Source organism: Trichechus manatus, unplaced genomic scaffold (genome assembly GCF_000243295.1).
Source record: "Trichechus manatus latirostris isolate Lorelei unplaced genomic scaffold, TriManLat1.0 scaffold00023, whole genome shotgun sequence".
Lineage (NCBI taxonomy): Eukaryota > Metazoa > Chordata > Mammalia > Sirenia > Trichechidae > Trichechus > Trichechus manatus.
Genome location: NW_004443959.1, coordinates 20,983,254 through 21,055,342, shown reverse-complemented (window position 1 = coordinate 21,055,342; position 72,089 = coordinate 20,983,254). Strand labels below are relative to the sequence as shown.

The window sequence follows — 72,089 nt, the reverse complement described above, 5'->3', positions numbered from 1 at the left end:
AAGCAGCTTCAAAAAACCAAGCCCATTGCTGTCGAGTCGATTTCGACTTATAGCCACCTTGTAGCAGAGTAGAACTGCCTCATAGTAGAACAGCCCCATTGGAAGCCCCATAGTGATTCCAATGAGTGGCTGGTGGATTCAAACTGCCAACCTTTTGATTAGCAGCCAAGCTCCTCTTAACCGCTGTGCCACCGCCACCAAGGCTCCAATGAATGTTATGCATATGTACATATATGCAAATATATGATTTTAAGGGACTACCGTAATTAAAATAGCAATAGCTACCACTGATTTGGTGCTTCCTATGTACTGTGGTTGTTGGTTGCGGTCGAATCGAGCCAGCCCCCAACTCATGGCAACCCCATGCATAATGAGATGGGATCATCCATATCTCTAAGGTTTTTACTGGCTGATTTTTTGGAAGCAGATTTCTAGGCCTTTCTTCCCAGTCTGTCTCAGTCTGGAAGCAGATCTGAAATCTGTTCAGCATCTTAGAAAAACACAAGCCTCCACCGAGAGACAGGTGGTGGCTGTGCATGAGGGGCGTTGGCCGGGATTGGAACCCAGGTCTCCCTCACGGGAGGCGAGAATTCTCCCACTGAGCCACCACTGAACCTGTAGGGCCCCCTCCTGGGTACCAAGTGTCTTTAAGTACATTCTGCATCCTCACTTTAAGCTTTACAACCACCTTTTAACAAATAAGGAAACAGAGACGTTTAACTTGCCGCGATCAAGCAGTTGGTGGGTGCATTGCGTCTGATCCACTGCGGGAGTTCTGTACTCCTAGGAGTCTGGCTTTGATGAAACTTCTCTTGGGCTGTGTACCCGCTATACTTTGAATACAGGATGCTAACGCTGTCTTATTCAGGCTTGAGAATTTGATCTCTGTTGCAAATGCACATTTGTTAGAAACTGTCAGAAAGATCTTCCTTGGAAAAGGCTGTATCGCTGACAGAGTTCCCGACGTCCTGAGCCTCTGTGGCTGGCTGTGCTTACCACATAACTACATCCTGTGACCAGCGGCTAGCAGGAGGGAAGCAATCCCTGAGTCATGCTGGGAAGAGTGGGGCAATGACTTCCTGCCACCTTCAAGTTAGAATTGTTCACTCAACCAAGAGGCAACAGGAACGGTGAGTAATGCTTCCTTCCTGACTCTACCCGCCAGGTGGAAGAGGTGACAGCTGCTTTGGTTTCTTGTGTACCTGTAACAGAATAATATTTATGGAGCCTTGAAATGCATTCAAGAGGCTATGAGAGAATATTCTGAATGTGCGTATCTTGGCCTTTTCTTTTACTGTTGCTAAAAAAACAAAACAAAACAAAGCTCACAAACCCAAAGCCGTGCCAAACTTCCCAGAAACATCAAAGTAAATTTGAAGGAATTCCTCTTCTTTTCACACCTGTGGGCTTTTCCCATTTACCCTAAAAGATAACAGTTCACCACCAACTGAAAGAATCATGGTTCTGCCAGACTTCTCTGAGGTGATCTAGAAGCCCTTTGAACTTCGTACGCAGCCTTAAAATTCCGCCGTATACAAGGTGCTGTACTTTGAATTCGCGACACTTTTTTAAGTAGAACACGTACTGCAGCAAACACGCCATCATCCAGTTCATCTGTTTGTCTAGATTTGGCCCAAAGCCGGGCCGGTCTAAGTTATTCCGGTATGGTTTGTTTTCCCACTGGTTTTCTCTTTACTCCTGTGTTTAGAATATACATCATCTTATATAAACTTGGCAACAGAAGTTGAACCATGAGAACCTCCCTATAGCATTAAAATCTGAGCATCGAACTATACTTAGACATTTCCAGATGTGATGGATTTGCATATTATTTTGAACTTTCTTATCGTGTGAGGGGTTGGGGCAGTGTTGTGTTTGAGGCAGTCCTACCTCGCCTGAGTCACTCAGCATACGGTGATGTGGGTCAGGTAAGTGATTCAGGAATAGCAGCTTCTATCAGAGGCCTACTCAGATTTGGGTTTGACTTGTTGAATCAGTTTATGCCCTTGAGAATCTGACGAAATCCTCTTGGACATTCTGGTTGGCATTCAATTCACCTTCTAAATGAGCACTGTGCAAACAGAGCTGACTTTGAAGCCAGGCAAATTTGAGCTTAAATTCTGACTTTTCCACCTTATTAGTTCTATGGTAGTAAATCTCTCCACACCTTGGTTCCCTCATATGTAAAATGATGACCCTCCTAGACTGTTGTGAGGATCGCATAGGGTAATGAAGTAAAGCACTTAGTGGAGTTTCTGCTACTGAAGCTGCCTGGGAAGCGCTGGTTTTCCTTCTGATCAGTGCGTTCTCCTCTGCCATCCCACCCTCTGCCATCCCACCCATAACAGCATGCTTCTCCAGGCATCTCTCACCGGGGCCTCTCAGGGGTTAGAACTTTGCTCCATCAGTTTTGACCATGTCAGAGAAAGAAACTTCTAACCCTCCTCAATCCTGACAACACGATCGTCCCCATTGAGGGGGAAATGCCCTAAGTGGCCCTAAGTTAGGGCAAGAGAGAGAATTATGAAACCAAGCACTTAAAATTCTCATGTGCTCAGAGTAGTTTCTGTGTTAATTCCCTCAGAAAGTGAGAATTAAAGTGAAGTCAAGAATATGGTGTCCAGATATGTTAACGAAGGCTCCCCTCTCTTAGGGTTGGCAGTTTGAATCTACCAGCCACTCACTGGGAACACTATGGGGCAGTTCTACTCTGTCCTATTGGGTCGCTATGAGTTGGAATTGACTCGATGGCAACAGGTTTGGTTCTTCTGGTTCTCTCAGGGTGTCCAACCTTTCCTATTTGCTGAGGGCTGAAGGTTTTCCCAGGATAGAGGATTCAGTGCTAAAGCTGGGAAGGTTCCTTGTGAATGGGGTTGACTGGTCACTCTAGGAATATTCAGGCAAGGGCTCTGAGGAGTGATTGCTGGACCAGTCTGCCTTGCAGAGTTCTGTCTTGCAGACCTCAGTGCACTATGCAACTGTGTGAGCTTTGGGCCTAGAGTTCTTCCTAAGAGAAGGTCAGGCTACATATTTCTAACATCACTTCCAACCTTAATAGCCTGGCCAGTGGGTCTTTGCCCTGGCTGCCCGTCTTATCAGATGCCAACACTGGCCTTCTCTCTTTGGTACCTCACACACACTTGGAAGGGAAATAGAATAAGAGGACAGTCTGGGTACTTTGGACACCCTCCCGTTTCTGAACCATGGACTCTGGAGTCTTAACTTGTCAAGCAACTTGAGAAAAGAACACAGTCCTCAAGTCTGATAACATCAGTCTGATTCACTGGAGCCTGAGCCCTACTGTTTACCTACAAGGGAGTGTCCAAGAGACAGCTCTCAGCGTTCACGGAGACAGACGCCGCCCCTTGGCCTCCCTGAACTGGCTTGCTCTGACCTGTAAGGGCCACTGTTTATTGCTGTGTTCACTTGTTTTTCCCTATCCCTAAGTTTGAAAAGTGAACTTCCTCTAAAGGCCCAAGGAAGGCATGCAGTCCCTTACCAACAATCTTCTGACCCGGATGTAAGCTAAGTCTCGAAGCCTCATTTGTAATGTGCTTTCCTTTTTATTCAGTTCAGATTTTAAAGTTTTAAGCAGCCAGGCTGAAGGCCTCCAGGGACTAAAATAAATCTCTCAGTTAAAAAAAAAAGAAAGAAAGTCAGATATAATTTGCATGCTTTCTTTCCCTGTTGTTTTAATTCTTTTTTATATGATTTAGGTTTTGGGTTTCATTTATAATTCAGATAAACTGTCCATTAAACAGAAACCATGAACCCAAACGGTCATATTGAAATGAATAAATTAGGCTGATAAAATCCAAACCCATCGTAATCTAGTCAATTCTGACTCATAGAGACCCTATAGGACAGAGTAGATCTGCCCCATAGGGTTTCCAAGGCTATAATCTTTACAGAAGCAGACTGCCACATCTTTCTTTCCTGGAGCAGCTGATGTGTTCAAACTGTCAACCTTTTGGTTAGAAACCAAGAGCTTAACCACTATACCACCAGGGCTACTTCTGATAACAGCACTCATTATCATTTCCTTACTCTGTTTTCCTTTCTTCCTTCCTTTTCTTTCCTTTCCTTTCCTTCTATTATCCATCTATCCATCCATCTATATTTCCCTAGTGAATATCTGATGCCCCTGCTAGAATCTAAGCCCCATCATGGCAGGGAGTTTGCCTAGAGCAGAACTTGGCTGCTCAGTACATGCATGTGAGGGAATTCTGCTTATTGTCATCAATGGGTTGGTTGTCTTTGTCTTGACTGAAGTCACTATTGCTTAGGAACACAATTGTTTTTATTCTAATTTTCTGTTCTGGTGCTTGTAATTAAGGGTCCTACGTAAGCTCAAAATGGAGCATCCCACAGGATACACTGAATCCAGGATCCGGATCTTTCCATCTCTGGTTCTGTGGTTCAGAATCTTACTTTCTTATGAAATTAATATTCTATTTTGATTTAAAGGTAAATAGTTATTAATGGTTTAATACATTCTACCCTTCAGAAATCATTCAAATTTAAGGACAATTTTCAAGGAGATAACACAAGATGACAATCAATTGTAGAATTTGAGGCATTATAGCAGAGGTAATGTGGAAAATATTATTGGGCAGGTGTTTTTATATTTGCTTTTGTCTTAGGCTGGGTTTTTTAGAGAAGCAAAACCAGTAAAGCGTATAAATATGTATATAGAGAGATTTATATCAAGGAAACGACTCACATGGTTGTAGAGGCTGGAATATCCCAAGTCTATTTGTCAGGATAGAGGCTTCTCCTGACTGACGTAGCTGCAGGGGCTGGCAAAACCAAGATCGGCAGGTCAGAGAGCAGGGCTCTTGCTCACAGGCTGTGAAGATCGATGAATTCCAAGATCGGCAGGCAAGACCACAGGTAAGCTGGTAGCTCAAGTTCAAAGAACTGGAGGTCAGACGAACAGGAGCCAGCTGCAGAATTCAGCACGAGCAAAAGCCCACGAGCCTTACCAGAATGTCCACTTCTATTTAAAGGCCACATGCCCAAGGAAATCCCTTTTAACTGATTGGTTACTCACAGCAGATCCCAACATGGAGGTGATCACATTATATCAAATCTCATCTTGGAAGTGATCACAATGTCATAGGACTGCCAAACTATTGAGAATCATGGCCTAGCCAAATTGACACAAAACCTTAACCATCACAGCTCCCCATCAGCTGCTTCCTGTTACCTCCAAGACTACAGTTATGAGCTCCTGGCTGAGACACTCAATTTCCTTCTTGTTCAATATTTTAATATATTTAAATATTATATAAATGTATTTCTTCATCTCACTGAAAATGCAAATCAAAATTTAAACCCTCAACCAGTGTGCCTCACTTCTCTGCTTCCTGTTTTATTAGATTTGCAAAAAGGGTCAAAGGCTTGGTAACTGAAATGTTAAGAATGTTAAGTGTATGTTCAGGAAGAAAAAAAGGCAATTGCCAATAGATTCCTGAAATGGAAACCACACAATACAATATTCGGAATGTTCCTATATGTCTATAATAAGAGAGTTTTTACAGCACCCTGAGAATTCTTCCATTTTTTCATGGAAATGCAGAAGTTTTTCACTTTCTCAAGAATGCCTATATTGGTGGCTATTATCAGAAAAAAAGGAAAGTAACAAGTGTTGGTGAGGATGTGGAGAAACTGGAACCCTCATCCATTGCTGGTGGGATTGTAAGTGGTGCAACCACTGTGGAAAAGAGTTTGCAGTTCCTCAAAAAGTGAAACACAGAACTACCTTATGACCCAGCAATTCCACTCCTAGGTATATACTCAAGAGAACTGAGAGCAAGGACTCAAACAGACACTTGTATACCAATGTTCATTTCAGCATTATTCACGATAACCAAAAGGCGGAAGCAACCCAAGTGTGTATCAAAAGAAGAATGGGGAAACAAAATGTGGTGCATAGGTACAAGGGTATACTACTCAGCCATAAGGAGAAATAAAGTTCTGATAGCATGCTATGACATGGAGGAATCTGGAAACATTATGCTGAGCAAAATACGTCAGACACAAAAGGACAAGTACTGTATGACTCACTTGTATGAACTATCTAGAACGGGCAAATGCATAGAGGTCACAGTTTACTAGTGATGACCAGGGGTGGGTGGGGAGGGAAAGTGGGGGCAGGTATTGCTTAAGGGGTGCAGAGTTTTTGTTAAGGGTGATGAAAACATTGGAAGCAAATAGTTGTGATTGTTGTGCAATATGGCTTTGAAATATACATACATTTGAAATATATATACATATACACATATATATACGTTTGAAACATATATACATATACACATATATATACGTTTGAAACATATATACATATACACATATATATACGTTTGAAACATATATACATATACATATATATACATACATATATATACATCTGAAATATATATACATTTCACCACAATAAAAATTAAAAAAGAAAAAAGAATGCGTATCTTTGGATGTTTGGATAGGTCAGGGCATAAGCTATTGCAGGACTGAAAAAGAAACCACTCTGGCTCAGTCCGTGCATCAATACAGAGAAAAATGAGGCATCCTTACACACCTCACCCATACCATTTTCTCTCCAGCACAAGCCCAGGGTATGGCCAGAAGCTACTGATAGCAAACTTGAATATAAGAAGAGTTTGCCTTCACTAAATGAGCTAATGTGATAGGTTAGAAACTGTGCTTTCATTTTTATTTCTGTGCTCCTTTTCCAATGACGATATTAATAAAACATGGAGATAAAAATCTTTTTAAGCAAAGGACTGATGAAACATTTAGGGAAAAACAATGCTCTAAATATCTAAATGGTTTTTACTGTATTCCACCTCCAGGGAACGCTGACGATTTTAGGTGCATGCAACTATCCTAGGTCAAGTCTTAGAATGCTTTTCTCATTGTTACTGATAATCTGAAGAAATGATTTTCAAGAAGAAAGGAAGAAAATAAAAGATATGAGTAATTATAATAAGCATATTTTCACTTCAAATTTTTTTCAACTGCACAAAGTCATAAATTCATGTTAATAAATGAGAAAATACTTTATTTAATACAGAATATACGACATTGCACTCCATTTGCAAGTAATTCATAGAAAAAACTCTATTTACAAACTGCCATAACAATGGTTGGAGCCAGATGTCTTATGGCATCAAAACTATAACAACACTGAACTTTGAACCTACTAAAAAAAGAGTGACGTCTAATACAGCCTCCTTTTTATCCCAGTGTCGATGACCAGTAGCTTAAAAACTATATACGTGTATATAATAGTAACCTTTCCAGTTACATAAATGCCTTTCAGTATGATACATTGCTAGTCTGTGCCCACATGTTAGTCAAGTAGATTACCGTCAAGATATTTTCTTTGCTTAGCAGCAATAATTTTTCTTTCCATCATGGTTAATCATGTTATTTTATATGCCATTGTTTCATGAACAAATGAAAGTTATTTTGTTCATTCTTATGGGAAACAGTAACAAACTTTCTCATCCACACTGAGCTACAAAATTTGATTTTTCTCAAAGTTATTCAGCAACTGAGGTGGATCCAGGTTTAGCAGAGGAATTCTCTACCACAGACTAAAGGCAGGGTGCGAGGCTGAGGCGTATGAATTTGAATAGAAGGAAAGGAGACTTAATTTACTCCTTTTAGAGTTTGGGCACACCCTGTTCCTCTGTTCTTCATGCCCCATCTCAGACATCTTCTTCTAGAATTCACCCCAGTAAATCCTTTGTGCTCCCTGTGCCACCTCTGAAGTGCAAAATGTTCCTGAAAGATCTTGGTGGTTTTCTAATGAAACCAGTTGGTGTTTATTTATTTTTTCATCTATTTTATGGACAGGGGAGTCAGCTACCATTTTTATTTAAGAGAAATCTGACCTAGGTTGCAATTTATCTTATTCTGACAGAAGAAAGGCACGAAACAATTTTGCATAAAGCATTCACATATACAGCTAATGGGATACCTGCAAATAAGATAAGCGGGTATAATAAAAAGATCCTTTACTTAAAAAATAATAATAATAATTCTCCTCATCTTTGACAGTATCTTTCTTACCTAAGTGCAGTCCAGTGAACAGCAAAATAGCAGCATTTTTAGAGCAATAGCTGGGAGAAAATTTTTACAGCAGGGAATCGGTTGTATTGAAACAGAGCCTACATTGGTCTACCTCTGTCAGCCCACAGAGCATCTGAGACATGTATCTCGGACTATTTGAAAACAGATCACTTCAGTCTCAAGCACTTTACAGAATAGCAAACATTCAGCTTACAGTCAGAAGATGAAAGTTCATTCAAACAATATATACAGAAATCTAACCAAGGAAAAGAGAAAATGATTTAAAATTGCACCGATAAAAACTAAGACCATATGAAGTGGAGGAAAACCATCTCAAGACCAGTAACTGTGTAAAAATAAATATTTAAGACCTATTCTCACAGTAAAGCATTTATAAAAATAGAATACAGTGTTAAACAAATATATGAATATATCACAATGGAATTTTGGTGGATGGATTTATAAAATATTTTATTATGAAGAAACCTACTTCTCTCCCCCTCATTCTTCTTTCTAATAATTTTGTTCTTGAAAAGACACATTTTTGATAAAACTGTGTTTTGAAAGGGTTTCCTGGGTGACAAATTTTCTTTGGGTTATCATCACAGATGCAGAATTACTCTCAGATGGTTCTGAATCTGAGAATGTATTCCCTCTGAGTGTCAGTGCAAGTTCAGAGACAGGGTCACAGGAACTCCGTACCTACATTCTGATCCTTGAGTCTCCCAGCTACCCAGAGGCTGTTCCTTGTTTCAGAATAGACCTTTTTTTGACAAGGGTGAATTACCACCTAGTTTGGGATGACTACATGACTGGAGCCCTGGTGGTGCAGTGGTTAAGAGCTCGGCTGCTAACCAAAAGGTCAGCAGCAGCTCAAATCCACCAGCGCTCCTTGGAAACCCTATGGGGCAGTTCTTCTCTGACCTATAGGGTCGAACCCAACTCGATGGCACCTAACAACAACAGCGTGATACGTGGAGGCTTGGATTAGACCAAAGGGAAGGGTAAATGTGCCCTCAGAAAATCATGTTCGATGTAAATGCAGGCCTCCTATTCTGGTTTGGAAATCGAAACAAGGGAGCTATTGGAGGCACATCTGAAGTGATGCTGCGGAAGAGGGATGCTGTTCTAGATCTGAAGGAAACGAAACTCCAAGATTCCGTTGCCGACACCCAAGTAACTACAGAAGTTTTTACTCAGCAGTATCTCAACTATAAGCTATCTCTTAATAGGTACTGCCACAGCCTATAACCTGATGGAAAGTGGAATGGAGAGAACGATCTTGTAACCGTGACGTGACTTTATAGGTGCTTTCGGAATCACTGAGTAAGATTATCAGTTGTGTAGTTTTAGGCTTAATTGTGGTTTACAGTGTGGTGATGCTTTAAAATTTGATGTCTGTGTGTGTGTGTGTGAGTGTGTGTGTGTTTAGTCTTTGTCAACTGTAGTATTTTACAAGAATATACCTTCTCGTGATTACAGCTGCATACAGAATAGAAGGAATTTTGATTTAAATGGCTCCAATCAGCCCAAGATGATTGAAAGCAGTAAACACTGTGGCATTGATGCTTGGTTTTCATGCTCTTTGCCTTTTTTTTTTCCCCCTAAATCAATTTAGACATTAAAATGCATCTCAGTACCTCTTTGTCAGCAAGTCAGTCAAAAGCATGTCCTGGAAAAAATTTCCCAACAGCCTTGCCCTTTCCAGCTCCCCTCAGGAAATAAGTACAGATCCATCTCAGACAAGAAAAACCTTTCAGCAGCTTTAGCTGTATGATAACAATCGTAGCTCAGCTGATTTCCACGTTCTGTGTTCCCATTGTCTCCATAGCTCACATTTTTCTGCATCTAGGCATTTCAAACCTTCTGAAATTACTTAGGCTTCATCAATGGGGCACTTTATTCCTTGGAAAACAGCAATCATGTTGCCACCTTGGGGACACTGGGCAAACAGTGTGGTAGCGAAGAGGGTGCTGTGGTTCCAAGTCATCCATGGTGTACTTCAAGGGAACCTCCCTCCTTGGGAAGGATTTCCTCCTGAAGAGTAAGGAAAAAAAGAGGTAATCAATTCTAGTGTAGACAAATGTTATAAAACGAAAGATAATACTTCAAATTCTGTTCCCTATAGTGTTTGGCTTGGTGACATTTTCTATATTTAAAAAAAAATCTCCTTTGTGCATTTTAAATTTTGAAAAGAAGTTGGTGGCCTCATGAAAGGCAACTCTCACCTGGTTTCTCTGGTAGAACAAATCTCCATCTTCGCGCAGGCCTTTCTCTGGACTTTTGAAATTTCTGTTACCTCAGACCAGTAATGGAGCAGGGTGAAGAAAATTTCTTTGAATGTTAGTGAGGCCAGAGCTAACTACCATGGAGTTGGACAACAAAAATAGAAAACAAGGCAGGTTGCTTAAGTAGATATTTGAAGACAAACAGATTACACCCTTTTCAAACACCAGTATCACTACAAGGCCTTGGCACCAGCCAGAAGACAGGGAAGGACAGTCTTATAATTCCCAAGCTAGCTGTTTACCTGAAACACGCTCTTAGCTGATAAATGCAGAGCTTCCAAGTGTCATCAAAGAAGAAAGGAACATCCTTATCGTATTTGTTCTATACTCCCAAAGCATCTTGGCAAATGATGAGACCACCATTATATCACACTAGCTTTGAGTGTGGCCTTCTATATGTCATCTTATTATCACTGAGAAATATGAAGACCACTATCAGAATATCTGAGGATTTCTGCCTGAGGAGTACTAATACCACTCCTTGAAATTAAACCATGTTTATTCCTAATTAACCCAAAGGACAAGTTACCATTCTTTCATAACAATACTAAAAACAGCAACTTAAATATTCTCTCCAAGAGATAGAAAACCAGGAAGTCCTACACTTTGGCAAGTCCTCAATCTGATGAATTGAAGGATAGGAAGATGACTAAATACCAGCAAAGAGAGGAGCAATTTTCAGAATTACACTCGGGAAAACTGAACACCAAAATTATCCATGTATATCCTGCCTGTTGGAGCCCTGGTGGCACAGTGGTTAAGAACTCAGCTGCTAACCAAAAGGTCGACAGTTTGAATCCACCAGCCACTCCTTGGAAACCTTAGGGGGCAGTTCTACTCTGTCCTATAGGGTTGCTATGAGTTGGAATCGACTCGATGGCAACAGGTACAGGTAACTGTCTATTACTCAAGGATCCCTCCAGTTCTGATACTTGATGACTGCAGCTCAGTTTTGAAAAGCAAATATTTTTTACACCACGCGGTAAAAACTGATGAACTTGTTATTTAAGTCTGGATGGAATCATTTTAATTATAGTTTATATTGTCTGTATCTAACAAGGGGACAAAAAACTCCACATTAAATATATTTATTTTCTCTTTCACTTAGAAAGACTAATTTTCTCGAATTTTCTGCATTTCTCCTGAAATCTTAAAATGAACCCTTAGGAATTTCAACCCAAGTGTCCTGGTAAACTAGAGAAAAAGTACAGTTTAAATTCTTGCTTCCATGTCTTCAAATAGTTATGGAACTAGTTTCTGAAACAAGTAATTCCTGTGATGAAAGCATATGTTTACTTTGTAAACTGCATTTTTTTTTTTTTTTAAAGTTGCTGGGATAACTGCTTCACCCACACAGAGTCTGCCACACTGCAATCCCGTTCGCTCTGGTTGTTGGCTCTCTCTACTGGCTCTTCTTCAGAGGAAACAATGTTGTTCGGAGGCGGTGAGTTACCAAAGGTGGTTTGTGGTTCTGGACAGACATCATTACGGTGAGCAGTCAGCATCAGGGTACGGGGAAAGCCGAGCTCATTTCCTCCTCAGCACTCTCTAAAGAACTAGGTATTAAGTACTGACTGAAGTTTCAAAGAATTCAAACTATGTTTTGGGTGTAGGAGAGTAAAGTTGTAAAGGAAATCTTCAGAGTGCTGTGTCTGCCAATGGCATGTGCGACAGAGGATGGCACAGGTTCCGGGTGATGCCAGCTCCCCTTCTCTGAGCAGAAACATGAAACAGCTGGGAAAGTAAGCGACACTCTCCCATTTCCAACAACCAGCACGAAGGGAGATGGAGAAGCAGTGCAGTGGATCAAGGTCATTCACGAGCCTCTGTTTCTCCCGCACACATCCACCCTTGGTAGTTTCTGACACTTGCTGTCACTTTCCCTTGGAGGGAGAAACAGTTGCCTCTTGCCACCACTGTGTCTCTTTGCTGTCAAAGTGAAAGTTCTCACAGGCTAACCAAACTTGTTACAGTTTTTCATAGACTCAGCCTAACAGGGCTTTGGCAAGATTACTTCATAGGCCAAACCCTGAACTGTCTTTCAGATCACTATTTTGATATTGGAGCACTGGAGATGGGAGTGGGGCTGGGTCTAGAAAGTCAGAGGGGGTGCTTTTATTTTTATGTTGTCAGGTTTTATTGTGGCTTCTTTTCTGTCATCTCATCTCATCACTATTTCCACCACCAATTCTACCTACCTCCTGTGACTAGAACCCAGAAGGCTCTGACTCCCGCTAGCTCTCTGGAGGTGAACTTAATTCTCAGTTTACTTTTTACATAATCCAAAAAGCAGTGAGTTTTTGTTTTTCTTTTTCCTGGGTTCTAATCATGGAACACACATACACGTATCCCTGACTACAATAATAAAATACAGAGAGTGGAAATCGTCTGCCTATCTCCCTTTATTTCATGAAGGATGGAAGCCCAGGCCCACAGTGGAGGAGTGACTAGGGAACAGAAGCCGGGCCTCCCGGTTTTCCAGCAGACCTGTCCCTCTGCAGACCCTGCTCACTCTTCTCAGCTTTCCTCTTTCACATGTGTAGCACTTACGGCTGGCATCATTATAGCAGCCTTACAGCACTCACTTATCTCCGTTCCAAAAGACAGTTTGTGAAAAACATGATTTTTAAAAAAATGTTTGACTTCCTACGTACTTGTCTAGGGAATCAGACTAGAGGAAGAAGCAAATATCTGATAAAATATAAGATAGAAATTTTGAGGCTCAGGCCAAGAGAGACAAAGAATTCCCCTGACCTCATGATGGATATTATTCGTGTTTGCATCAAGGCTGTGGCCAGTCAGGAGTTACCAAGTGTATTAGTAGTAGTATTCAGTCTTCAGCACAGGTGAGTATATTCAGTCTTCAGCACAGGTGAGTTGCCTACAAACATCTCCTGTGACGTGCCACCCCACCACCTATTAGAGTTTATCTCAAGGGGAGACAAAATACTTTCATGGCACGAAATGTTTCTTTTAAATATACTTCAAGGTGTCAATGAAGGGCAAGAGAAAGCTATGTTGCAATGTTTAAATTCTTGGTTCTCAAAAAGAATTCTGCAAAGTTACCTTCTCCTCTCCCTTCCCTACTCCCAAATACTCTGAAGGAAGAGAAAGGATGACAGACGAGGATAAAGCTTATGTAGCTCCTTAGTGAAAAGAACCTCAGACATCATCCCTGTGCTGCTGGGTGATGCAAAGGGAAGACAGTACTTCCTACATTATGATCAGAGAGAGAAATACACTATAGAGTCGGGGAATTAAGAACCTCCAATCCCCTCATATCAACAGACTAAAGCTCCCTGATGTGAACTAAGTTGCTCAAGCAACTCTCAGAAAGTTTGCAAAAAGCAATTTCAGCAAAATTTAGCCAAAGAAAGTTGTTTTGCAGCTATGTGCTGTCACATTGCTGACGAGATCTGCAGAGAAGTCCTCCTTCCTCACAACCTTGGTATGTAAATGCCTCCAAGAAAATGCAAGCTGGTTTGACACGGTGACACCTAGCCTTCCTTTCTGCCTGAGGTCAGCAGTGAGGAGTTATTAGGGAGCAAAGCCTGTCCTCGGGCTACAGACTGGATGAGCTGGCTGCAATCAAACATCAGGACAGCCCACACTGAGTCTGTATCACCAGGTCAGTTCACAGAGAAACTAGGTGTCCTCTCCTCTTGTCAATGCAGGATATAATAATAGCAGGAGGCGGTGACTTGCTACTGAGCTTGTCTGCTTGCTGACTGAGCATTTTTTCCATAATTTGGATTTTCCCCATTTTTCAATAATAAGCCAACTAGGATGGTGCTAACATAGAATTATCTTTCCAGGCAGACCTGGAGTCTGGAAACCTGGATTTAGTAGCAGTTCTACTATTTATTAGGTCTCTTCCAATTTAGAGCACTGGGCTCTAACAGAAAGCTGCCACTAACCATCGCCCAACTCGGCCACACTGAGCAAACACAGACACTCACACAGGCAGACACCCTTCTCAGCTCTGGGAAAGCCCACCTCTGGGTTCCGGTTTCCGGGCTCGGGCGCAGGCGGCGTCACTCCAGCTCCTGCAGCCCCTTGCTGCGTGGGGGTCTGCTTGGCCGCCTTACACGTGTACAGCCATTTGATGATGCGAGCGTTCTTCTCGATGACCGAGGTCCTGCTGGGGACTTGCTCCATCAGCTCATCTTCCTGCAGTCCATCGTCCCCGCCGCTGTGCCGGGAGAAGCCGCTGTCCGACGTGGCGATGCTCACGCTGCGGACTTTGAAGGCAATGTGGTCTGACCCTGCAGAAAAGTTCTCCCTACCGAGGTCCTCCACCACCTCGGGGTCAAGGCCGCAGTACTGGAAGAAAGTGTCAAATTCGGCGAAGGACTTGGAGTAGCGAGAGCTGATGTCTGACTGAGAACGGTGCAGGCCCCTGCGCCTCACCTCCCGGAGGTCAGGACCAGGGTCCATGGCTTGGCACCTGCTGGGTGCCCCGGCAGGTGTGGAGGGGGCAGGTGGCGTGGGGGGCACTGAACCAGCGACAGGGCCGGGGCCAAGGCTGCTCCCTGCAGCCTTGGTCGAGGGGGCCTCCTGGCCCTGGGCTCGGGGCTCCTGGCCCTGGGCGCTGGCCTCCCCGTTCTCGGTTTTGACCTCCTCTCTTACTTTAGGCATCTCAGGGGGCACCAGCGCCTTGTCCTTGCCTGGCCCTTGGAAGAGCTTCCTCACCAAGCTCGCCCTGGAGCCGTCGGCGCCCTGCCCTTTGACGAACTCGCATTTCTGCCGGTAGATGACCAGCGAGTCCGGCCTCAGCGGCTTCCGGGCAATGGCCCTGCGAGCCACCGGGCACGGAGCGCGGGCCGGGGGCTGGGGGGCGCCGGGCGCCGTCTCCTCCGTGCCGCGGCTGTCGCGGGCGCTCCTGCGGCTCTCCCCGGAGCAGCTCTCGCTGCTGCTCTCGGAAGTGGAGCTGGGGCCGCCAGGGCCCTGTGCCGGCCCGGCCACTGGCCGGCTCTTCACGTACTTGGCGCGGTCGGCCGCCAGCCTCTCCACCGCGCTCCTGCGCGCCGGCCGCGTCGCGTCCAGGTGCCGGCGCAGGTAGTCGGGGCCCCGGTGCAGAAGGCGCTCGCTCAGGGGCGCGTCGAAGGCGGGCAGAGCGTGACTGCTGACTCGGGGCGCGACCCCCGCGGGCATAGCGGCGGTGCTCCGGGTCCCGCGCGTCCAGGCGCTCGGGCACTGGCTGCGGGCTTCCGGCGCGCCTCGGGGCGAACTCCAGATCGGCTCTGATTGGCGAGTCCCGCCCCGTGCCCGCCGCGCCCCGCCGTCCCGGGTCCCGACTTGGGTGAACTCCGAAGTCCGCACTAATTGGCGACGCGCGGCCAGTGCCCGCTGCGCCCCGCCGGCCGCTCCTCGGCGCTCCCCTTGGCGCCGCCCGCCCGGCCGCCCGCGCTTTTACCTTGCAGCCGAACCAGCCTCCCGGGCCGGGCCAGCCAATCGCCGGGTGCCGGCCCCGGCTGACGGGCCGCTGAGCTGGCAGCGCGTCTGGGAAAGGGGCACTCTGTGGGGCGCGAGGGAGGATCAGGCCATCCTGCAGGGCAGAGGAGCCTGGGGTGGAAAGTATTCCGCTCTGGGTGTCATCGGCCTCCTCCTTGGTCCTAGAATCTCCTGAGGGCAATGCTTGCACGGTGGCATTTCCGGGGAGGAGGAGGGACAGAGGAGATGGGGTACCCCCCACCGCCCATGCCTCGTGTCCTTTGAATTCTTAAAGCGATCTCAGTGTGTTTGAAAACTTTGAACTGTTAAATTTCCTAAGTTTCTCCCTGGGATATACTTTTATTATAGGGAAAAAAAGAGGGCACAAATGGAGAGAAAACGCATGTTTTCTATGTGTTGGGCGGTGTGAACTCAGAAGCCCAACAGCGACTTGGATTCTGGTCCATACTAGGTCGCGGACTGGCCGTGAGGCATGACCAGGTCAGAGCAGAGGGTGCTGGGACTGCCAGGAAGAGCAGGCTGTGTCAGAGGACTCGGAAGAAGCCTGAGCAAATACCCGGCTTCACTGCTAGTGTTTCCTGTAACCAAGATAACAGGAAAACCGTGGTTACACAAGAGCAGCGCATCAGCATAGGTATGTTAATAGTCTAAGACAGAAAATATTTCCAAAATTCCATTCTTTCCGAAAGTTGGAAAAAGGGCTAAAAATATCTGCCGGACAAGTGCCGTCCAAGTTCTAGTTCGTGTTAAGGAGTACACCAAGAACTACCGACCTTGCACAAGTTGGGACTGAACGCTTGATGTGGGAGCCCCGCACAGCAGCATGTGGGACAGCAGATCCCTTCCTGGGTAGGATATAATTTGGGGAAACACATCTGGTGTACCAGTGGAGAAAAATGGCACAACAAAAGGGGTCTGAGGTGGGGGGCTTGGTGGTGAATCAGCAGGAGCACAGACTGAATGAATGCAACCAAGGTTTCAGAACAACTGCCCGGACCTGACCAGACCAGGCAAGCATAGGAGGTTGCGCTGAAGTGGGCCTTACCCCTTACCGTAGAGTCGACTCCAACTCATAGGGCTTCCAGGGAGCAGCTGGTGGATTTGAACTGTCCACCTTTTGGTTAGCAGCCTAGCTCTTCTTAACCACTGTGCCACCAGGGCTTGGGGACCTTTAAATCCCTGCGATGCGCCGTGAGGCTAAATCACATAGTCAATGGAAGAAAGACGGCATGAAGCTAAGTCTTCTGAGAAGCGGGTTACCCAGATAGCCTCATCCAAAAACGTCAGCTTCGCTGAAGAAGACGACTGTGGTCTATTAGGTGACGTCACTGAGAAAGCGAGAGCTGCGGAGATAAAGGTAGAGGTAAAGATAGAGAGAGACCTCAAGTTGAGTGGATTTTTTTCCTACAGCAGGATGATGGTGGAAGGGGCCTGAGAGAGCCCACAGTCCAGCCTTCGTTCTGCTCACCAAGCCTGGTCTTTGTCAGACTGATTAGCCTAAAGGGGCTCCTTTTTCTAATTTGCACTACTTGTGCAATAGCAGCAGTTCTAGGAGAACCCCTAAGCAGATGACCTCCGAAATTCGTCTGAAGCTTGGGCCCACCATTTCCTAGATACGTTACTTCAGACAGGTAACCTACCTTCTGACAGTCTCTGTTTAGTCATCTGTAAAAATCTTCCTTTTTATAGCTTAGAACATCCATTGCTTCATAAAACCAAACCAAACCCATTGCCGTGGAGTCGATTTTGACTCATAGCGACCGTATAGGACAGAGTAGAACTGCCTCATAGGGTTTCCAGTGAGCTGCTGGTGACCTCGAACTGCTGACCTTTCAATTAGCTGATGTAACTCACCGTAACTGTTAAGCACTGCACCACCAGGGCTCGTTGCTATGTAGTGGGAACCAAATAAACGTTAACACAGGTTTTAGCTCTGCCACTTGGAAACTCTGTGACTTTGGGCAAGTCACTGGAGCTCTCGATGCCTTTGGTCGCTAATCTGTAAATCAGAGCTAATTACATCCACCTTCTAAGAATCTTGTCAAGTTGTTGTTGTTATTAAATGCTGGCAAGTCAATTTTCGACTGATAGTGACTCCATGAGACTGAGCAGAACTGCCCCCATAGGGTTTTCTAGGCTGTAATCTTTATGGGAGCAGATCGCCAGATCTTTCTTCCGTGGAGGTGCTGGGTAGGTTTGAACTGAGTGCTTAACCTTTGCAGTATAAAAAGGACTTACAGGACTGTGTCTGATAAAGAGCAAATTTTCAATAAATGCTCATTTTTATTATTTTGATGATGATGATGATGATGATGGTTATGAGTTAGCCGAGGGCTTAGCACATTTTAAATATGATTAAGTGAATTCACATTGAACATTTTAAGAATAAAAGTAAAACAGTGCTGTAAATAAAGCTATATTTAAGGCATATTGTTATTAGAAAAACTAGTTTTATATATATATATCCACAATTTTTCATCTATTAAGGAGATATTTTACTGGAAGAATGAAACTGGAGTAGCAAGATATTGACAAGAGAATTGTCTAAACCCTCATCTGTTGCTGGTGGGGTTGAAAAATGGTACAGCCACTTTGGAAAACAGTCTAGCTGTTCCCCAAAAAGTAAAACATAGAATTATCATATGATCCAGCAGTTCCACTCCTAGGGATATACCCAAAAGAATGGAAAGTAAAAACGCAAACAGACACACGTTTGCCAGTGTTCATTGCAATGCTACTTACAGTTGCCAAAAGACGAAAACAACCGAAATGTCCATCATCAGATGAATGGATAAATAAAATGTAGCACACACGAACAATGGACTTTTACTTAGCGGTAAAGAGAAATGAAGTCCTGATCCATGTAACAATATGGATGAACCTTGAAAGCATCATGCCGAGTGAGATAAGTCAGTCACAAAAGGATGACTATTGTATGAGTCCCCTTATAAGAAATAACTAGAACAGGCAAATGTATACAGACCTGAGGTTTTTAGTGGTTACCGGGGGCAGGTGGGAGGGAGGGGGAAAGGAGACTCACTGCTTAGGTGACACTGAGCTTGTGTTAAGGGTGATGGAAAAAGCTGGAAATGGATAATGGTGATGGTTGCACAGCATGATGGATATAATCAGTGTCACTGAATTGTGCATGTGAAGAATGTTGAAACAGCCAAAGTTTTTTTACATACATATTTACCACAAGAAAAAAATAAGCATCAAAGGAAAAAAAAGAATATATAAAAAACTCTCAAAACTCAACAGTAAAAAGCAAACCAAAAAACCCAATCCAGTCAGAAAAGAGGCAAAACACCGAAGAAGATAATACAGGTAGAAAATACATCCATGAAAAGATGTTTAACATCATTAACCATGAAGGAAATGCAAATTAAAACCACAGTGAGGTATCACTACCCACATATATGAGAATGGCTGAAGTTTAAAACAAAAAAAGACAACATTAAAGGCTGGTAAGTTTGTAAAGAAAATGGATCACTCAGAAATTGCTGGCGGAAATGTAGAATGGTACAGCTACTCTGGAAACAGTTTGTCAATTTCTTTAAGAAAATACAAAAAATTAAACATGCAACTGTCATGCAACCAAGCAATTAGACTCCTGGGCATTTACTCCAGAGAAACAAGGACTTATGTCCACACACACACACACACACACACACACACACACACACACACACACACACACACTCACACAAGAAAAACGGTACACGAATGTCTATGACAGCTTTATTTGTAATACCCAACACTGGAAACAACTCCAACGTCCTTCACCAGGTGAAGGGTTATACAAACTGTGGTGCATCCATTCAGTGGAATACTATTCAGTGATGAAAAGGAATGAATGTTGATATGCACAACAGTTTGGCGAGTCTACCGAGAATTATACGGAAAGCTCATCCCAAAAGGTTACAATACTGTATGATTCCATTTATACAACATTCTTGAAATGACTAAATTGTAGAGATAGCGAACAGATTAGCGGTGGCCAAGGTTTAGAGGTGGAGGTAGGAGGGATTTGGGTATGGTTATGAAATGGTAACATGAAGTGTCCTTATGGTGATGGAACTGTTCTGTATCTTGATTGTTTCAAAGTCATTGTCCTGATTGTGATACTGTGTTATAGTATTGCAAAATATTACTATGGGGGGAAACCGGGTAAAGTGTATGCTGGATCTCTCTGTATTATTTCTTGTAACTTCATATGACTATATCTTTTTTATCTCAAAATAAAAAGTTGAATAATTTTTTAAAAACTAACATAAATGAATAAATAAATAGATGTATTAGTCAGACTGACTGCAGAGCTTCAGCCTCTGAGTACACCCCATAGTAGTCAGCATAAAAAATACTTATTGAGCATTTACAACATGCAAAGCACTGTTTTCGCCACTGAAGATACAGTAGCAGACAACGATAATTTAAAATAAGCAATTGGCATCCACTATACTTCCATTTAAGCAGCAATGGTGGTACAGTGGTTAAGCACTCGGCTGCTAACCGAAAGGGTGGTCCTTAGGTAAGACCCTTAATTACAAGCACCAGAACAGGAAATTAGAGTACTGACTAAGCCCATATCCCTGCTGCCCACCTTGTGGTATAAAAACAACTGCGCTCCGAAACAATAGTGACTTTAATCAAGGCAAAGACAGCCCACTGATGACAATAAGCAGAATTCCCTCACATGCATGTACTGAACAGCCAAGTTCTGCTCTCGGCAAACTCCCTGCCATGATGGGGCTTAGATTCTAGTAGGGGCGTCAGATATTCAATAAGAAAATATAGATAGATAACTGGATGGATAATAGAAGGAAAGGAAAAGAAAGAAAAGGAAGGAAGAAAGGAAAACAGAGCAAGGAAATAATAATGAGTGGTGTTATCAGAAGGAGCCCTGGTGGTGCAGTGGTTAAGCGCTTGGCTTCTGACCAAAAGGTTGACGATTTGAACCTATCAGCTGCTCCACAGGAGAAAGATGGCGGCAGTCTGCTTCTGTAAAGATTACAGCCTTGGAAACCGTATGGGGCGGTTCTACGCTGTCCTATAGGGTCTCTATGAGTCGGAATCTACTCGATGGCATTGGGTTTTGGTTTGGGGGGTATAATGGTTACGCACCCTGCTGCTAACCAAAAGGTTGGCAGTTGGAACCCACCCAGCAGCTCCATGGGGGAAAACCCTGATGATCTCCTCCTGTAAAGATTAAAACCAAAACTAAACCCACTGCTGGGGAGTTTATCTTTATCTAAGTTTATTTTATATAAGAAAATTCTATAGGACGGTTCTACTCTGTCACATGGGGTCACGATGAATTGAAATTGACCTGATGACACCTACCAACAACATACTTTGATTCATGCATCTCTTTTCAAAGTGAATGGATACTCATTTTTCTGCCTTAAAGGTGAAAGTGTTGGCAGAGCTTATTTTCTGGTTTGGATGCTCTGACTGTGGATTTTAAAATAAAACATGAATGATAAGCACAACCATTTACAAATAACCACAATTGCTCAGAAGCACATCACTTAACTGTCTTTGGGAAGAGATATGTAAACAGAAACATATTTCACCAATGTGCTCATTTACTTTCCCTCTGACACCTCTTGATACGACATATATCTACAAAATGATTAGATAGCATTTGTTTGATGAAAAACACCCCCCAAACCCAAATAGCACTGTACTATTTTAATTAATTTCTTAATAGAAGGTTATGTATCTTTTTAAGGTTTATTGATTGTTTGAATAACTTTTGGCAATGTGGCTTTCTCACTTCTGGCTCTCATTTATGAGCCAGTGAGAAAATGCAAAGTCTATTCTAGAATTTCACAGTCATTTCTTTTTTTTAAAAGTCTACAGTGGTAATGATCCAAAGTATTTTGATTTCTATTCCTACCTATTTTAATGATATGTTAATCACATATTTACAGTAAGCTATTAAGATTTTTGGAAACCCTGGTTGCATAGTGGTTAAGAGCTTGGCTGCTAACCAAAAGGTCGACAGTTTGAATCCACCGGCCACTCCTTCGAAACCCCATGGGGCAGTTCTACTCTGTCTTATAGGGTCGCTATGAGTCGGAATCAACTTGATGGCAACGAGTTTGGTGGTTTTTTTTTTTTTTAGTATTAAAAAATATTACGGGGACTATTTATTAATTTGAAGTTAAGTAAAATAAAAAATATATAAATAAAGAAAATGCTTTATAAATGTGTGTGAAAGTACTAAGGTGCCTAATGACTTGTCATACATTATGGTCCACATGGAAATTAAGGGATTCCTCTCCTTCTTGAGTATATGTATACACACATGCATAGGCAAATGTATATGTGATACGTGATATGTGTTTAAAATGTACACGGTTCTAAAGAAAGACATTATAGTTAAAATTATAAAGCTTAAATACTAATTCCGGTTATTTCCACAAATAACGGAGTGACTGTGTTCACATAATTCATATTTTTTGAGTCTCGGTTTCCTCATCAGTAAAATGGAGTCATAATATATGCCTTTTCCCCTTTCTGGGGTCATTAGAAGAATCCAATTTCCTATGGTATATACTGGAAAGGCTTATCAAAATAGAGAATTCACCAAATCTAATTTTTTATTGTAGAGCACTTAGCCAAATTTTTTGCATAGGTTAACACAAATTTCTTAAAAAAAATTTTGTAAAAAAACTTTTGTAAATCTTTTACACGTATGATTGGTAGAAAAGTAAGGGAATGTTAAAGATGCCCTTAAGTCACTCCCCTACCGTCCACAGATCTTTCTGTACCAATTCATCCTCTGCTAATTAAGCATGCCTTGCTTCACATGTTAGCAAATGAGGTCAATGCAAATGTATCGATCATGGCGTTTTATTCCATTCAGTTCTGTTTAATGATTGTCGCTTCCTGACTTATCAACACCTAATTTAAAAATCATTAGCCTATTCTATACTGAGAATAAGATAAAAGGAAAAACATAAGCTCCCTGGTGTAGTGAAACATTTTCTTCATAAACACATTAGTTGAAATGAGAGTATTTTATAGTAATAGCTCCAAAGTGCTATTACTATGACAGTAGCTGAAGCCACTCTGCCAGCACCATACCACTATTACTACAATAGATCTATTTGGACTCTGCCACTTTACGGGCTAAATAGAGGTGGTGGTGGACTATTCAGGAAATCAGCTCATAGGAGAAGGTATATTTTGAGTGCCCTCGAATTTATTTACAAATGGACTTTGGAAACATCCACAATTATATTCTGTGTATACTAGCATTGTAGCAATATTGCTCTGACTGTGTCATTCATTGCAAATACATTGCCTCTTAATTAGATATAACATGGTAATATTTTGGAAAATTAACAAATGCTTTCCCAGCTTCCTTTTACCTATTAGGAACATCTAGGTCATTCTCTGCCCAATGTCTCAAAAAAAGAATGACACAGACAATAGATTCAAGAAGGTATTTCCAGACATTTGTGTATCAACAGCTTAGCTGGAAAAGGAAGGTGAAGTGGAGACATCTAACATTGAATTGACAGATGTTAGAGCTCAGATTACATAAAGAACTCCCATAGATCAATGAGGAAATGCAAATATCTCAATAATCATATGGGGAATGATATAAACAGGCAATTCATGGACGAGAATGTCCCAATAGCCAACAAACATGTAGAAAGATGCGGAACCTCATAATAATCAGAGATTATTAAAACAATGAGGAAATATTTCACACACACCTCATTGGCAAAAGCTAAAGATAATACTGACAACACTATAGATTCAGAGATAGAGAAATGGAAACTCATACACTGTTTATTGGAGTTGGTGGAGTATAACTTGATCAGATCACTTTGGAGAACCATTGTGCACTGTCTAGTAAATGTGAAGATAAAAATACCCTACCGCCTAGCAATTCTGGTTGTGAGTATATTCCATAACTATATACATGCACACGAGGAAAACGTTACAAGTATGTTCACTGCATCGTTATGTTGACAGAGAGGAAAAAAGGAAAGAACATAGATGTCGAGTCCAACTCACAGTGACTCTATAGAACAGAATAGAACTGTCCCATAGGGTTTCCAAAGAGCAGATGGTGGACTCAAACTCTGGACCTTTTGGTTAGCAGCCAAACCCTTAACCACTGTGCCACCAGGGCTCCATGGTAGAGGAATGTAACAATAAACTTTGACTGTTGATATAATTAATACAATACATCAGCTAACACAAATGAACTGGATTTATATGTATTGGCTTGGATAAATCTGAAAAACAATACTGAATCAAAAGGTAAATTATAAGACATTATGTACATTTTGATGTCTAATTAAAAAGAACAGGAAACAGTATATTTACACAACTATGAAGAATTATATTAAACTATAGGTGGGCATATGCCAAATTCACCATGAAAGAATCAACTCAATGGCAACGGGTTTGGTTTTTTATTGGTTTTGGGGAGGAGGACAATGCAACAGGGGCAGGAAACAGTGAGGCTGCAACTTTATTAATGGATTTTTCAGGAAAAAAGATTTACAACAAATATAATAATAATGAATACATATTATTTTGGATTTGGGTATGTTTGTTACATTATCTTTAGTATTTGTCTTCATCTTTTAAAAAAGTTTCAACAACTAAACAATATATTGGAAAGGGGTAATGAAACTTGCAGCCACTACTGAGAACCACCAGAGTGATATTACAAAGAATCAATGGTTAAAGAAATGTACGTAGATTAAGACTCTCATGAGCTTAGGGCTAAGACATAAACTTGCTGTATCACAGGTTCATTCTATATTACTTGTTGTTGTTGTTGTTAGGTGCCATTGAGTTGATTCTGACTCATAGCGACCCTATAGGACAGAGCAGAATGCCCCATAGGGTTTCCAAGGAGCAACTGATAGATTTGAATTGCTGGCCTTTTTGGTTAGCAGCCAGAGCTCACCATAGCTCTTAACTACTGCACCACCAGGGCTCCTAGATGCATGGACTTTTAAAATTTGAAGATACCATTAGATTATCTCTTTCCATCTACTCTGGTAGAAGGTGTGGAAATGGACACTTCAAGGGTCTACATGATCTCAGATCATATAAAGAGTTAGCACTAGAGTCAGGTTAAGATAAAAATATCTCCTGGTTCCCAGTCAAGGTTCCTACAGTCTTTCATTCACTGAGGGAATTGTTCCTTCAAGTAACAGTTATTGTATATCTCTCATACACAATTATGTAAGCCAGTGGGGAATAACTAAGTTAAATCAGACATGACTGCACCATCTGAAAGCTTGAATGGAGGACGGTTTTAAGGCTAATTTTAATTTTTAATTAAAATATAATACCTAACAGGGATGTCTTAGGCTGGGTTCTCTAGACAAGCAAAACCAGTAGAGTATAAATATACAGAGAGAAAAAAGATTTATATCAAAGAAATGGCTCATGCAGTTGTAGAGGCTGGAACGTCCCAAGTCCCAATGTCCTGGGTCAGAATAGAGGCTTCTGCTGATTCGTGTAGCCACAGGGGCTGGTGAACCCAAGATCAGCTGGTCAGAGAGCAGGGCTCTTGCTCACAGGCTGTGAAGATCAACAAATCCCAAGATTGGCAGGAAAAAGCGAAGGTAAGCTGCTAGCTGAAGTCCCAAGAACTGGAGGTCAGATGAACAGGAGCCAGCTGCAGGATCCAGAGCAGGCAAAAACCAGAATGTCCAATTATAGTCGGATGCAGGCCACACCCCCAAGAAAACTCCCTTTCAACTGACTGGCTACTCACAGCAGATCCATCATGGGAGTGATCACATATCAAATCTCAACAGGGAAGCGATCACAACATTCTATGACTGCCAAAACACTGAGAATCAGGGCCCAGACAAGTTGACACACAATCTTAACCATCACAAGGGGCATCGATAAAGTGTTATCAAAGTTCATATCTCTCTCTTTCTCTCTCCCTCCCCTTTTCTTCTCTCACCGCCCCCCTCCACCTTTCTCTTATGAAAAATAAGCCTTGAGTATAAAATGCCCATTCATCATTTACTAAGTTTTTGTTTTCTTCTTTCAGTTGAAGTTGATGATGTTGACAATATGGGAAGTTCAAGTGTCTGGGCACATGTTTTGGTGGGTGACAATGTAAATCTGAGATTGTGGTAGCTGAGGTGAATGTTACAAATAGAATTACAGCACGTGGAGGTTAAGGGAATAGAAGATTCCTGTTACAGGGAATATCAGAGACAAAGATTTGAAACTAGAATATTTGAAATGTTTGGGAAATTGCAAGTTGATTGGAACAACAAATACGATGAAAGCATTATTGATAATTAAGACTTGAAAGATTGACTTCATATCAGTGAAGGCCTTGAACGCCATGATTAGGAATCTGCATATGATTTGATCAGCAAAAAAAAAAAAAAAAAATGAACAACTGGGTGATATTATCATACTGAGAGAAAGTTTAATCCAGCAGTGTTTATGTAGGATTGTTTGAAGTAGGGGAAGATTGGAAGTCAGAAGGTCAGTTGGAGGGGATAGTAGTTTTTATAAGCACTGTTGCAAAAGTGGCAGTGATAGGGAGCTAAGAATTGGGGTAATAGGTAGAAAAGGTATTAGGACGGCTGAATCGACAAAGCTGGGCAACTGCTTGGATATAGAGGAAAGAGGAAGAGAAGAATTCAGCGGGTTGTAGTCTACATGACCGAATTGGAAAGTCAATAAAAGAGGGAGCTATTTAGGAGGAAAAGAATTCATTGAGTTTGGGATATCTCTAGCTGAGGTTTCAGTAGTCTATTCAACCAGTAACCAGTTGCAGTTGTGGATCTGAATTTTAATAGAGACACCAGGGCAGGTGATACGATGCAGGAGTCAACTGAATAGAAGTAACATTTTAAACCATGGCAGTGGAAGATAAGCCACAGAGCAAAAGAGAGAGAGAGAGAAAAAAAGTGTGTGTGTGCGCATGTACCAGCGTCTAAAGAGATATATATGCACACATACATACAGAGAGAGATGTGCACACACACACACAGATCCAAACTAAAAGTAGGAGAGCCTATGGTAGTGGGGGAGTGGAGGAGAGGATCCAGAAAAGCAGTGATCAAGAACTGATAGTCTAGACTAGGAGAAGGATCAGGAGAGTTTAGTTGACATGGCATCCAGGAAGGAGAGAAGTTCAAGGAGAACACCTAGCCAGCCACGATGACCGCTATAGGGAGACGAGGGCTGGGTAGCCTCATGGTGGTGCCATGGTGAAGTTCACATGGAGTGGTTTCCATTTCATTGAGTAGTAGCTGGTTTACACTGTAAGAGAGCAGTATCGGAAGAGAAAGTATAGTAAGAGAAAAAGTGGTAAAGAAGTGGGAGATATAAGGGTAGGGTCAGTTTTCAAACGTTGGATGGTGGAAAAAAGTAGAAAGGACAATAACTTGAAACGATGGCCAAAAGAAAGATGCTATTTTTCTTGGTGAGAAGTGAACGCAGTGCAAACAAAAGGAAAAGAACCTGTATTGAATACAGAGGTGATCGTTTAAAGTACTTGCAGACATGGAAGGTGGTAGGATCCAAACACCAGACAAAAGAGAACCATTAATTCCAGGGAGAAAATAGTGAAATAAACCTCAGCTAAAGATGTTCCAAACTGAATGAATTCTCTTCCTCCTAAACAGCTCCCTCTTTTATTGACTTTCCAATTCGGTCATGTAGACTACAACCCGCTGAATTCTTCTCTTCCTCTTTTCTCTGTATCCAAGCAGTTGCCCAGCTTTGTCGATTCAGCCGTCCTAATACCTTTTCTACCTATTATCCCAATTGTTAGCTCACTATCACTGCCACTTTTGCAACAGTGCTTAGAGTGTCTCTGAGCAAAAGAAAAGCCTTCATAAAACGCCTCAGCATACACACCGCATTTTCTCTTATCTCTGGTAGTTTTCATGGACTCAATAGGAAGAACTTCAAGGTAGGGTATTTGAAAAACAACAACAAAAACAATATTAGGTTCTGGTGTCACTTTAAGTTGAGAAATACTCGACTCTATAAATAAATATACTTAACTAAATTAAGATTAAATACATTTTTCAGCATAAGGGTAAAACAGGTTAGTTTTCTAACTGTAGCAATTCAGTTCAATTAAGAGAAAACAAAAGACCAAAAAAAAAGACCCTTAACATTTAGTTGAAATCCAGCTACTGAAACCGCATTAGTTTTGTTGCAACAAACCCAGCAGGATAAGTATCCAAGATTATATTAATTTGATCAGTGTAACTCTGGCCAAGAGTCTTAGGGAATTCTTTTACAGGTGACACTTACCAAATTTCCCAGAGGAATTCTTACCTTTCTTCATTTTTCTTTTTCTATTTTTTAAGAAGAACAAACCTTAAGTATAAAATGCCCATGCATCATTTACTGAGTTTTCTTTTGCTTTCTTCTCTTTCAGCTGAGGTTGGTATTGATGACCATATGGGCAGTTCAAGCGTCTAAAGAAATGCGCTGGCGTGTAACTATGATTGTAAAGCTTCCCACAAACCAGGAAGGTAAACATCCTCCATTGTGAGAACACGTAATTGCCTTGTTGAATGCTCTTTAGGAGAAGCAACGACTAGAGTTAGAAATTGAGGGATGAATAATCCTGTTGATAGGGGCTCTCTATGCTGCCTATCCACAGTCAAACTAAGACTTTAAAATGCAATATCCTCAGCCGAGAGCGTAAAGTTCTATTCACAGAAAACTACTGGCTTCTATTCCTCTCTCCAGACTTGTAATAATACTACCTGTCATAACCATACTTCTCTCACAATGGGGTCCTCTTCAAGCATAGCCTAATGTGACACTTGGCTGGTGGACAGAAATGTCAGACAAAATGATGGAAAATGCCTTCCCTTAGTCACAAGGCCATCAATGCTAGAGGCTGACCTTACTAGGGCAACTTTGACATGAAGCTTCTTTAAATATTCCAAAACACTTTAAGGAAAAAGAACACTCCTATTTGGGGGAGATAATTTGAGACTCGCCCAACAGGACAGACTAGGAGTTACTTGCACTTCTCTTTATTATTTTTTTAAAAGTTTTTTTTTTTCTTACTACAAAGGTAACACAGAAATGTAAAACAAAAATAATATTGCCTGTGGTACCTAGTATATATAAAGTTACAGGGCAGGTATACACAGGGCCAGGTAGTTCCAAAGCCACGGCCTTGTTCAGCCTAAACCTTTTCAAGTTGAAGCTTCGAGGCTGTGTGGATGGTAATGTATTCCCCTATCAAGTCTTGTGCTTGGCTTCCACCATGACTATTATGGTATTCACGATGGGACAATATTGCAACTTATTTTATATCCAACAGTGCCCACCCTTTCCTTCCATGATGCTTTGGGCTCAAAACTATGAATCCTGTTCCCTTCAATTATTAGCTGTAGAAATATGGGAAAGCCACTTATGCCTCAGTTTTCTCATCTCTGAAATGGGAATAAATCCTTCTTGGGTTACTATGAAAATTGACTGATACAAAATGTGCAAAGTGCCTGACTCCCAGTGAAAGTTCAAATAACGGTCAGTCACCATTACCAGCCCACTATAGGAGTCTCCGCTATCACTGACATGCCGTGTTACATGCTGAGCTCAACACCTGGGCATAGCTTGCTACAACGATTTCTTCTTATCCTTCAGTGTCTGGGTCAACTCCTACCTTCTCTGTCTTCCACGGCCCCCGCGGTCAAAATGTAGGGAGCACAGGTAAATAAACTCTTTAGCCTCGGTCCCTAAATGTGCCCTTTAGTTTTGCTGGTCCCTGTTTGGTCAGGACATTGTTTGACTCCAACCCTTCACCTTGTCCTGTTATGGCAAGATGGGCTGCCAGAGCACAGTGTGAACCTTGCCCCACCTTCAAACCAGCTTCCTGGATGATCATGAACAATTGAGGACCATGTATTGTGAAGAGGAGGGGATTTCACTGGGCTCTAGTGCTCATGGAAGTGGTGAGAGCAGCCAACAAGGAGAAGACATCCCAACACAAACACGGAGTGGAGGTTTGAGGGGCAATGACCAAACCAAGCCTTGCTGGAATAAAGTGCTCAGGTTGGGCAGTGAAGGGAGGTGCGGTTCCTCATGAAATAGACATATTTTCCTTCACACAGTTCAACAAGAACACTACTAGAGAAAAAAAAAAAGATTGAAGTTTTTTTCTCCCCCTTAATGTATACATATGTGATAATGCTTATGAAAGTGCTTTATAAATTGGAAAATTCTATACAAGTATTTTTAGTGCCTTTATCACTCCCAAGATTCCTTCCTGTGTAGGAACCTACAGCCACTCAACTGCCAGTTGTCACAACTTGTGCATATCAAGAGTCTTTACAGATCTCTCTTCACTCCGGGCACCTCTGCACCTCCATTCCACCCTTCCTCCTCCTTGTCTGCGCTTGTTCTCCATCTGAAGTTTGGCCCACGGCCCTACCCACAGAAAACTTGAGAGGAGCTGAGAGCCTGCCTGGTAGCTTGTATTGTATTTAAAGCCTTATGCAACACTTTCTCAACCACATTATGTAGGTTCCTTAAGACCTGAACCTCTTCCAAATTGGAATCCATAACTAGTAACACAGTATTATACATACAGTAGGGTGCCAACAGAAGTTTGTCAATTGATTTATATTTAGATTTTCTTGGTCAATCATTGACATTTCTGTTTTGCAGCTACTTATTTAAAGAAGCTCATTAAAATGCAGCACCCAGATTTTAATTATCACAACATGTTTTCATGTTATAATTTTACTCCATAATCAGAAGTTTAATTATACTATTCATATTTTTGTTTATAAACTTGACATCTGCTTCCAGATACAGATAATGGCAAATCCCTGAATCAAATGGGAGAGCTAAATTATAAAGTTTAACATTCAAAATTCTTAAATTCAGATCCTTGATGAATGAACTCTTTGCCTTCTTTAATTCAAGCTGAGGAATCTGGAAAATGGCACTGTTACCAAATTGCTTTGTTTTGCTTCTAGTTATGATAATGTAAAGCTTTGATATTATAGTTATGCTAATGAAGAATGGATTCAGGGTTTATTACAGTAAATGGCATAAGCATTAAAACAATTTTTTTCAAACTGAGTTTATAAACCAAAATATAAGTTATTTTCGCCATCAAGAACCACTTATATTTTCAGTAGAACCATTTCACAGAAGGACTTCTTACTATTTTTACAATCAGTGTTAGAGTAGGCTGACTATAAAATGCAGAAGACCTGGTTACAGTTAACCAACAAAAACCAAACCCATTGCCGTCAAGTTTATTCCAACTCATAGTGACCCTATGGACAGAGTAGAACTGCCCCATAGAGTTTCCAAGGAGTGGCTGGTGGATTCGAACCACCAACCTTTAGGTCAGCTCTTAACCACTGTGCCATCAGGGCTTCTTGGTTTTATAGTTAGGGGGACCATATATCCTTGTATCATGGATTGAACTATGTCTCCCAAAACTTGTGTGTATCAGTTTGGCTGGGCCATGATTCCCAGTTATTAGAAGGGTTCAGTCCCTGGAGAAGGACATCAGGCTTGGTAAAGTAGAGGGTCAGCGAAGAAGAGGAAGACCTTCAAAGAGATGGATTGACATGGTGGTTGCAACAATGATCTCAAGCATAACAAGGACTGTGGGCATGGTGCAGGACTGGGCACCATTTCGTTCTGTTGTACATAGGGTTGCTATGAGTCAGAACTGACTCGATGGCACCTAACAACAACATGATTCCCAGAATTGTGTGGTTATCCTCCATTTTCTGAATGTAATTTTACATTAAAGAGGATTAGGGTGGGATTGTAACACCCTTACTGAGGTCATATCCCTGATCCAATGTAAAGGGAGTTTCCTAGGGTGTGGCCTGCACCACCTTTTATCTTATAAGCGATAAAAGGAAAGGGAAGCAAGAAGACAGTTGGGGACCTCATACCACCAGAAAGCAGTGCTGGGAGCAGAGCGCATTCTTTGGATCCAGGGTTCCTTTGCAGAAAAGCTCCTAGTCCAGGGGAAGATTGATGAGAAGGACTTTCCTCCAGAGCTGACAGAGAGAGAAAGCCTTCTCCTGGAGCGGCCACCCTGAATTTGGACTTTTAGCCTACTTTATTTTGAAGAAATAAATTTCTGTTTGTTAAAGCCATCCACTTGTGGTATTTCTGTTATAGCAGCACTACATGACCAAGACACCTTGTTTGCCTGACAATCCCAGTTTATGCCTTTTATTTTAACACAATTACTCTCAACAGTATGCAAGTTTGGATGATAAGCTACATGGCTACCCCAGTTATACTGCCGTTTCTAACCAATTGTGTTACTCTGTGTAGATTTACTGCGTTCAGTATCCCATTTCCAAAATGTGGAGTTTGACCTAGATGGTACCTAAGATCAGCTGAACTCTGTGGTTCTGACTTCTAAACAATGCACTGGCAGGTCTGAAGAGTGATGTTTCTTACAGTCCCCCAGTTCTCAGGAAAACAAAGTTCTTCCTCAAAGACATTCACAGGAAATCTTTCTCAAAAATCCCAAGGCAGCTTTCTGATCAGACTTCCGGTATGCTGATATTTGCTAAGCTCTCTGTGACTCATTCTCCTCTTGCAAAGGCTTGTTAAGGCTGACAAAACCTTCCTAACAGTCAATTTTTTTTTCCATATAGGTCTTTAAGTGAAATAAACTTTGCCTTTTCTGAGTACGTAAGCTGAGGAAGGAGGTGGACATCTGGGGAAACACAGAAAGGAATGACAGGAACTAATAACAAAACTGGTAAAGGAATAACTGGAGATCCATTAGTACTGAGTGCCGTGTGTCGGATACCGTAATGGAAGATGGCTGGGTGCCATCTCTGTGGGTCCATGTAAGGTATAAGAGGAGTCTGCTTGTTAAAAATACCTCTGTTAGACGAGGATTTCCAACCTGAGTTTCCAGAATATCTGAGACCCTGAAAAGTAACATAAGAGATCTATTAAGCATTTTCAATATTTTGGAAACCCAAGTGGAAATTGTTCATCTATAGCACTTTTTAGCTTTATTGGCTTATCCAAAACATTAGATTTGTATGCTTTCTGCCAGAATTATGTGAGTTCATTGTGATAATAATGCATATAAAACAGCCAGACAGCGGTAAGCCTAGTTAAGACAGTTCTGTAGTGGAAAATCCACTGACATTATTTTATTCATTTTTGGCAAGAAAATTTTAACTCTAGTAGTCAGAGTTCTGCTGCAACCCAGGTGTCTACATAGAACACACCTCAAGTAGTTCCTTAAACTTGGGACTTTATGAAGAGGATCAAAGGCTTTGTTGAGAATAATTGAAAGCACCCTGCAATGAGAATGACACAGACTTTGCTTTGCTGTGTAAAATGTACTCAAATATTAATTAAAGTCTATACCACTATCAGACAGTAATTCCCTCTTCTTTACCTGGTGTTAAGGAGCCCTGGTGGCACAGTGGTTAAAGTACTTGGCTGCTAATAAAAAGGTCTTCAGTTCGAACTCACCACCCACCTTCCGTGGGAGGAAGATGTAGCAGTCTGCTTCCATAAAGATTACAGTCTTGGAAACCCTATGGGGCAGTTCTCCTCTCTCCTGTAGGGTTACTATGAGTCAGAATTGACGACGGCAGTGGGTTACTTTGTGTTAAGTAGCTATCCCTCACAGGGGAGCTAGGTAAATTTGTTCTGGTTTGGATGCTGTTCTTTCCAGAGGAAGACAATCCTCTTGTGTGCCATGTTGTCTTACCCCACGCCATCTCAGCTGCAACACTTGCTCCTTGTTTCAGGGTTTTTACTGCTAATTACGGAGAATTCTTGGATGTTGCTAGTCCTTTTCTCAAGACGCAGTCTCTATAAACACATGAATTTTCTACTGGTTTTCACAGGATATGTTCTGAAATTTGCTGGGTGCCTGCTTTGCTAGATGCAGTGGTAAAGTGTTTCTTGAACAGTGAATCAGACAAGGTAGAACGGGGCTCTAGGCAGGGTGTGCGGAATAATGGTGGCTAAATGGGAAACAGCAAGTATAGGGTGGGCCTTGACAGAGAAAGATTTGAGGTTTGAAATGGTAGGAAATGGTGTTCCACCGGTTTTTGTTTAGGACAGTGACAGAATAAATGGGCTCTAAATTGAATTACAGTAATCTAATTTTCTTGGAGGAGCCCTGGTGGCACAGTGGTTAAAGTGCTTGGCTGCTAACCAAAAGGTCAGCAGTTCAAACCCACCAGCAGTGCTCTGTGAGAGAAGGATGCAGCAGTCTGCTTCCATAAAGATTACGGCCTTGAAAACCCTACGGGACAGTTCTATTCTATCCAATAGGGTCACTTTGAGTTAGAATTGACAACGGGCAACGGGTTTCACTTTTCTTGGACCTTAAACTTAAAGTCATATTTAAAACTCCTAAAGGGAATTTTATTTAACCCCTTGACTCTAGGAAGATGAATGTTTTCCCAAGTGGTGTTTTGCAGAACTCTGTTGCAGGAAATATTAATAGGAATCTTGCTGTTAGGTGCTGTCAAGTCAGTTCCAACTCATAGCAACCCTGCGTACAACAGAATGAAATGCTGCCAGGTCCTGCGCCATCCTCACGATCATTGCTGTGTTTGAGTCCACTGTTGCAGCCATTGTTGTCTATCCATCTTGTTGAGGGTCTTCCTCTTTTTTGTTGACCCTCTACTTTACCAAGCATAATGTCCTTCTCCTGGGACTGGTCCCTCCTGATAACATGTCTAAAGTACATGAGACGAAGTCTCACCACCCTTGCGTCTAAGGAGCATTCTGGTTGTACTTCTTCCAAGACAGTCAGACAATGTTCTGCTGTTATTCATAAAGTTGTCACTGGCCAATTTTTTTTTTTGTAGATCGCCAGGTCCTTCTTCCTAGTCTGTCTTAGTCTGGAGACTCCACTGAAACCTGTCCACCGTCGGTGACCCTGCTGATATTTGAAATACCGGTGGCGTAGCTTCCAGCATCACAGCAACACGCAAGCCCCCACAGCACAACCAACGGACAGACGCGTGGTGGATTAATAGGAACGCCGGGGGGGGAATAGGTCCTGTCATGAAGGAAGTTTGGTAAATTGCCTCATAAATTGTTCTCTTTGTGATTAAGATTGCATATTAGCATACTGAAAAATCTGAGAACTTCTACAGTAAAGAAATCTATTTAATTTTACTTGCTACATAATCTCTTGAACCTACTGGAGAACAAAACTGCGCTTGGAAGTGTCATAGCACATCGATTACTGTTGTGAAAACATAGGCCATCTGTTCAGGAAGAAGAAAGTAGTGCAGTATAAATGCTTTTTTAATATTTAAACGATTAAAAGAAGATAAAATATTTATTGATTTTCCATTATATGTCAGGGCTGTATTTTGTAATATTATCTACTCCTTCCTTGTAACAGATAACATCGTTGTGGCTTATATTAGTTATCAGTAAACATTCTTTTCTCTAGCCCATTAAAATATCTGTTTTAATTTAAGCCCATTGTTTTTAAAACTTACGCAAAACCGATCAGTACTTCCTTTGTAAAACCCATCACAATAATAATGAGAAAATTTTCCTTTTAGTAGTATCTTTAACTTTTTCCCTCACTGTTTAGTCATTGAATCTTGAATCATTTGGTCACCTTGTTTGGAACTCTCACTAGTTTTCCATGCTCTAGCTTTAACTAATCTAGGGCAGCTTTGAAGTTCATCAGAAAAGAAGAAACAAAGGGGAAAAAGACTTCCTGGTACAGAAGAGGCTGCTGAGTCACAGTTCCTGAAGCAGAAAATTCCATGATCATGTGGAAGTGAGGACTCAAGAGAGAGCTTCAGGCTGAGACTGAAGGGCAAAGGTGGATTGCTTAACTAGCTTTAGGTAGCGATTACCGTCATTTGAGAGAAGAGACCCAACACACCTTGCTTGGGAACGTTTGAAAGGTGTTCCGAGAATCTCCACGAGTTAAAGCATTATCTCGCTACTCAGTGGGCACGGAAGCAGACCACATTCTTGGTCCACACACAAAGAGTCCTCAGGAATATTATGAGCAGCTAGTCAAAATGATAAAGTGACACAATTGTTCTTTCTAAACGAGAAGCCAGTGTACTTAATCTTGAGTTTAATACTTGAAATAGTGATATTTTAACCTGAGTGAAACTACAGTCACATGCTCGTAATTCTCTCCAGAAAGCCTTTAAAGGCCATGTACAGATGCTAATCTTCAGTAAATATGACTTTACACAATCAATTAGCAGTTCACACATTACCGGAACTTGTTCTGAGAGGGCAGATGGGCTTTATGGAAGCTAAGGACCTATATCAAAAAACTTAATTGTTTTGTCCGTAGCTGTGTCAATAAAGAACTATTGGGGAAACGGCAACTGGTTGAAATATTTACACTGGGTGGTCAAATACACTGGGATGGTTGTCAAATTACATGAGTTTAACAGTGCCGCACGCAAGCGACATTACATCCCCTCTCTGAATCACAAGGATTAGGAAGTTTCCAATACCAGTTACCAAGAGCTGGTTATTAATTAAACAGGAAGCTAAATAATAAACGACCTAGACAAAGGTATATTTCCAGTGATAACTGCGAAGTTTAATCATTTATTTTGTACTTTAAGAAGGAAATTGATTGATTTTGAGAATGGTTTTTTCTGAAAGACGCGACCATTTGTAGACCATTGAGAAAATAGCCCCTCAGGCACATTTACCTTAGTTCCGGCACAGTCCTTTTCTGGCCGCCATGTAGCGGGTTCTGATTATGAGTCAAGGGTTTGGGAAAGGGTGTTGGTTTTAAAACCAGAACACCTGGTGTCAAATCTTGACTCTGTCACTTACTAGTTATATGGCCTGATGAAAGTTAACTTCTCATCAGCACTATAGTGGGCTATATTATACCTATATTGGGGTAATTGTGCCTTCCTCAGAAATTGTTACAGGGCTTAAAAAGAAAGCCGTATGTGGAAAAGTCTCTGATATGGAAAAGTCACTAGTTTCCTTCCTTTCTCTAAAAAATGACCTTTCCCTTTTGCCCACAAACATCTTCTTGCCCTCAATTTCAAAACTTTGGGGGGACCTTAAGCTAGAAAGTATATTTGAAAGCAGCTGAGAGGGTGTAGGGACACCATTTCCCTGAAGATCTCTCAGACAGGTAGAGGAGAGTTTACCTCTTTAGAAACTTTAATCCACTGCTCACCAAATACATTGTTTTTCAGGGAAGTCTACAGGAAATGTGCTAACATAATCCATATGATACTCCAGTTGTGCACAGCGGTACTTACTTTTGTCCTTAAAACTTCATTTCTTGTGCTCCAGGGGTGTTCTCAGGTTCTAGTGAGGGACTGCCTGCATCTATCTGCTCTTCTTCACGCGAGAGACATTGGGCAACGTGGAGTCTTTAGTTGCTTTTATTTCTAATATTGCTATTATAATTCTAATGTTAATAGGAAGATAGTACTGTATAGATATACAAAGAGGGAATATGTATCTAAATATTTATTTAAAAAAAAAACCCCTCACTGCTGTTGAGTGGATTCCGACTCATGGCAACCCTATAGGACAGAGTAGAACTGCCCCATAGGGTTTCCAAGGAGAGGCTGGTGGACTGAAACTGTCAACCTTTTGGTTAGCAGCCAAGCTCTTAGCCACTACACCACCAGGGCTCCACAAATATTTATTAGGTTAATATATGTTTGTGTGTGTATGGAGACTAAACATTACATGAGAAGAATATAACATACTATACTGGGTGTGTACAGAATCTCCTAATCCTTTTCTCTCATCTTGGAAACACTTCAAGAGGGTTGTTTGGATTTCTTGGGGCAAGTCACCAAGGTAATACCGCATTCCTAAATCTGCTGTCTGGAGCCCATGCTGTCAGCTGTGGATCTGCTTTGTTATTAACACCGCAGTCGTGGATCAGGTGGTCCCGGGTTCCCTTAATGCCTCCTCTGTTTATTTTACTTTGAAGCAGCTTTCTCTCACCGAGAGCAGGAGTACCATCTCCCCTGACAGCGCCTCTCCTCTCCGACAGGGTTCAGCCTCTCTTTCTTCACTCCTGCCTGTCAAGGACCTCTCAGGCACCTTTTCACAGAGCTGTGGCAAGCTGCATTCTAAAGGCAACACAGCTGCACGCCAGTTCCACCTGTGGGAGCGCAGAGCTAGCACTCATCCTTCAAATACCAGTGCACGGCTGCCCTGTCATGCTGAGGATTATAGGAGGCAGTTCTTATAACATATCAAGTTCAATGCCTGGCTCATGTTAGACGTGAAAAGATGTTCGTGCCCTTCTCCCTATGAATCAGCCTATATTTTTCAAAATGAAGACCAGTGAAGACAACCAAACTCAAGCTCTTGCCCTGCCACCATCTAGCTGGGACTAGTATGTTGCTGACATCGGCTCTCTGTTTCTTCGTATTCACGTGTACAAAATGAAAACATTCCATTGAATAACCTCTAAAGTTCTTTTTAAAAAAAAAAAAAAAGCATGCACCATGAAATTTTAAAGGAAGAACTCTAAGAAATTCCTTTAGTGTTGATGTTTTAGAAGTAGAGAGGAACTTAATGAATAAATGAATCATTTTGGTCTATTCCAGGAAGGAAATGTCTCAGGGATCACTCTCACTCAAGCAGGCCAAGGATGAAGTAGGGTGCACTGGACGTTGGTTGAATACCATTGTGTGTCTGGTTCCTGAGATAGACTGCCTTATTCAGTCAACCTAACACCTTGCGAGGTAATATTCCCTTGAAGGGAGAGTAGCATAGAGTTACACGTACGGACTGTTTGGGTTTGAATCCCAGCTCCATCACTTACTGTCATGGATTGAACTGTGTCCCCCCCAAAATATGTGTCAACTTGACTAGGACTTGATTCCAAGTATTGTGTGGTTGCCCTCCATTTTGTGATCTAATTGTCCTATGTGTTGTAAATCCTAATCTCTGCCTATGGTTGATGAGGCAAGACCAAGTTATGTCAAAGAGGATTAGGTTGGGATGCAACACCCTTAATCAGGTCACAGCTCTGATCTGATGTATGAGAGTTTCCCTGGGGTGTGGCCTGCATAACCTTTTATCTTACAAGAGATAAAAGGAGAGAGAAGTGAGCAGAGAGATAGGGACCTCATTACCACTAAGAAAGAAGAGCCAGGAGCAGAGAGCGTCCTTTTGAACCTAGGGTCCCTGTGCTGAGAAACTCCTAGACCCAGGGGAAGATTGATGACAAGGATCTTCCCCCAGAGCTGATAGAGAGAGAAAGCTTTCCCTGGGAGCTGGTGCCCTGAATTTGAACTTCTAGCCTCCTAGACTGTGAGAGAATAAATATTTGTTTGTTAAAGCCATCCACTTGTATTTCTGTTATAGCAGCACTAGATAACTAAGACATTTACTAACTGTTGCTCTTTAGCAAAGTACTTAATCTCTTTGTGGCTCAGGCACTCAGGCATAAAATAGGAATAAGACGATATTCTTCCTTACAGGGACGCTGTGAGGATTACATGAACTAATCTATGCAAAGCATGAAGGAGTTTGCCTGACATGTATTAAATGTTAGGTAGGCGCTAGCCATCATTTTTTAAAATTATTATTCCTACGTTATAGGAGAGAAAACTGAAGTTTACAGGGGTTAAGTAATTTGTAAGAATGTACATACCTAATCACTGTTAGGGATAGAACTGAATTTGGGTCTATGCAGTGTTAAAGCCCACCATTTCTTCTCTATCCTGTCTCATCTCTCAGAAAGATGGTGTTTCCTTTTTCTGGATTCCTCTCCATTGGCCTTTGATGAAAGGCTCACGGACTCATTCTAAAATGCTTGCCTGGCCTAATCTGTGAAGCCAAGACTCTAAAGTTAGCTTCTATTCCTGACACTCTTCATAAACCAAAAACACACTAGTTGCTGTTGAGTCAATTCTGACTCATAGCAACCCCATGTGTGCCGAGTAGAATTGTGCTCCATAGGGTTTTCAAGGCAGATTACCAGGCCTTTTTCCCAAGGTGGCTCCGGATGAGGTCAAACAGCCAACCTTTTGGTTAATAGTGGAGCACTTAACTGGTTGCACCACCCAGGGACACCTACACTCTTCATGAGATTTGTTTATTAGTCCCATGCAAAAGAGCTTTTCCTCATTTATCTTGCCATGTGTGTTTTAACTTATACGGCACTCATTTTGATGCCCTGCACGTGTGAATAAATGGAATAGACTAGAACCTAGCTTATTGTCCACCCCACCCCCATTCCAATATGCCTTAGTGGTACATCTAGAATAGTAAATGCATTTTCAGGGTAAGTTTATGTAAATTTTAGGCATTCATTTGGAGTTACTTTATGACTAGGTAAGGTATAGGGTCACTATAGGATTGCTATGAGTTGAAATCGACTCAATGGCAATGAGTTTAGCTAAGATATGGGTTGGAATATTCTTTAAAGAAAATTGCTTAAAAATACCAGAAAAGATGGATGGATGGTTGTATTAGTTTCTTATTGCTGCTATAACAAATTACTACAAACTTAGTAGCTGGAAGCAACACAGATTTATTATCTTGTAGTTTGGGAGGTCAGAAGTCTAAAACGGGTTAATAAGGCTGCGTTCCTTCTGGAGGCTCCAAGGTAGAACCCATTGCTTTGCCTTTTCTAGCTTCTTGAGGTCACCTACAGTCATTGGCTCGTAGCCCCTTCCTCCATTTTCAAAGCCAATAGCATAACATCTTCTCTTCTCTCTGACCTCAGGTTCTGTCCTTACATCTTCTCTCTCTGATTTTGACCCTCTTGCCTCCCTCTTATAAAGACCTTCATAATTATATTGAGTTTACCTATACAATCTAGAATAATCTCCTTATCTGAAAATCCTTAATCATATTTTCAACATCTCTTTTACAACGTAAGGTAACATATTCACAAGTTTGAGGATCAGGACATGGACACCTTTGAGGGATCATTATTCTGCCTACCGTATTGGTTAAGAAAGAAAACAAATGGCAGCAAATAGTTCTTAATTGTAGTTCTAGTTAGCCACCTGAAGGTGTCAGGACACTATTTTTAGCTCAAATATCTATGGTAGAGCAATAAGGATATTGTAAATGGTCAGTTGGCAGCTTTTCCAATTCCTACAATAGAGAGAATTTTAAAAAAGTGTTTCTGAAACAAGTGCACAGGTATACTTCTCTTTACAATGGACATGCTGTAGAAAGATTTACAGAATTCAAGGGAGCTTATGTTTTAAAGTAATCCTATGATGAATCATTTCGGGATAATCATCTTCTAGTCTATTTTGGAATCTTTCTGTTTTTATGTTCATGTATCAGCTATCTATTGTCTCAATAACGCTATAAAATAGACAACTTTAAAACTCAGTGGCTTAAAACAATTATAACTTAGGATTGCACAGTAGTCAATGCCTCAGCTAGATAATTCTTCAGGTCTAGTCTGGGATCACTCAGGCGTCTGTGGTCAGCTTCATATTGCGAAGGAGCTCTGCCAGTCCTGGCTGGGCTCTCTCCTTTGTTTGGAGTTCAGCCGTTTGTAGACTGGCCTGTAATGGTCTTGGCTGGGAAAACTGGCTCTTCTCCATGTCACTCTCCCATGCACATGCCTCTCAGATCCCTTGAGCAGGTTCTCATGACAGTAGAGAAGCAAGAGAGGAAGCAAAACGTGTGAGGGTTTTTCCAAGCATCTGCTTTCTTCAAGTTTGCCAACATTTTATTGGCCAAAGTGAGTTACATGATCAAGCCTAGCTTGAAGGGATGGGGGAGTGGACACCACCTCTTCCATAAGAGAAATTACAAAGTCACAGGATAAAGGCTTGAAACCTGTGAGTCTTGGAAGATTGAGCCATGAGGACAAGTCAATCTTCTGCAGTACACACTTCTAGTTTTTCAAGAACTTTAAAAAGTTGAGAAAGAAGTCTCCATGCAGATCATTGCACACTTGTCTTCTTCAAAAACTCTAACACAGTTTTAATAATTGATTGATGCCGTCCTTTCGCTATGTATCTGACTCTGTTAAGAAGGTGTAAAGACAATCTAGGTGGAAACTTCAGCTCTGGCCTCAGTGATCGTGTTGTACATTCCTCTTTCCTGCAAGCTCAGTGAACAAGCCAATTGCAAAACAGAAAAGAGCAATCAAAGGCAGTGTGGGAATGAATTCTCAAGGGTCTGTGTGTGTTCATGCATGTGAGTGTAAGTGTGAGTGACTACAAAGGGCCGGAGCCCTGGTGGTGCAGTGGTTAAGAGCTCGGCTGCTAACCAAAAGGTCAGCAGTTCCAATTAACCAGCCACTCCTTGGAAACCCTATGGGGCAGTTCTATTCGGTCCTGTAGGGTCACTATGAGTTGGAATTACCTCAACGGCAACGAGTTTTTTATAAAGGGCTAGAGTAAACTGTTTAGGGTTCCATCAAAGGAGGAAGTGAGGTTCAATTCTCCTCTGTGTAAAGTCCTGCAGTATCCTGGCTGGCTGCCCCACGGTAAAGCAAAGATTTACCTAGGACACATGGATATGCCAGCACATATATTTTACCATGTTTTTTGTTTGTTTGTTTGTTTGTTGCCATCAAGCTGGCCCCTACTCATAGCATCTTTATATATAACAGAACAAAATGTTTCCTGGTCCTGCCACAATCTTCATGATCGTTGCTATGTTTGAGTTCATTGTTTGAGTGGCTGTGTCAATTCATCTAACTATCTAACTCAGGGCCTCCCTTGCCTTTGCTGAGCCTCCTTTTTACCAACCATGATGCCCTTTTCTAGCGTTTGGTCTTTCCTGATGACGTGTCCAAAGTAAGCAAGACAAAGTCTCGCCATCCTTGCTTCTAAGGAGATTCCGGTTGTATTTCTTCTAAGACTGATTTGTTTGTTCTTCTGGAAATCCACAGTATATTAAGAACTGTTTCCCAACACTAGAAATGTAGTATACCTACTTTCTCCAAACTTAGTTGAGAATTGGGTTGGGGTGTGTTTGTGTGTGTGTGTGAAAGAGAGGTCACTTTTGTCAGCATTCCATGACACATTAGTTTGGGGGAATGCTTGGTGTAGGCCATTGGCTAATCTGTGTCCTAGACAGAAAGCACGTTGTCATTGCTACATTGGATTCAGCCTAGGTTACCAGGAGGTTATATTGGACTTTGGAACTGAAGTGCTGGCTAGAAATAAAAAGTTTCTGCCTTAGGATCCTGAAGTAAAAGTAAGTGGCTAGCAGAATATTTGGGGTTTCAGAGCCCAGTGAAATATCAGTCACGATTCATAGTAAAATCCTGAGTGAATGGATTTAACACCAGCATGAGCACGCTCAGGTAACCAAAGTCAATGTTTAAATCAATATACGGGGTCAGTTATATTTATATCTATGTTCCCCCTCCTGGGATGACTGCCTCATATTTGGCAATTACTCCCTCTGGTCTGTTCCTAGAGGCTCTGTCCTCCCTTTTTCCACAGAAGTTCTCCGCCAGAGGTCCCAGCCTCTTCACCCTTTTCCCAGCCATTCTCAGTGTCCTTACAGCCATTCAGTATGCTGCCACCATGACCTCAGGGTCAAACCATACAGCCTAAGTTAACAGACAAACGGAAACACTGGAGCCCTCTCTGTGCACCAGCTGAAAACTTCACTAGAGGAAGGAGGAAAGGGTAACTAGCTGGCAAACAGGAATGACAGCTTTGGACTGTTTTAGAGACTTTGGTCATAGAGAACTCCAAATCCTGAACCATCCTGAGCAAATGCAATCAAACCCTCAGATGGCTGCTTTGTTGGTTTTTCCATTTCAGTTCAGTTTACACTACCTGGTACTTTATTTCAGGTCTATTATGGAAATACCTGCCAAAGCGTTTTGTTAGGGAGCTGTCAGCATGATATTTTTTTATGTTAGGTTTTAGAAAAGAAATAATTTTATGTGAGTCATGAAGAATAAAACACCCTGTGGTTGTATATCAAACATTAGCAGTGATTCATAGGGGAAAGGCATTATTTAGGAATTTTGAGTAAGATTATAGTATCTGGTAATGAGGTGATTGCATGTAATAGTGTCTGATAAATGGAAAATAAGTATCTTCTCGTTGACTACCGTATCTGGAAAACACGCAATATGGCAGTCAACAGACAACTGGTAGTTAATAGTTATCCTTCTGACGCTATGGCATTTTCCCCACACTGTTAGTAAAGATGGCAGCACTAGCGGTCATAACTGAACAAAATCAAAATTACGGTGATTTAGCATAATCGAAGTTACATTTCTCATTCACAGAAAGCCCGAAGTGGCTGTTTCTGCTGAGCAGCAGGGAGACTCTGCTCCTGATAGACTTGCCGGGACCCAGGCTGAAGGAGACAGCTGTCTTTATATGTGACTTCTGAGAATATACTGAAGTCAGCTCTGTTAACATCCCACTGAAAGATGGAAGCAGAGCGAGAGGGGAGCATCCAAGAGGATGTTTCTGTGGGTAAGTCGTAGGAGTACGTGTCCCACTTCTGTCGATATTCCATTGGCTGGAGCTCAGTTGTATGGCTTCACTGATGCAAGATGGACTGGCAGATGTAGCCCCCAAAGGGGGAACAGTTTCTCAGTAAAATCTCTGCACTGTGCAAACCCTGAAAACCAAACCCGTTGCTGGCAGTTTGATTCCAACACATGGCAAGCCAGTGTGTTACAGAGTAGAACTGCTCCGTAGGGTTTTCTTGGCTTTAATCTTTATGGAAACAGATCAGGGGGGCTTTCTTCCACAGTACCGGTGGGTAGGTTCAAACCACCAACCTTTAGGTTACGATTCAAGTGCAAACAATTTGTGCCACCTGGAGACCCTCTGGACTATGCAAGGGGAGCGTAAACAATTAGTGGGTATAGCTGTCCACATACTCATCTCTGATGCCCTCACAGCAGGCAGTAAACAAATATTTGTTGGCATGAATGATGATCAGTCTAGCAAATAGTTTGAACATATCTGCCAATATGTACCATATTAATGTGTCATTTTTTTTCTAGGCCTTTTTCCTGCACTCAGCTTGCCTTGAAGCTTGCAGCCCAGCAGGTGTGACATAACTTCCTAGAGCTACACAGGGCCATCTGTGTCCTAGAGAGAAGGTGGGTTTCCACACTGAGTCAAAGATATGTCTGACTAGGAACTGGTCAACTTATCCTGGTTACTTCTACAGTTCACCTGTTGATTACCAGAAATGGAAATCTGCTGGATGTTCTAACTGGGAAGTCATCGCGGCTACCGCTCAGCCGTTTAAATTCAGAACATCACAGATGTCCACTCCAAATGCTCCCCGGATACTCCTTTTGGGAAGAGAGTCTGTTTCGATGTTGGAAGCCAGTTTGCATAAAGGGAAAACAAACCCCCACTAGCTCCCATGCTCTAATTGATTAAAGAGTGGGAAGTGGCGCCCTCTTGAAAAGGTACCGTTCTCCCTGAAGATTTGGTCAAATCCATAGCTGCTCACATACCATGCTGACAGGTGGGAGTAATTCATGGTTTGGGTGAGAGTTTAGAGCTAAAAGAGGCATCAGAGATCACCTAATTCAGCCCCTCACTTACAAGATAAGGCAACTTGCAAAGTGATCCATTTTAGGCTTCAAAGTACCACTAACGTGTGTGCGTAACACCTGTTCAGGCAAGCCCCTGGTTACTGAGAAGTGGAACAAACAGATGTAGACGGGGCTACAGCTGTTCCTTCAAGCAAGAAACACATGTATTCCTTGGAGCCAAACGTGAAGAGTCTGCAGTGTCTCCATCACTGAGTGAAACAAATGCGTGCTTACTTCCTTTTACTCCATTAATTTTTATGAATTTGACAGTTTGGGCTCAAGCGTGTCTGGCCAGAGTAAACAAAAGAAAAGGATGCCTGCATTGATATGAGCTAGTGCTGCATTTTGGAAGACTGTTCTACTGCTCCCCTTCTTTCTCCCTCACTCTATTAGTGTCTAAGTGTATTTTTAGAATTTTAAAAATATTTTAATTTTTGATCTTTGTGTGTGATCTTACCCAGTAAATTATCTAGAGGGAGTATTTTATTTCTGGGCTAAGAAATAGATCCCCGTATCCAACACAGGCTTTTAAAAAATTACTTTTATTGTGAAATATGGGCAAGTGTACACACCATAAATGTATGGTTTAATGAGTTATTAAGTGAACATTAAGGTAACCACCACCCAGACGAAGAAATAAAACACTGTCAGCGCGTCTCCTATGTGACTTGTCCGATGTTCATGCCTTCCAGTCAAAGATCACCAGGGATGCAGGGTGAGTTTACTACTCATTGCAGGAGAAGAGAGCACACACCATGGGGACCATGGGGCTTCTCAGTAAGAAGGTCTTAGAGACAGCTTGTTGCAGGATTTCAACTTCCTTAGGTAACTTGGTTGTAGTCAGTGGCCGCCGAGTTGGCTCCAACTCTTGGCGATCCTGTGTACAACATTGCCAATCCCGTGCCATCCTTATGATCGCTGGCATGTTTGAGTCCATTGTTACAGCTATTGTCTAGTGTCTTCTGACCTAGGGGACTCATCTTTCAGAACTATATCAGACAATATTCTGTTGTGATCCATAGGGTTTTCATTGGCTAGTTCTCAGAAGTAGATCACGAGGTCTTTCTTCCTATTCTTAGTCTAGAAGCTCCACTAAAACGTGTCCACCATGGGTGACCCTGCTGGTATCTGCAATACCAGTGGCATAGCTTCCAGCATCAAAGCAACATGCGAGCTACTGCAGTAGGACAGACAGACAGGCGGTGGTTGGTAATTCTAGGGAAGGCTTAAGGGAGGGGGGCTTTGCTCTGGATTGGATGTTCCTAGGAAGAGTATCTTAATCGATCTTATGTTGGAGGAGGGGAGACAAGGCTGGGGCTAAAGCTGTAATTTATAAAGAACCAGCAGTCCCTCACATTACCTGGGAGAAGGGGAGGTGGGTATTTTTTGGCTTGGACAATGTCCATGTTTCGTCTGGGTTCCGATGTGATTGTAGCATGCTCCTGTTCTTGTCTCGGTCCATCACAATCACAGAGCAGACTTGTCTGATGTTGACGTTCTCTGAAATTGTCCATGGTCAACAGGAGAGCACTGAGACCTACCTGCGGGTAACAGGCAGTTCCTACAGGCCAGGGGCTGCATTTCTCCTCCTCAGGGATTACATCTCCTTTCCATCCCCCTTCTCCCCGAGAGTGCAGGGTGGACTAGCAGCTACTGTGTCATTCTAAAATGTCTTTTATAATGCTGGGAGTTAAGGTGTTGGACCTGTCTACTAAATAATGGAGTTCTTGGGTGGCGCAAATGGCTAAGCACTCAACTACTAACTAAAAGATTGGTGGTTCAAACCCACTCAGAGGTGCCTCAGAAGAAAGGCCTGATGATCTACTCCTGAAAGGTCAGAGCCTTGAAAACCCTATGGAGCACAGTTCTACTCTGATACACATGGGGTTGCCATGGGTCTGACTCAATGGCAACTGGCTATTTACTAAAGAACGACAGGTGAATTTTTTGAATTCACATTCAAATTGTGGGATTTTTTTTCTCCTCCAGGTCAACATGGAAAGAATTATTTCCTTTATTTTCTCAGCCATTTTATTAACTGCAGAAGCAAAGAAACAACCAGATGGATTATGAGAAACAACCAGATGGATTATGAGAAACTGTTTGGGATATATGTTTTTATTTCATCAATAATTCTTTATATAAAATTTTTAAAAGGCCTGCATAAGACTTGGTATATGGTTATGTTGCAGTTATTAATCTTTCTCTGCCCCCAATTCCATGCTCAGTGTATCTAGTCTGTGCGGATGTTAAAGGTAACTGTAATAACTTCACACGAAAAGAAGCGGTGTGTAATAGACAATTTAAATATTCAGCTAATGAATAATACCAGAAAATTTGCTTCAAAAACATATAAAACATTTTTTTTTTATTATTTGGGCATACTGGTAGCTAATTGGTAGCCCCCACTGGTGGTGTAGTGATTAAGAGCTCAGCTGCTAACAAAAGTCAGCGGTTCAAATCCATTAGCAGTTCTTTGGAAACCCTATGGGGCAGTTCTACCATGTCCTACAGGGTTGTTATGAGTCGGAACCGACTCAACAACAGCAACAGTCAAAATACATTATTCTTCTAATCTGGATGTGGTTTGTTGTGAAATGGTGGATTTGAATCGCGAGTTATTGGTTCTTGAATTTTCCCATCGGTAAGAGGATTTCCAGGGATAAATACAGTAACACCAGAGAACATGCTGAGCTTTTCAACACTTGCTTCATATTTTACAAAGATTTCCTAACTTTTTTATTTCTTAATTTTATTCATATCAGAGTCTTGGATAACGTTTATTATTTTAATTAGGATGAAAATATTCAAGCATAGAGAGTTTTGGCACTTCTTTTCTTTCTTTCTTTTTTTTTTTTTACTTTAAAAGATTATATTCTTACCACTCACCACTGAATTTTTAGAGCATGACTGCTCAAGGCTTTTCCCCCAAAGAAAATTATGCTAAAATGTCTTTAAGGATCTCATTTGCACGCAATTAAAGCATTCCAATACAAAGGTAAGAAAAACAGAAACATCTATCCTTAGTAGTCCTACAACTGTGCCTTTCAGTTCAAGAATTATTGTAATGTTGAAAAAGAGATCATGACTGAACAGATCTTTATGGATTCAGACTTGACTGTTCCGCTGGCACCTGGTCCCCACGTCAGTACACACTGTAATCAGTAATTACTAAACACCATTTCAGCCGTTCTAGCATTTCCGATGAGCAAGGCCACCTGTTCTCCTGTTATTAGTTAGTATTTTGGAAGTGTCTGAGGAAACCTGACATGAAAAATCATTAGGCAGCAATCAAAACAAGAGAAAAACATTCATATATTCTAACCACTGCCTCAGAAAACACTCATTGTCTACAGACAGACCCCAGAGCCTGCTCCTGGCACAAATGCTAGGTAGTTTCTCTTTTTCCTATTTTATTTAATGGTAGGTATTATAATGGATTATTACACAAATATGAAGAACAAGACAAAATCAAAGATAACAAAAAGATATAGGACCACTTTTATTCAGGAATAAAGACAGAACTATTGCCGAGTGTGAAATGAATCATGTTTCTGGGCTTAAAAGTTAGTTACTCTAGAAAGACACCGGGTTTTAACGTCGAAGAAACAAAGACTGAGTCCTATCACTGCATGTCCTAGCTGAGACCTTGGGCTATTGCCTGACTCCCCTTAACAGCATTTGTCTCATCTATAAAGGTTTCATTTTAATATCTCCCCAATATCTTACAGGGTGTTGGGAAGAGTAACTGTTACAAACTTTTGTAGTTGAGACCTCTTTATTTTTTTCTTATACTTGGTCCTTACCAACGTTAGTAGGAAGCTTTATCTGTAAGATTAAAAGATTCAACTTAAAAATTGCTAAGAATTTTCTCCTAACTCTAGAACTGGAAAAAAAAAAAAGAAAGGTATGGCTTTCTGCTTTCCCCGTTCTCAGAGTGTCTAGCTATCATTATACAGTCCAATGAGGCCAGGTCTTCGTGTTCTTGTTAGTTGCTGTCATCCAGCCGGCTCCGACTTACTGTGATCTTACCTGTAGCAGAATGAAACATTGCCTGGTCTTGTGCCATCCTCACAATCACTGGTAGGTTAGAGCCTATTGTTGCAGCTATAATAAGGCCATAGCAACTCCCAATTGCTGACAGCCTACTATGTGTCAGGCCCTTCATATACACTATCACCATCTATATTTTACATCTTTCGATTAAGCTATCTACCCTCTCCCCAGGATATCACACACACACACACACACACACACACACACACACACACACCCCTCCTCAGTTAAAAACACTTATTATGAAGTATCTATATATTACTTGTCAAATACTGATTGGACACCTAATAAGTACTTGATACTATGTTGTTGTTGTTGGGTGCCACGGGGTTGGCTCTCACTCAGTGACCTCGTGTATAACAGAATGAACGCTGCCTGATTGCTATGTTTGAGCCCATTGTTACAGCCACTGCAACAATCCATCTCTTCGAGGGTCTTTTTCCCGACCATCTATTTTACCAAGCATGATACCCTTCTTCATAACGTGTCTTAAGTAAGCAAGACAACGTCCAGTCATCCTGCTTCTAAGGAGCATTCTCGCTGTACTTCCTCCAAGACAGATGCGCTCGTTCTCCTGGCAGTCCATAGTGTATTCAATATTCTTCACCAACGCCATAATTCAAATGAGTCTACTCTACTATGTACCAAATACTGATTATTTGGTTCTCAGATGGAGAAACTAAATTTAAAAAAAAAAGTCAACAAATTGATTTTGACTCATGGTGAACCCACGTGTGTCAGAGTAGAATGGTGCTCCACAGGGTTTTCAATGGCTGATTTCTTTGGGAGTAGATGGTTGTGCTCTTCTAAAGAGGTGCCTCTGGGTGAACTCTAACTTCCAACCTTTTGGTTTGCAGCTGAGCACAGTAACCATTTGCACTACACAAGTTTTTTAAGGTTAAGTAGCATGCTATTAAATAGCTATTTTACCCTGCTGAGGACTGAAGCCACTCCCGAAGTCCGCCTTTCAGTGGAAGATTAGACAGGCCCACAACAATAACACATGTGAGGAACATACTTCTTGGTTCAGTCAAGTCTACACGACCAAATGGGCAACATTTTACCAAAAGGAAAGATGAGAAGGCAGGAAGGAGTAGGAAAACCGAACGAATGGACACAGACAGCCCAGGGTGGAAAGGGAAAGGGAGAGAGAGGTGACACAGTGCGGGGAGTACAACCAACGTCACAAAACAATTTGTATATAAATTTTTGAATGAAAAACTAATTTCCACCATAAACCTTCCCCTAAGACACTATAAAAAAAAAATAGCTAGTTTACTCCAGAGCCAGGAGTCAAACTAAGGTCTTTCTTATTACAATGCCTGTTTTAATACCACTTCACAATGCTGCTCTTTCTCCTATAGGGTCGCTAAGAGTTGGAATCGACTCAACAACAACGGGTTTTTTTTTTTTTTTTTTTCCTAATCTAAAAAGATTTTCCCTAATGAGTAACACATGCAAACTAGGTAGCTATGGTTTAGTGAAAGGATAAGGTACGAAGTAAAATATAAAGACCCCAGTCTTTACTCTGTCCCTTACTAACTGTATGACTTTGAGAATATCATTTAATCTCTCAGAATTTCAGTATTACCATGTTTAGAACAGATGGTAAACCATTGCACGCCTACCTCCTAAAGGCATGTGAAAGCATATTGTAAAATATAATGCTTCACAAATATATAGTTGTTGATCACAGTGGTAGAAGGCATTTCAGGCACTGACTAACTGAAGCTGAGCTTGAAGTTATGACTTGAAGCAAGAAAGATTGCTCAGTGAGTGGGAGGAGAAAGAATGTTACAAGTATCTGGGTATATGTGAAGTCGCCCATCATAGCCTACAGGCTTGGATGCGCAAGGAAGGAGCCAGAGTAGGTGGAGCAGAGACTATTGATGAGGTGAATGGTTGGGGTTCATGGATGGAATCAGCTTGAGGTAGAGGTTAGTAGATCACAAGCAAAGTTTATGTGGGACAAATTCATTGATAAAATACCAAGTCACAACTGTAACTTGAGAAAGTGTGCCAGGTTACCAAAGCCAAGGGGGCCTACACCTCTGAAAGCTAAAGAGGGTGCTGTCTGGGCCATGACTTCTTGGTTTTAATTGCATATCTGTTGTTAGTGGCTGTTGAGTCAGCTCTGACTCATGGCAACCCCATGTACGACAGAATGAAACATATCCTGGTCCTGTGCCATCTTCACGACTGGTATGGTTGAGTCCATTGTTGTGACCTGTGTATTTTGAGTGCCTTCCAATTTAGGGGGCTCATCTTTAAGCACTATATCAGACAGTATTTTGTTGAGATCCATAGGGTTTTCATAGGCTAATTTTTGGAAGAAGATCTCCAGGCCTTTCTTCTTAGTCTGTCATAGTCTGGAAGCTCCACTGAAACTTGTCCACCATGGGTGACCATGCTGGTATTTGAAATACCGGTGGCACAACTTCCAGCATCACAGCAACCCACAGGCCACCACAGTTCGACAGACAGATGGGTGGCAGTTAAGTACATTGCGCTGGGTCATTTGCATGCATATCTTGTTAAATTTCAGCCATTTTGCTGACAACTTGCTATGTGATAAAGGCAGAGCTAAGAGCCAAGTGTAGGAATGAAGGAACAGAGTCAGAGAAATGTCAAAAAGGCGCTCCCACATGTGGAAAACGTTCAAGGGGGAGGATCCTGAAATCCAATGCCGTTAGTTAGGAGGAAGCCAAGAAGAACAAAACTGTAAACATAATTGCAATGAAATATTCTAAAAACTGGGAGAAGCCTTAAGTCAGAAAACAGCAATTAACATTCTTTATCTGATACCAAAACAATTTGAAAGTCCTTATTCTGTTAAATGCTGTTGACATTTGCTGCTTTTTAGAAAAAGTGCACACATGTATATATGGTTTAAAATATTTCTTATCTTTACCCCTTTTATTATTGATAATAACAGTTTCTTAAGAAGACCAAATGATTTATTTTCTGTTTTGCTAATTATAGAACAGGAAGCTTAAATTCTTCAGGTTATTTCCCTATGGATGAAGACATCTCTTTACGAAAATCTGTGACCAGATATCACATCTTTAGAGACAAAAACTACAGCTGTGTAAGAAAGAAGAATTTTTAAATTTCCACAGGGTCTGACTTCAAGGTGCTCATTAAGCATAAGTGTATTTTGAGACTATTTTATATTCTTAAATAAATAAAAGATCCTCCAAAGATTACTAAGTAAAATCACTATATTCATTATGGATAGGATTTAGTGTATATACCCATGCATTGCTGTTGAGCCTATTCCCACTCATAGCAACCCCATAGGACAGAGCTGAATTGCCCCATAGGATTTTCAAGGCTCTAAGCCTTTATGGGAGCATACTACCGCGTCTTTCTCTCATGGAACGGCTCATGTATGTGAACTGCTGACCTCTTCGTTAGCAGATGAGCGCTTAACCACTGTGCTACCAGGGCTCCTTGAGTATGTATAGTGGATGGAAAAAGAGTTGATAAAGAAGGCATTATTATGCTGTCACATTAAGAAATCTCAGCTTTTCCTTGTCTTTTATAACCAAGGCAGTTTTGAAGATTACCGGCCAATTATTTTGTAGAATGTGTCTCCATTTTGGCTTGCCTGGTGTTCCTTCCTCACTTGATTCAGGTCCTGCATCTTTGGCAAGAGTACCACACAAGTGACGCTGTGTTCCTCTCAGTGCGTCCTCTCAGGAGCGCTTGGTGTCAATTTGTCTCACCAGTGTTTACGCTAGCTTTTCTTGCTTGTTTAAGGTGATGTCTGCTAGGCTTCTCCACTGTAAAGTTACTGTTTTTCCCTTGAAGTTTAATACATATTTTGTAAAAATAAATACCTTATTATTCATCAGATTTTCAATTATTCTTTAGTTATTTACATATGTGTGAATCCATGGTTCCTATATTATTCAATGGGTTATAGTTGATTACTGTACTATTTATTTACTTTCTGCTCAGATTGTCCCAGCTCTGGCCAAGGGGAAGCCACTGAGTCTGGCTTCTGTCCTTTGTCATGTCACCTGAACTTTTCAAGTTCTTCTTTATTTTCTGGCATCATAAGGCATCCCAGGATCATTTTGTTCTCTCCCTGACTTAACCTTGAAGCTAGTCATTTCTTCCAAGAGCTCTAGTAACTACCTCAGTGGAGGTTGGCATTTAAAAACCAAGAGCTGGTGGTTAGGTGTGTTCAGCACTACTGGGACATTGCAGCTCCAGGTCTTCTCCACGGACAGAGCTAGTGGATATACCTACATCAATGCATACACACATACATTTACATCTTTATTTCTGTCTATACTCATTGACATGGCCACAATAAGGCAGTCAAACATACCAATGATCCTGGAGATGGCACAGGACTGGGCCACACTTCGTCCTGTCCTACGTGAGGTCATCATGGGTTAGAGCCGACTCGACAGTGACTAACAACCACGACATACACACTGAAAACCATGAGTTCGCTCTGATACCTCCAATTTCAATTCAACACTACAGGGTTCATTCTAGCTTTCTGCTCTCTCTTCTGTCTTTTAAATCTCTCCTCCAGTAGACAGTAACCAGACTCCCATTATTCTTAATGTATACACTAATTGGAATAGTCACATGTACGTAAACACAGACCTTAATAAATTAAAAAGACAAATACAAATGCTAGCATTTTCTGACGATAGTGCATTAAAACTAGACATTAACAAAATCAGTATGTAACAGGGCCCTTCCACTTGGATATAAGAAAAAAAATGCTATTAAACAACAGAAATTGTACATTTTCTTGAAAGTAACAATAATGATAACATACCTAATATCAGAATCTGTAGGACTAAATGAGACAGTTGTCAGAAAAAAGTTTGTAGCAACAAATATTTACATCAATAAAAATAATTTTATTAAACAATTCAGAAAGCTAGACAGAGAATTAAAAAACCCAAAGAAGGCAAAATGGAAGAGTTAATAAAGACAAACAAAAATGAATGAATTAGAAAAAAACTGTACAACTAAGTAAACATAAAAACTGGATCTTAAAAAAAAAAAATCAACTAAATAAATCGACCACAATGAAACTTATTCAAGAAAAAGAGGAGAAAGCAAAACACAAATGTGTAAAACAAGTTAGAAGACAGGATGAACAAGAAGACTCTCACAATAGCAACAGTCAAATAAAATTTCAAATGTAAAACAAACAAGAACTATTCAAAATCTAATGAAAAAAATTATAAAGCTTTTCTAACACCATACAATGGCAGTTATCCTTAAGACAATTCATAAATTTAATATGATCCAGTGAAAGCAACACAGCTGCACCACAGCCAGGAGTTACTAAGGGTTACGTGCATTTGGAACAGCAGCAGTAGTTGTAGTGGTGGGTGGAGTAATAGATAAACAGAAAACTCTGCAAAAGGAAAGCAATAGGGTGAGTAGGAGGGGAGTGGAAAGAATAGCCCTACAGATATTAAAACAACACGAACAACAAAAATATGGTCTTGGCATATAACTAGGCAGGTCAACAGATCAGACTAGAAAATTCAAAAGTAGCTTCAGCTGCATATGGGAACTGAGTAATGGATGAAGGTAACATCTCAAATTGGTGGGTAAAATACGGACTTCTTGTAGTTTATAGTCATCAATTTAATTAGCAATACGAAAAAAAATTACATTGATTCTGTTTCTCATGCAATACACGAGGATAAATTTTAAATAGATCAGAGATATACATGTAAACTTAGAACCATACAAGTACCAGAAGAATAAATAAAAAGGTAAATTCCTTTATAAGCTGCGGGTATAATAAGTGAAGATAGTAATAAATCTGATTTCATAAAAATACCAAAAATTTGCATTGAAAAAAATTTACAGGTTTCATCATAGACAAGGGGGTTTATATTCCAATACATAAGGAATATCTAAAATGTGAGCATTTACAAATGAACAAGAGATATGAACAGAACTATAGAAAAACAGGAACGCTGGTGGTGCAGTGGTTAAGAGCTAGGGCTGCTAACCAAAAGGAAGGCAGTTCAAATCCACCAGTCACTCTTTGAAGAACCTATGGGGCAGTTCTACTCTGTCCTATAGGGTCACTATGAGTCGGAATCGACTCAACGGCAATGGGTTTGGTTTTTTAGGTTTATAGAAAAATAAATGAAAAGAACTTTTAACAAAAAAAATATGGTCAATCGCAATCATAATAAACATGGATATCAAAAGTGTTTAACATGGCATTTCTCATCTTTTGAACTGTCTCATAATTAAAGGGAATAATAAAATATTATGTCGACAGGGCTGAGGAGAAGCAGGCTCTCTCATACATTGCCGTAGGGAACGCAAGATAGTACTATCACAAGGGAGAGGATTTAGCAACTTCTGATAAAATCCATGTGCATTTACCCCTTAACTCATTAATTCCACATCTAGGACTCTACCCCCAAGTACACTGGTAAAACATGAAAGATGTTTGTGCAATGCTATTTCTTGCAACACTGTTTGTAATGTGTCTATCAATAGTTAATGTCCACCATTTGGGTACTGACTGAATAAAGTATGGCACATTCACATAGCAGCATACTATGTGACCATGTGTGTAACAGAACAAAACACTGCCCGGTCCTGCGCCATCCTCACAATCGTTATTATGCTTGAGCCCGTTGTTGCAGCCACTGTGTCAATCCATCTCCTTGAGGGGCTTCCTCTTTTTCACTGGCCCTCTACTTTACCAAGCATGATGTCCTTCTCCAGGAACTGGTCCCTCCTGCTAACATGTCCAAAGTACGTGAGACTAAGTCTCACCATCCTCACTTCTAAGGAGCATTCTGGCTGTACTTCTTCCAAAACAGATTACTGGGATACTATCCTTTTGTGAAAAGGACTGAAGACCGTGTCTCTACATGGCAAAATAGAATATATTGCTAAAACAAAAAGAAAAACAAGGTGGAAAACATGTTTAATATGTTAACTCTTATCTTAGAAAAGAAATGGGAATATAATTGTAAACCTAAGTGTTCATTAGTATTTTTTTAATGAAAGGATAAACCAAAAACTAATGAAAATATTTACCGAAGCAGCAACTCATACAGGCACGTGTACACCAATGATCATGGCAGCATTATTCACCATGGCCAAAAGGTGGAAACAACCCAAATGTCCATAAGCAGAGGAATGGACAAACAAAATGTGATACCTACGCAAAATGGAGTATTATTCAGTTATAAAGAGAATCAAGTTCTGATTCATGCCACCACACAGATGAACCTTGAAAACATTGTATTATGTGAAATAAGCCAGATACAGAAAGCAAATATCGTACAATCCAACTTACATGAAGTAACTATAATAGGTAAATTCATTGAGAAAAAAGAAGATCAGTGGTTACCAGAGAATGGGGAGCGAGTGCAATGGGGAGGAAAGACAAAAAAGTTACCTAGTCAGAGGGGGGGAAACGACAGTGAAAGGAACCGAAGGAAACTAGACATATTAGAATGCAGTTTGTTTTGTAGATTTGACTCTGGATAAGTGTTTGAAATAATTACATAATAAAATGATACCAAAATAAAAAAGAAGCCATTCCTAAATTATTGAAAGCAGAAAGAAATAAATGAACCTAGTTGTATATAGAGTTGGAATCTCAACCACAAAAGGAAGTTATTTGAAGTAATTATAAAATAAAATTTAAAAAAAGTTGTATGATTCTGGACACTTACTGGCATCTTCTTACGTCTTCTGTATTCATTGTTCAGCTTTGGCACACGTATAAGGCGATTGAAAACACCATGGCTTGGGTCTTCAAGGTGACGTCTTTGCTTTTTAATACTTTAAAGAGGTCTTTTGCAGCAGATTCGCCCAACACAATGCATCATTTGATTTCTTGACTGCTGCTTCCATGGGCATTATGAAATCCTTGACAACTTCAGTCTTTTCTCGTTTTTCCTACCTACCACAATGATTATGCATGTGTGTGTGTGCATATGTGTGTGTGTAGGGATGATGAGAATCAGAAATCAGTGTTGAAAGATCACAAGGAGGGTTGAGTATTTGAAAATGTAGATTTAAAATCTCTATTATTTTGTAGTAAAAACCACACAAAGTAAAGCTATTCAATAAACACTTTTATAAAAATTAATAGAGGAAGGACTGAGATACTGTTGAAAAGAATATGGGTTACAAAGTTTGGAAAGTATGGGTTTAGCTCATAAAAATGAAAACAATTATTGTATTGAAGACAGTGACTTGTCCGAGATCATATAGAAAATTAAGGAGTGCTGGTCTCCTGATACCTAGTCTAATACACCGTACCTGCCTCCCAACACACATGAGAACTTCAAAGTGAAAATGTTTGGATTTATAAATCAAACAGTCTCAAAAAAAATCCCACTAAAATAAAGCATATCTTTGGAACTACGAATAACCCATGAGACTGTTACTAAGGCTCTGTTTCCTAGAGTTTCTCAGATGTTTGATTTTTCTTCTGAATCTGAGGAGGAGGAGGAGTGATCATGAAATCTAACTGGAGAATTGTTTCAGGCATTACCTTTCTCCAGCCCGCTTTTCTGCCCCATCTCCCCTCTGCCTTCATTCCCCACACACCTTCCTTTGATCACTCTCCAAATCAGATGTAAATGAGGAGTAAGAGCATATTGTTTGTCAGAAACTGAGGTTCAGGAGCCATGCCTGGCACTGATCAAAGTCCAGTCAGCTCTCGGGTGCTTTCTGGGAAACATTTAGCAGCAGAGAAAGCCAGTGACCACTAACCTGCCTGAATCTGGGACAGTCTCTTCCCATTGCTCTGTCTCTTGCTGGTAGGTGCCTTAGACTCATAGCAACCCTATGCGACATAGTAGAACTGCCCCACGGGGTTTTCTAGGCTGTTATCTTTGCAGGAAGGAGCAGATCACCAGGTCTTTCTCCCGAGGAGCCACTCGGTGGTTTCAACCCTCCAACCTTTTGGTGAGCAGCTAAGTGCTTAACCGTTGCTCCGCCAGGGCTACTTTGCTCTGCCCATTATTAGGAATTCTTTTCAAAAAAAGCTTCCTTCCCTTCTTACGTTTTTGTCACATAACGTGTTGATTTCAGCCAAGAGCAAAATCTCTGCTTTCACAGAAGCAGATTTTAATGAACACTGTTACTGTCAGTAAACCTAATAGAAAAAAAAAAAAGATGATTTTCCCCTGTTGCTAGGGAGAGTATGTATACCTTTGCCTCATCTCATTGATCTTCAGTTCATCATCTGTAAATTGGGACAGCTATGGTCGTGCAGTGGTTAAGAGATCAGCTGCTAACCAAAACTTTGGCAGTTCGAATCCATCAGCTGTTCCTTGGAAACCCTATGGGGCAGTTCTACTCTGTCCTATAGAGCCACCATGAGTCAGAATTGACTTGACGACAACAGGTTTGGTTTGATTTTTATACCTACTGCAGGAGCCCTGGTGATGCAGCGGTTAAGTGCTCGACAGCTAACCGAAAGTTTGGCGGTTTGAAACCACCAGCTGCTCTGCTGGAGAAGGATGCCGCAGTCTACTTTCATAAAGATTTTCAGCTTTAGAAACCCTAGGGGAGGTTCTACCCTGTCCCACAGGGTCACTAGGAGTTGGAATCGACTTGACGGCAATGGGTTCTACCTACTACTCATATCCCCATGGGTTCGTCTCCTAGTTTCCAGATAATCAAATAAGGCTACTGAAATGCTTTATGACATTTGCAGGGGCTAATCAAACGTTAGCTTGAATTGTTAGTGATTATTTCTTCTGACTCCAAGAAAACCTTCAATTTGACATCCTGCCAATTTTAAGGCTTATAAATTACAAACAGAGAACGATAAATCGTAACTCTTATTTGTTTATGCTATGCCAGCTTTTCAGCCTAGATGGGGATTCTAAGATGTGTACAAGAGGTCATAAATTAGAAATATGGGCTGATTTGTCTGGAAGCATGTTTTATTGGGCCCGTGGAGTATTTTTCAAAATTTCAATTGGTTTACAGCGTTTAATAATTTTATGTTTTCACATAAAAATTCAGGCTCTCTGTGTGACTTGGAAATCAGCAGATATGGCAACCCTGGGAAAGTGTCTCCCAATGGTGGACATTGGCTGAAGCTGCCAAGCCCCACGCCCCCTTCATATTCAGCAGCCACGCTCCAGTCTGCTCCACTGCCTGCCTCTCTTGTTTTACACGTAGGTTGTTTATTTATGTAGCTCTCCTGCCCCATGCAATAGCCTTCCTTCTCCTCATGATAAGTATGAGCTCTGATTTCAGGACAGAAGGCAAGGAAATTGTATCTTTTTTCATAATCCCCTTATTTGCACAAACCTTATACTCAGGAAGATAGCACCAAAATGAAGTGGCTGAGAGTATTTCTGAAATGGGAGGACAAGCATTAAGTAGGGTGATATGTAGAGCTCTCAAAGCTACCTGGTGGCTCCAGAATACCCTCCCACGTGCCAGTGTCCATATTCATCATTCCTCCCTCCTGTGGATTGTGTCTTACAGGTCTCTAATGAACTGCTCAGGAGTTCCTGAGTAGTGCAAATGGTTAAAGTGCTTGATTGCTAACCAAAAAGATTGGAAGTTCAAGTCCACTCACACATGCCTGAAAGGAAAGATCTGGTGATCTACTTACAAAAAATCAGCCATTGAAAACCATATACAGCACAGTCCTGCTCTGGCACACATGGAGTCTCCATGAGTCAGAATTGACTCGATGTCAACTGGTTAATAAAACTATAGTTTTCCAACAAGATTTTTTGACCACCCACTGTATGCAGGACAGCTCAGACACAAATTAGCTGCTGGACTTGTGTGGAGTTCTTCACCTCCTTTGTGTATGAAAATAGGAGGTGGAGCCAGAAGCAAGATACGTAACTGAGATATAATAAAGATGCAATAAATTGACATATCCCAAGTATTCAGTTCAATGAGATTTAACAGAGTGTAACCAGTGCTTAAAAGAAGACGTAGAACATGTCTATCACACCAGCAATTTCCCTCATACCCCTTTCAATCAATGACCCTCTACCCATGCTCTGAGGGCATATCAGCTTAGATAGTTTGCCTTTTCAAAACGTCCTATAAATGATATCATACCGCACACACTCTATGCTTGATTCCCTTCACACAGCATGACACTCTTGAAATTCATCCATATTGCTGCAAGAATCAGCAGTTAACTACTTTTTGTGGCCCTGTCCTGTTTCAAGTGCAACATTCTGTTTGTGCATTCTCCTGTTGACGGCTATTTATATTGTTTACGGTTTGAGCCTTCTTACCAAATCTGTGTGTGGACATGTGTTTTCATTTCTCTTGGGTAAATACCTAGGCATGCGATTGCTGCCTCTTGGAACAAATGCATGCTTAACTTTATGAGAAAGTGCCAAACACATCTCCAAAGTGGTTTTGGCATTTTAAAAAGAAAATTGGAGTTGCTCACCATGGTTTAACGTTGTTATTTTTACTGTAGCCTGATTCGGGTATTAATGCCACATGTGATGCTTATAAAGTTTATAGATTAGCACTCATAAACATGTTTGATCCAAATAGTAATGTTAAAGCAGAAAGACCTTAGGCATCATCGGCTATTAATAATAATAATAATAATAAAAACCTGTTGCCGTCAAATGTCTTCTGACTCATTGCCACCCTATAGGACAGAGTAGAAATGCCCCAATAATACCAGAGTAAAAGTTATTTTTATTATATTAACACCAATCACCTCTTATGAGGAGCCCAAGGAGATAGGAGTCAGGGATAGAAGAATCCTTATGTGAAGACCCACGTCTTGGAAAACGATCAAGGGCCATGTGAACTATATCCTGAAGGACTTGAGAAATTGAAGATCAAAGGTCAATGGCCAAACGTTCCCATTTCTTGCCTGGAGTGAATCAGGCTCATGTCTTCTTGACGGGTGCTCTCTTGATAATATTGTCACCCTCCCCCAAATCCACTCTGTACCCCTGCTCCACCATATTCCTATCACTTGGGAAGAGTTGCCTCTGCGTTCTTGAACAGGAGAAGCCATATATAGACATAGTTTGACTGTGTCTTCTGAGACAAAAGTTAGGGCCTGAGATCTTGTACTATTGTTTTTTTATGGCAAAGGACTATCTCCTTGAAATGAGTGAAATGAGGAATGTCTTAGAATATCTGGCATACTGGCATCCAAAAGGCCCCTTAAGTGATGTCCCTGTCTGTCTCTTTAGACCAAGCCAAACCAAACTCATTGTGATCTCATAGCGACCCTATAGGACAGAATAGAACTGCCCCATGGGGTTTCCAAGGAGCAGCTAGTGGATTCAAACTGCTGACCTTCTGCTTAGCAGCCGAATTCTTAACCAGTGCGCGACTGGGGCTCCTCTCTAGACCCAACACTAGTCCTTTTCCAGCAACTCCTCCTCCCTTCCGGTCTCCCCTCTCTACAGCACAGCACACCAAAGCGCTGGCAAATGCCCAAGGAGCAAAGCTGCGTCAGACTTCCTAGAATGCCCTCCCCAAATCCTGCTCTTTGAAGAGTCAGCTCAAGGGGTATCTTCTCTGTGAAGGCTACCCTGATTTCCCTTGGACCATCAATATGTTTCATTCACTTTTGTCCCCATTCTATTTTTTTAAAAATATTACCACACTTTTGACCTATATTTTGTTTTGTGTCTTGAAGATTTGTGAGACTTTTCAAGTGTGCTTCTCTGGCATAAAGTGGGCATTTAGTTTGTCTTGACTGAAGAAATGATAGAACTAATGAATGCATCTATGTCTGTGACCCTCAGCTGACATTTAAATTTCCTCAATCTAAAGGGACAAACGGTTAGCAAAATAAAGTGTCATTGTGATGCAACAGAAATATGGGGAATGATGAGAGTGATGGTGAAGAGCTCCTCTCTACAGGGAATTAGACTGACGTTTCTCACATTTTAATGCACATACGAGTCACCTGCGGAATCTCGTTAAAATGCAGATTCTGCTTCAGTAAGCCTGAGGTTCTGCATTTTTAACCAACGCACAGATGATGGTGCTCCTCATGGATGAGGGGCCCCACTGGGAGCAGCAAAGGCATGAACAACCCACGTGGGCAGGGAAAACGGCAGTGGATGACTTTTCTGCAGTAGAGGTTCAAGGTTAGAGAAGCCCAGGTAGCTCCACTTCTTTCTTATTTACACTTCTTAGATCACAGAGGGTTTCTTGGAAGGCATTCATAACGTTTTCTTGGCTGTGTTACCTCACAGCTCTGCAGGGGTAACAAGCTACACCATTCACTGGCACACTTAGAACAAGCAGCTGAACGTGAAAACACTTAAACTGCAGTATTGCCTCCAAGTTTCAAGTCGTGATACGTGTATTCACACACACCCATTTTTTTGCTTTGTCTAGTGAGAAAAAGGAAACAAACATTTAATGAGAAACTCTGCTGTGCTAACACTGTGCTAAACGCACATTCAATATTTATATTAATCCTGTGATTCAGGTATTTGTATCCCTATTTTATAGAGAGGACAAAAGTTCAGAGAAATGAAAAAATTTACCCAAGATGGAGGCACAGCTAGTACACCAGAACTATGATTCAAAAGCCTCCGACCAACATCCTTCAGTGGCTTCCTGTTGCATTCAGAATAGAATTCCAACTTCCTATCTTGGCCTTAGGTTTTTAGTTATCTTAATCTGTTGAGTGATATAAGATAAAGAAATTATACGGTGTGATCATGATCAGATACAATTGTGGTTGCTGCTGTCTGTCTAGGCTGCATCTAGTGTTCAGTCTGAGTTACTTTATAGGTCCATTGAGGAGAAACGCTAGATGTGGAGGAGACACAAATAGTATATAGATAGATACTTCATAGTAAGTGTTTTTAAACTGAGGAGGTGTCTGTGTGTGTGTGTGTGTGTGTGTGTGTGTGTGTGTGTGTGTGTGTGTGTGTGTGTGTGAGATACCCTGGGAAGGAGCTGGAACCCATGAGGAGAAGAAGAAGCTGCAAAGACTAAGCAGAAGCTATTTTCATCTGTTATCATCTTCAACTTGATGCCGTGGGTAACCTGCAGGGGAAGCTGGCACCCTTCTCCACATAGCTGATTAAGAACTTGGTCCAGAACCTGGAGAAGCAGAAAGAGGAGATGTAATGGGAGCTGTAGGCGCTGCATGTCTGCATCCTTCCCCACACCAAGAAGGTGAGTGAGCAGATCAGCGACAACTTGTGTGAGCTGCAGTGCCCGGCCCCCTGCACCAACCCCCAGAACACAAAACAACCATAGCTGCTTCTATAAAATATCTCTCGTGGCCAAAGCCATAAGATTTCTTAAGAAATTGACAGTCAAATCTGAAGAGAGAATTAAATGAGTTCAAAAGGGGATCAATCAGAGTGGTTAAGAGAATAATGAAGGTGGCTTTTGCTGGATTGAGACAGAACTGGCCTTACAATTGCCCCTATGGCCCCAGATGCCCTACCGACTCTTCCTCCTTCCGTCTCCCCACCAAGCCCTCTCTGCATTCTGCTCACTAATTCACATTTGCCAAAGGTCCCTTCTCCATCGACTGAGCGGTTCAATCATGTAAGTCATCATTTCTGTCGGGGCTGGATTTGATTAGTGTGGCAATAAAACCAAGCGCCCACTAGGAACTGGGATAAACATAAACAAAAAGCAGACTGTGTTCCTTAGAGTTTTGCGCAGGGCTGGCTGGTGAAAAAGCAACTGCGTGAGCCTAATTGTCAGAGGTCATGCGACAGGGTGCTCAAGAGAAAATCACCAATACCAAACAGGACAATGGACCACTCCTTAGAAAATACGTGGGAGAAAAGGATGACAACATGTTTTCTGTTAAGAGAAATCTGTTCTCAAAAAGACTGTCATCGTGAGCTGCATGCGAGTCAGAGATTTTGGCATTGATGCACCAGAATACATCTACAGATGATGTCTAAAATGCTTAGGATGTTTGAAGCATTTCCAGACAGAAAAAATGAGATTGGCAGTGTTTTGAATTTAAAGGGAGGCACAGGGGGAACAATTAATTTACTATTCCCTTAACGAGAAGAAAAGCAATTTCCTAAGGGGGCAGCGAGTCAGGGACCCAGCTGATGGTCCTGGTTATGCCCAGCCTGAGTCATTTAATTTGTCCTTGCCTTCTTCCTCCAGACCCATCTTACCCCCAAAGAGTTAGGGTGGGGATACTACGAGGTCAAACATAGGGTATCCAGTGGGGAAGAACGTAATCATTAGGGAGATATTTTTATTGGGTTTTAACTCACCATACCATATACAAAATTAAGAAGGTAAACTCTGAATCTAAAGGAAATCCAACAACATATTTTAAATCAGTACTCTGAATGGTCTGAGTGTCTCAGCTTTCTACTCCAGCTTGACAAGTGACCCAGGCAGTCAGAGGTGTCTCACTTGCCGATAATACGTCAGTGGCAGCCTGTAGACTAAAGCTGGAGATGATGTGTCGCCAGCCCAGCAGTACTTCCCTCAACACCGAGGGAGCAGTCCAGAGGCAAGTGCCCTGCAGGAAGCGGCGCTCCAGGTAGAAGACAGAGGAGGCTTTAGGGTTGTGTTCCAAGGCACAAGATTGGGGAAGTTACGGGTCAAGTATAAAAAGCCTATTAACATTTCATTAAATTTGTATAAAGTATGTCAGATAAAATCTGTTCAAGGGTGTTGTGAGATAGAAGGTGGGGGACAGGAGGTCTGTTCTGCCAAGGAACCGTATCTCTGGGGGAAGGACATATTATTGGCTCAGAAAAGGACAGGGCATGAAAAATGCTGGCGATAAAATGACAGAGGAGCATTAAATCCTAACATTTCCCAGAAGAAGGATTCCAGAAAGCCAGCCCAGCCACAGCCTACCATCCAGAGTTTAAGTGCTTACTAAAAAAAAAGAAAACACTGTTGCTGGCGAGGTGATTCCGACTCAGAGTAGAACTGCCCCATAGGGCTTCCAAGGAATGGCTGCTGGATAAGTACTGCTGACCTTTTGGTTAGCAGCCGAGCTCTTAACCAGTGAGCCACCAGGGCTCCATGTGCTTACTAGATGCAAATGATTATGGATAGTTCTTCATGGCTTAGTGTTACCTTGAACAGCAGCAATAAAAAGTCCCACTTTAACTTCAGGGAAGTTACCAGTAGACTCAGCAGGAGTGGATTATCCAATCGGCAAGGTAAGCACGGTGCTTACCTTGTTTATCAGGTCATCTGTAGTGAACAACTTCACATTTTTTCACCACATTACAGATTCTCCTTCTAGGTGTGGCTGGCGTCTGTCTCTCTCCCAGCCCCACAGCACCTTCCTACAGAATCAAAGCCTCTTTTCACATTTACAGTCCCTGGGTGACTGGTGACCCAGGAACCAAGGGAAACTTACCGGGTCATCCGCCCCTGAGACTCAGAGATTTAGTATCAAACAACACAGAAATTAATAGCCTCTAAAATAGACCTGAGGAGTCCTGGTGGAGCAATGGTTAAGCGCTCGGCTGCTAACCAAAATGTTGGCTGTTGGAACCCACCACTTGCTCGCAGGGAGAAAGGTGGGTCAGTCGGTTTCCGTGAAAATTACAGCCTTGGAAACTCTATGGAGCAGTTCTACTCTGTCCTGTAGGGTAGCTCTGAGTCAGAATTGACTGGATAGCAGTGGGTTTGGTTTTGGGCTTTGGTGGTTCCCTAAAGTCTGAGAAAGAAAAGCCACAGTGACTTTTTCTCATTCTGCCTTTCTCAGGGTCTCCTTTCCTTCCTCCTTTCCGTCTTTCCTCTTCTCCCCACACACATTATTATTTTTTTAGTACAGGCTTATACTGTAGCAGATTATTTCTGCATGGTGTGGAGAGGAGACTGTGAAAGCCAACTGGTATACTAATGATTCCTTAAGCTAAATTATCCACAAGCGTCAACTTTAAGCAGCTGAACTAATCTATCGAATGGAATGACAAATTGCCCAAAAACGTCTTCCGGCAAGCCTGACATGAAATCCCAGAAGCACACACAAACCCAAGGTGCAGGTACAACCCCAAAACAGAATTCAAGGTGAGTTTGACTGAGCCAGATTCGCTAGCTCAAGATTAGACAGAAATCTATTACGTTCTAATCAGACATTTATTTGTTTAAATACATTATTTGATAAAATTGTCTCTGTACAGCAACAACTTTTCTAAAGTTTTCATTAAAAAAAATTAAATAAAAATGGGCCTTTGTTATTTTACCCTGGGTCCAGCAGCTTAGATACTCCTCCCTTGAAATACTATTTCTGCCTAGTAACAGTGTTTACTCACAGTGCGCCACTTAATGAGAAGAAACAGCCTGATAGTAAACCAGCAAACTGAGATTTATAAGGCTCCCACAATATAGTCTCAATGTTTTACCTGAAAAATCACTCACAGAGCACAAGAACTAAGGATGTAGAGAAAGAAAGACATCCATTGTTGTGATTGTTAGTTGCCATCCAGTCTATTCGTACCTGTGGCGACCCCAAGTGTTACAGAGTAGAACTGCTCTATAAGGTTTCCTTGGCTGTAATGTTAATGGAAGCAGATCTCCTGACTTTCTCTTCTGAAATACTGCAGGTGGGTTTGAACCAACTGTTAGGTTAGCAATTGAGTGCAAACCATCTGTATCCCCTTAAGACATCCATAAAAGCAGGATTTACTTTCTCTTGATCCATATATAGATAAGGAGGAGTAGCATAGTTTAGAGCTTAAGAGCACTACTTCTGGAGTCATGCACAGCAGGGTGTAAGTCCTAATTCTGCCATCTACTATTACTTTGATCAGGTTACTTAATATTTCTGTACCTCAGTTTGAAGTAAGGGGATAATAATAGTATCTACTTTGTAAGGTTGTTGTGAGGATTAAACGAGATTTTGCCTGCACATCACTTAGTCTACTTTCTTCTATAAGTAGGTGGGCTATAATTACACAGCTAGCTATAGTAGGATTATTTCCAGTGTTCTTTTATCTAGATCAATGATTCCAAATTAAATTTAAAATAGATATCTGAACACTTGTTTGTGTAAATCTTATGCTCATTCTCATGTCTCACTTATTATTAAGAGGAAAGTGTCCCAATATCCTACAATATTGGACCCACGCTTGCCATGTAAATTGTATTGACACTTCTTAGGATGTTTGAAACAAAATTCCTCCTAACCAGTAATCTGATTTCTTTGTGGCTGAGAACCATAGGCCAAATAAATAAAAAAGATCAGCTGCAGTTGAGGCGACTCCAACTCATGGCGACCTGATTTGTTTCAGAGCAGAACTGTGCTCCATAACGTTTTCAATGTCTGGGATCTTTCGGAAGTAGACCACCAGCAGCTTGTTCTAAATATCATGACTGACCAGCGGTTCAAATAATAAATATTAGTCAGTGAGCCCCAAAGGAGAAAAACTTGAAAAAAAAAGAAGAATCGTAATATTGAATTCCCTTAATCTAGCATTTTATTTCTGCAAAAGGCATTCATTCATTTTCTTCTTTTGTTCCTTGTGTTGAAACAGTAGAGCAACAAATTGGAAATCTGTGAACTAACCATAAACTCTACATTGTTTAACTTCCTTTGTGGGATATTTGCATAATGTTGACATTTTTATGGTCTTTTTAAGCTAGTGAGTTGAGCCACCTGCCTATAATTCCTTGGGAAAGTCATGGCCAGCTTTTTGCTTGGTAATTTAATTGGCCATATGACATTTTAAGAAGTTTTGTTTTCTTTTCTTTTGATTAGAGAGTGTCTACAGAGGAGCAGTATAAACTTTTCAAGGTAAAGGTTACTTATGAGCTGACAAAAAATAAGGCTGGCTGTGCCAAGATTTTACACTAACAGAAATTCTTACAATTAGGAGAAAGGGTAGAGGCTGTGTTTGTTTGAAAAGGTGGTTATACACACATGTAATTAGTGTACACTTTAAAATAATGACCTACAGATTGACTGTCAATTTAGTCAAAGTACTGGGGGATTGCCCAGCCTCAACTCACCTTGACTTTTCGGCTTAGTTTGTAACTGCTAAGAAATGAAAAAAATCGATCATTTTTATGATTCCCTGAAAACAAATCAAAGGTACAACAAAAATCAGCACGACTTGGTAAGGCAGGCCCAAGATTCACTGATTTTAATTATTTGTCATTTCTGCATTAATCCAAAGATCCCAATGGAAACTGAACACTAAAAAAAAAAAAAAAATAAAATAAATCAGTTCCCTCAGTTATGGGCATGTTTCCAAATTGTTAGCTGATTAGATTTATATAAATAAAACATCTGTCCATCTGACTTAAAAAAGATTTTCAACTCTATATTTGCATTAAGTCAGCAGTCTATTTTTTTTTTAAAAGTTCCAGGATTGTAACGGGCCTATGCTGTAAACCTTGTTGAAAGGGATGTCACCCTATAAAATGCCCCAGAAACAAAAATCCGCTTGATTGTAACATCCATAATATAGTGTTGAGTAAAATAAGCAAGTTGTCAAACAATATGTCTCCTTTCATACCATTTTTATTAAAAGGCCATCTCTCTATACATACACGACATATCTTATTTCTGTGAGCTTATACACCAAACTTGGAGAAATTGTGTCATTGGGAGGAACTTAAATTTGTATTTTGTGTATTTATCTATTTTTTTTGTTTGTTTTATGAAGATATTTTATTTTGTAAATAGGAGAAACAAATGTATTTCCAGTTTAGAAATCTTTGCTAAATTGCTCGCATTCACTACCCTCTCCTGCTGTTGTACAATTCATTCTTCACCCAGCTTAGAATCCTCGCGCTGTGTGAGAGGAAGACCTGGTGACCTGTTTCCATAAAGATTACAGCCAAGAAACCCTATGGTGCAGTTCTACACTGTCATATGGGGTCATTATGAGTCAGAATCAACTTGACAGTAATCAGTTAAATTGCAAGGCTGCATCAAATCAAATCAAATCAAGTGTAATACAACTAGGAAGAAATCAGTTTTGATTGTTTACAGAAAAGTATAGCATGAAGTTTTTAATTATAATAGGCCTTTATGAAGTATAAATTACCAACTTAGAATGAAATATACCTTCTCCCAAGATCAGCCAAATGATGTGGGAAATACTGTGAAAATTGTTAGATATTGTTTGAAAGGTACTTAACATTCCTCATTCGGGAAGTTTCCATCGGGTGTTCTGTGTGATTTCTGGTTGCTGATAAGGAAAGAAAAATCTACGAATCATTGAAACCCTGTGAAGATATGATTTTTATTCTTCTAACACTCTAGAGCAATTATATTATTCGATTTTACTTTGGATCTTAACCTCTCCACAGTGTAGTCTGCAACAACATGACATGTAAACAAAGTCTGCCATCTTTCAGGGGAAACTCGGGTACCCAACACTATAAATATTCTGAAATGATGTATTATTTTGCTCCCCAAATTGTAACGACACTCTTGACAACAAAATTTGATCATTATTTTGCTGGTTAGGAAGCAGTTAAAAATATATTTTTTTCTTTACTATTTTATCATTTTCTAAATAAGTGATATTGACTATCTGTTGTAACTAAGGCCCTGAATTAGTGCAGGAAATGCACTGAAGAGCAATACTGACATGGCGGCTGCACTCAGAGATTTAAACGTGGTGGGGAATACTGTGCTCCAAGTGTTATACTAGGGAAACCAGAAAAACCCAAATCCATTGCTGTCAAATCGATTCCATCTCATAGTGACCCTATGCAACAGAGTAGAACTGCCCCATTGGGTTTCCAAAGAGGGACCAGTGGATTCAAACCGCCAAACTTTTGATTTAGTTAGCAGCCGACCTTTTGGTTAGCGGCTGAGCTCTTAACCACTATGCCACCAGGGCTCCATACTAAGGTAAGTAAAGGTGAAATGAGCCGAGGGAGGAGGACCTAACCACGCCTGGAGGGTCAAGGAAGCTGAGGAAGTGATGACACAGTTAATTACCTGAAGGATGTATAATGGTTAGCCAGGTGAATAGGAGTTGGGTAGAGTGGTGAGCCAGGGAAATATTCTAGGAACAGGGAACTGTATGTGCAAAGGACTTGAAAGGGAGAGAGCACTGCTTTACAATTCAGGCATTTTGAAAGTAAAGGAGTGTAGAGGAGGAGAAAAAACAACATTTGTCAGAACACATTATGTTCCAGTGATGTGTGTGTATACGTGTGTGTGTCGTGTGTGTACAGGTAATTCTCACAATATCACTGAGAGATGGTTATTATTTGTTATCCCCGTTATAAATGATGTATTTGAGACTCAGAATAATTAAGGAACTTGTTACATCTCCCAGTGGGTACATGGTAGAATCGGGATTCCAGCCCAAGACTATTTGACTATTAAAGTCGTGCTCTGTTCACCTCATCATCTGTTAGTGAGTAAACAGACCGGTCTAACTAACTGGAAGAGTCTTCAAGATGGCAACCTAAGATGCTAGGAAAGGGATGCTGATTACTCAGTAGAAACTAGGTCTTTCCCTTAAGATCTTGAGTACATTTTCATATATAATGGAATTGCTACACTGGGAAATCAATCTACTTGCTAAAGGCCTATGTCTCAGTTACCTAGTGCAGCTGTAACAGAAATATCACAACCTAAGTACCCACCAGAGCCCCGGTGGCACAGTGGTTAACAGCTCGGCTGCTAACTAAAAGGTGGCAGTTCGAATCCACCGGCTGCTCCTTAGAAACCCTATGGGGCAGTTCTACTCTGTCTTATAGGGTCACTGTGAGTTGGAAGCTGATTTGGTTAAACAAACTATGGTACACACATACAATGGAGTACTATGCAATGATAAAGAACAAAGATGAATCTGTGAAACATCTCACAACGTGGATGAATCTAGACAGCCTTATGCTGAGTGAAATACGTCAATCACAAAAGGACAAATACTGTATGAGTCACTATTATAAGAACTCAAGTTTTACACACAGGAGGAAACAGTCTTTATGGTTACAAGGGAGGGGAAATGAGGGTAAAACATTAACTAGACGGTAGATAAGTGGTAACTTTGGTGGAGGGTAAGACAGTACACAATACTGGGGAAGTCAGCACAACTTGACCAAGGCAAGGTCATAGAAGCTTCGCAGACACCTCCAAGCTCCCCGAGGGACCGAGTTACTAAGCTGCGGGCTGCGGACCATGGTCTTGAGGAACATCTAGCTCAGTTGGCATAACATAGTGCATAAAGAAAGTGTTCTACATCCTATTTTGGTGAGTAGCATTTGGGGTCTTAAAAGTCTGCCAGTGGCCATCTAATATACATCTACTGGTCTCATCCCGGCTGCAGCAAAGGAGAAAGAAGAAGACCAAAGACACAAGGAAAAGATTAGTCCAAAGGACTAATGGACCACAACTACCACAGCCTCCACCAGACTGAGTTCAGCTCAACTAGATGGTGCCCAGCTACCACCAGCAACGGCTCTGACAGGGATCACAATAGAGGGTCCCAGACAGAGTGCGAGAAAAATGTAGAACAAAATTCAAATTCACAAAAAAAAGACCAAACTTGCTGGCCTGGCAGAGACTGGAGAAACCCCAAGAGTATGACCCCTGGACACCCTTTTAACTCACTACTGAAGTCACTCCCCAGGTCCACCGTTTAGACAAAGATTAGACAGGGCTGGTGGATTCAAACTCCAACCTTTTGGTTAGCTGTGGACCTCTTAACCACTGTGCCACCAGAGCTCCATAGGGCCAACAATAACACATGTGAGGAACTTGCTTCATAGTTCAATCATGTATACAAGACTAAATGGGCACACCAAAAGCAAAGGCAAGAAGGCAGGAAGGGACAGGAAAACTGGACAAATGG

The 72,089-nt window shown here is 41.3% G+C and overlaps 1 protein-coding gene across 1 annotated transcript; it reads right to left on the bottom strand.

The window, feature by feature from the left end:
- Positions 1 to 14,279: 14,279 nt before the first annotated feature.
- On the bottom strand, positions 14,280 to 46,808 carry FAM110C (family with sequence similarity 110 member C). Its single transcript, XM_004373109.1, has 5 exons — positions 46,655 to 46,808; positions 17,082 to 17,164; positions 15,325 to 15,776; positions 15,018 to 15,234; positions 14,280 to 14,963 (listed from the first exon to the last, which is right to left on the bottom strand). The coding sequence occupies exons 1-5, from the start codon at positions 46,806 to 46,808 to the stop codon at positions 14,280 to 14,282; spliced, it is 1,590 nt and encodes a 529-aa protein (XP_004373166.1).
- Between the last annotated feature and the right edge of the window lie 25,281 nt (positions 46,809 to 72,089).

Excerpts from the sequence above, each read along its gene's own strand:
- FAM110C (XM_004373109.1), bottom strand. The coding sequence starts at position 46,808 with ATGGACAATTTCAGAGAACGTCAACATCAGACAAGTCTGCTCTGTGAT. Across the intron at positions 15,777-17,081 it reads TTTTGGATGAGGCTATCTGG|CGCGGGCGGCCGGGCGGGCG; the intron begins GTAACCCGCTTC and ends GCAAGGTAAAAG. Across the intron at positions 14,964-15,017 it reads CAGGCAAGGACAAGGCGCTG|GCCAGCGCCCAGGGCCAGGA; the intron begins GTGCCCCCTGAG and ends GAGAACGGGGAG.